The 72,089-nt window shown below is 33.9% G+C and overlaps 4 protein-coding genes across 7 annotated transcripts; 2 read left to right on the forward strand and 2 right to left on the reverse strand.

Annotated features, from left to right (window-relative positions):
* The first annotated feature begins 8,616 nt into the window (after nt 1-8,616).
* On the forward strand, nt 8,617-13,292 carry LOC122583788 (transcription factor bHLH91-like). 2 transcript variants are annotated; one of them, XM_043756161.1, is made up of 4 exons: nt 8,617-9,447; nt 10,212-10,649; nt 12,027-12,166; nt 13,085-13,292. In XM_043756161.1, the coding sequence occupies exons 1-3, from the start codon at nt 8,650-8,652 to the stop codon at nt 12,126-12,128; spliced, it is 1,338 nt and encodes a 445-aa protein (XP_043612096.1). In that variant the 5' UTR covers nt 8,617-8,649; the 3' UTR covers nt 12,129-12,166; nt 13,085-13,292. The 2 variants fall into 2 exon arrangements, with proteins under 2 accessions (XP_043612096.1, XP_043612095.1); XM_043756160.1 differs by having other exon boundaries at nt 12,027-12,145.
* A 1,662-nt stretch (nt 13,293-14,954) lies between these two features.
* On the reverse strand, nt 14,955-21,055 carry LOC122582310 (disease resistance protein RUN1-like). The gene is made up of 3 exons (XM_043754679.1): nt 20,283-21,055; nt 15,479-16,490; nt 14,955-15,353 (listed from the first exon to the last, which is right to left on the reverse strand). The coding sequence occupies exons 1-3, from the start codon at nt 20,771-20,773 to the stop codon at nt 15,159-15,161; spliced, it is 1,698 nt and encodes a 565-aa protein (XP_043610614.1). The 5' UTR covers nt 20,774-21,055; the 3' UTR covers nt 14,955-15,158.
* A 1,587-nt stretch (nt 21,056-22,642) lies between these two features.
* On the reverse strand, nt 22,643-28,920 carry LOC122581250 (probable disease resistance protein At5g66900). 3 transcript variants are annotated; one of them, XM_043753435.1, is made up of 10 exons: nt 28,403-28,920; nt 27,438-28,221; nt 27,138-27,334; nt 26,677-26,927; nt 25,435-26,115; nt 25,151-25,349; nt 24,946-25,039; nt 24,242-24,588; nt 23,890-24,110; nt 22,643-23,785 (listed from the first exon to the last, which is right to left on the reverse strand). In XM_043753435.1, exons 1-10 carry the CDS (start codon nt 28,885-28,887, stop codon nt 22,809-22,811), a joined length of 4,236 nt encoding a protein of 1,411 aa, XP_043609370.1. In that variant the 5' UTR covers nt 28,888-28,920; the 3' UTR covers nt 22,643-22,808. The 3 variants fall into 3 exon arrangements, with proteins under 3 accessions (XP_043609370.1, XP_043609369.1, XP_043609368.1); XM_043753434.1 differs by having other exon boundaries at nt 24,946-25,349; nt 26,677-26,924; XM_043753433.1 differs by having other exon boundaries at nt 24,946-25,349.
* A 17,345-nt stretch (nt 28,921-46,265) lies between these two features.
* On the forward strand, nt 46,266-54,729 carry LOC122583406 (probable disease resistance protein At5g66900). Its single transcript, XM_043755811.1, has 12 exons — nt 46,266-46,837; nt 47,019-47,205; nt 47,319-47,457; nt 47,496-47,800; nt 47,901-48,097; nt 48,305-48,555; nt 49,115-49,795; nt 49,881-50,284; nt 50,682-51,037; nt 51,157-51,377; nt 51,499-54,285; nt 54,403-54,729. The coding sequence occupies exons 1-11, from the start codon at nt 46,353-46,355 to the stop codon at nt 52,353-52,355; spliced, it is 4,083 nt and encodes a 1,360-aa protein (XP_043611746.1). The 5' UTR covers nt 46,266-46,352; the 3' UTR covers nt 52,356-54,285; nt 54,403-54,729.
* The last annotated feature ends 17,360 nt before the right edge of the window (nt 54,730-72,089 follow it).

Genomic DNA, 72,089 nt, shown 5'->3' on the forward strand with positions numbered 1-72,089 from the left:
TCTCCTGTAAAGTGACGACTGGTGGCCACTAGGCTATTACCCAGTGGTTCAAAAATTATATTTTATATCTATATATATATATATACAACATAAGAAAAAACTCTCATATTCTCAACCAAAAAAAAAAAAACCTACGAAAAAGTTTTGATCTCCTCCTATACCAAGTAACATGTTTTTAATTTTTAAAGATCATCACGTACTTTTATGAAATTCAATATATTATGAACTTAAATTATTATTATTATTATTATTATTATTATTATTATTATTATTATTATTATTATTATTATTATTATTATTATTATATCTATTTTAATCTAGTTTGTTGTCCATTATAGGTTCATTATGGCTTCTCCTCCAATAACAAAAAATAAGACCACATTAGTTCATTTGGATCTTAAGCTAACACATGTTAACCATCATCAACGACCCCGTGTGTTGTGCATGTAGGGCTGTTTTAGAGTGGAACAACCCAAAGAAAATCAAAACGCTCGAGATGGTCTTTGTTGATGAATTGGTTTGTATTTTTCAATTCATATATTGTACAAGTTTTGTTTCTCTTTTTGTTGAGCTTAACTCTAAATCGTTTAGTCTAAAATTGTTGTTTGTGTTTGTAGTTGTAACATCCGCGAATTTTGACACTTTGACTTTTATGTATAATGCTTAGTAAATTCGAATAAAGAATGATTTAGCTCCTTTGAGATTAAATAATGGGCAAAACGCTTAATGGGTCACTTGACCACTCGTTGGACGATATGATTTTAGACGACAAAAGGGCAACGATTTATTTGAGCTAGTAATGTGTGAAGCGGGTCAACCCATGATCCAACCCCACCCCCCTTATCTTCACCTCCAACCTCCACCACCTTTTCATTTCCCCCTATCTCCTTCTCTCTCTAATTCTCTTCCAAGAACACACACACAATCTCACTCTCTCTCTAAATTTTCTTCATCAATTAGTGTATCTCAAGCTAGATTAATGCAAGATTAAGCTTCATCATTATCTCATCTTCATCATATCAAAAATTCGGGTTTCAAAGTGGAAGAAAACACCCATTCGGGTCAAATTCAGGTTTGGACATGAGGTGAAGGTTTTGGTAAGTGAAACTCATCCTTTAATCATCATTTCATACTTATAAACATGTTTCTAGTTGATTAAAAGTAAATTCGGGTCACGAATCGGCTCAAATCGAATTAGGGTTCAAATAGGGTTTGAAATGGGTGAAAATGGATTTGAGCAAGGATTTGATGTTATGAATCAAAACTAAGATGTGGGTTATGTTTATATATGTGTATTTATGCTTAAAAACGAGTTAGAAAGGTCCTTGGGTCGATCTTGGGTCAAAAATGGGGTTTTGGGATGTTTTGTTTCGTTTTTGGCCATGTTTCTGCTGCAGATTAGGCTCACTGCGGCGCAGTGAAAACTTGTTGGACCGAAAACTCTTCGTCAAATTCAAACGCTTATAACTTTTGATCCGTAAGTCCAATCGAGTCATATGACCTATCGTTGGAATCGTATAAGAGTCTACTTTCTTGTAGTAACATTCATTTTTCATGAATCTTCCTCCATTTTTAAAAATGTCGAGCCGAATGTGTCTTGTACTTACGCGGGAAAGCGGTTAGACGTCTAAGAGTTGTGACTCGACCTTAACCTTACCAAACCAACTTGTTTAGGATTATAGAAGTTGACTTTGATGATAATATGATATTTATTGCTAGGTTGCGGACTCGTAGAGGTTGTTGAGCGTTTATAACTCTTTGTTAACTCATTATCGTAGCTTGGAAGCCAAGGTGAGTTCCGTAGCTCCCTACTCAATTGAGATTCGGGCTGGAAAGTGCACTTATACGTGTTTGATTGTTTGATTGACTTATTGATGTTTTGTTGGTTTATTTGATTCATGATGCATACGTTTATGATTGTATATTGTGTGATTGGATGATGCTTCGAGTTGTGGTTTGATTGATGGTTAGCGTGTTACTGTTGATGGATTGCGCTTTTGATTGTGATATGATGAATATTTAGGATAGATGTACCTACATGGAAGTTGGTTATACCTTCAAGGAGTTTGAGATGTGGAGGGTTAGCCGCTGGTACACCCTGTATACAAACATCGAGAACTCGTTGAAAGTAGAATCCTCTTAAGTGTATGTACGTATAGTTTTGGTTTGTTTGATGATTGACAGATTGTTTGACGAATTGTTTGATGGATTATGCATATGTTTGGAATATTGTGGTTATTTAGGATAGATGTACATACATGGAAGTCGACTTTGCTTTCAAAAGGTTTGAGATGTGGTGGGAAGGCTGCGGGTGACCCTGTATACAAGCATCAAGGACTCTTTGAAAGCAATCCCTCTTAAGTGTATGTATGTATAGTTCGGTTAAATGGTTGGATTGATGGTTGACTATTGATGGAATTGTGATAGAGGCAACACGCTTAGGCAATGATATGGATATTGTTGGTTTAATGGTTGTTGGATTGATGGATTCCTGGGCTTGCATTATGATGGTTGCATTGAGATGATTTAGTTGTCTGTTGAGACAAATGTGTTTATCCAGGTATAGACGTATACACTGGTGTTGGTCATCCGGGTTTATAGACGTATATTCGCTGACGTTTTTGAGATGCCACATTGGTCATGGTGATGACATGTGAGTATCGTTGCATAGATGGCATGATGGCCATACATATCATACGTATTCTGGTTTGGCATGCTTATCATTCGCATCACGACATTGGCATGCATATCATACACATTATGACATTGACATGCATATGATTCCTATTTGGCATTGGCATTGTTTATGTTTACCATTACACGCTTGTTTATATTGTGAAATCTTGATGTGTTGTTAGTGTGGCACGTGAAGGCTACTGGTATGCTTGATCTTCCTTATATGTATTGTGATTATTGGCGATGGCTTCATGTGATCCATCACTACGAACTCACCAACCTAGTGTTGACCTTGTTTAGTGCACTTTTCAGGTATTCTTGTGAAGTTGGAGTATTGATTGGCTACTTGGCGTTTCCGCTAGAACTTGACTTGGGACTCCCATGGATCCGTGATCCGTTGTCCATTTAGGGTTCTTGTTTAGTTACTTATGATCTTAGTTGTACTGTCTTGTTTTTAGTCTCATTCATGGTTTCTTGTTTACTTAGTATCTTGCACCTTAAATGTTGGTTTGGATTCTCCGAATCCTTTATTTTTCATGTAGTATTACGATAATTCTACCGTGTGCTATATAATTTCAGTGATATTTCGGGTTCTAGCCCGGGGTGTTACAGTAGTAACCTTAGATATAACAAACTGCAAAATTTTTATTTAACTAAAGTTGAAAAAAAAAAAAGATAAACTGGATCAATATTTATATAGAGTTAATTTTCATATGTTTCATTCTTTAGTTTTTGTATTGATTAAATTATGATATTGGTCATAGGAATTTAATATACCTAAATTCCAATTTTTTAGCTTTATGATTAATATATTTTGAATTACCCATCCATTGGACGAGACAGATTACTGGTTCAAACATATACTTATGCCGAAGTTATGTATTAATGAAAATAATTATGTATTTTCACTATAAGGGTTTGTTAATATTTTAGTTATTAAATATGCGATGTCATGTGTCATTGATTTTTTTTGTAATTCGGTTGTTATATTTTATTTTAACTACAAAGTTATAATCTTATAAGTTATTACCTCATTATTTATTTTTTATTTGACAATATAGTAAGATCTTTACTTATTTATCATTTTCTTTTTCATATTTAATGTTTTTTATGCCATGTAAATTTATAAATTTATTTTCCTGAAATAAATGAATCATCAATATTAGAAATTAAATTAGTTGTTATTTTTAATTCAATCTACTCAAAACTTTTAACACATGAGATATTTAAAAAAAAATTTCTTTTTGATTTTGTTAAAATAGTGAATAGAGTAAATGACTCAATTATCAATCATACTTTTTAAGACGACATAATGATTAAATTTGACAAGTTAAGCTTATTCTTTTTATAGAAAAATGATAGGTATAACAAGCTTATGTACTACATACACAAAAATGCCCTTTGATTTTACATTTTGACCCTTAAACTTATATATATATATATATATATATATATTAAAAATGCCCCCTGACTTTTATATGGTTGTACCCATTAGGGGTGAGCAAAAACCGAACCGGAAAACCAAAAACCGAAAAAACTGACAAAATCGAACCGAAAAAACCGAAAATCGAACAAAATCCATTGGTTTGGTTTTTGTTTTCCAAAAACCGAACGGATCGGTTCGGTTTTCGGTTTCATATGCCAAAAAATCGATCAAAAACCGAACCGAACCGATACCATTATATTTTAATTTATTTTATATTTATATCATATTACATTTATCTTTATTGCTTATAATTTGTAAATATGTTAATATATTTAAACTTTTTGTCTTTTTAATCTACAAATCTATATAAATTATATGTTTTAGATGAAAACATACAATTAAATCAATTCGTTTTAGAAAAGTTATATCAATTTTAACATCTAAAAAGTATAATTAGTTACTAAAAAGCATATCTTTATTTTAGTTTCTATATCATAGTTTTTTGTTGTTAATAATTGAAAATTAAATATATAACATCATAAACAAAAAGGTAAAATTTTTTTTTAAAAAAAAATCGAACAAAAACCGAAACCGATCCAAACCGAACAGAAAAACCGAATCCAACGGTTTTGATTTTCTAAAAACCGAATTTATCGGTTCAGAGATCGGTTTTAGTCAAAAACCGATCCAAACCGACCCATACTCACCCCTAGTACCCATCATAAGTATAACCTGCTGTACGTATGATATGCCCTATGTTTATTGATATGTTAGGTATATTAATTATTAAGAACGACGATTCAGCTACACTTATTCAAACATATTATTATGCTGAAGTTATACTATGCTGAAGTTATACTGTAAAATTATACTTTATTTTAACTATAAAATTGTAAGCTCAATAGTTCTTCATTATTTTATCCTAAAAAATATTTGACAGGAATTTTAAACTGTACAACGTACGGGTTTAATCTAGTATGTAGATATCTAGATATAGATTATTATCAAAGAAACTATTAGGGTTTTGGAATTTTGACAAGCATCAATAAAAAGTACAATAATTGATAGTTACATTAGTATTCATAATTTATGATAATATAAAAATTTTTCAAAAAAAATAAACATAATATAATAAACAATCTCATTTGAAAAAGGACAATTATCATTAAATTAATAAAAAAAAACATAGTATAATGTATATAAACATCTTTATAATCATCTACAAATTAAAAAAATAAATATTAATGATTAGGATTATGATTGATGATTAGTATTGAATTGATATAACAAATTAAATCGATAAAATAATGTTTATGATTATTCATAATTTATGATAATATAAACAATTATTAGATTACGACTGATGCGAACAATCAAATTATAGTTTATGAATATATTATATATGTCAAATATATTAAAGCATGAATTATCAAACATAAATTTTTATAAACCATAAATTTTTTTTATGATATTTATTTAATAGTTATGACATAATAATTAATTTTTAACAAAATAAACATAACATAATAAACAATCTCATTTGAAAAAAAAAGATAATTATGCTTAAATTAATAAAATAAATATAATATAATGTATATAAACATTTTTATACTCATATAAAAAATAAAAAAAATAAATATTACTGATTAGGATTATCATTGATGATTACGATTATAATTGATGATTAAGATCATACATTGCAACATAAATATGGCAAATTAAATGAAAAAAATGACAATTCATTAAAAATCCAATGTGGCAAAAAACTAAAAATGTCACATAGCAAAAAACATATATATATTTTTTTGATATAAAAAGATATGATGATGTTTACTTTATCATAAATTTCAAAATATTTTTTTATAATAGTTAATACATATACAAACCCGGGACATTCATCCGAGATATTCCAGTGATCTAAAGGCCTAAATCCATAGTTGCTCACTATGCCAGTTGGATGATAGCCTAGACCCATCAAGATGCACTAATACTTAGGAAGAAAATAAACAAAGACCAAGCAAAGAACCTTTATGAGTAAAACCTATGTCTCACAACTACAACTGTGATTCATTGACTAAATTCCTAAATGTTAATGTTAAAAAATATGTTGGTAACCTGTTGTCCGTTTGATAAAGTTTTTGACCTTGATAAAAATATCTAAGTTCGGGTCTCACTCTTCAAGTTTGTGGAGGTTAATTATTGGGAGGTTTCTTGAAAGTCAAGTTGCAACCTACTCATTTATGTAATTTAGGCGTAAAAGTAAAATAAATTATTCTATTAAAAAAAATAATAATTAATATAAAAAATATGATTTTCAACTGACAAATTTGGTTCCTTTGAAGGTAAGTCCTCGTATTTACAATTTGATTTATTTATTAGCAAAATCCAGAACTTCTCGAATGACTGACCAACTCAAAATACTGATAGAATTCACATTATGCAAGTAACGACGGTCCAAGGAGGTGATTAGAAATGGTATAAAGACGTAAAGTCGTAATTGACATTTTAGAGAGTATATGAAGAGTCGAAAGGTAAATTGTTGGATTTTTAATTTCATATTTGGTGAAATTGTGAAAAATGAATAGGTGAAGTCGATTAAGGAAACTAACGTTATGAAAGTTAACAATAAAAATCCATTTGGTCACCAAGATTACACAAACTATATACGAGCATGGTACCCGCGCAATGCGGCGGCGAGCCGACGATGACGGTGATGTGATGGCGGCGATGGATGTTGACAATGGTGGCGGCATCAATTGGTGTACGTAAAGATATTTTATATAAAAGGGGTTAGTAGAGATATTTTATAATATAATGGACTAATAGTGTAATTTAACATTAAGGGTTGATGGTGATTTAATTCATTAAGGGTAAATTGGTAATTTCGCATGTCCCAAAAATGTAAACTTTTCAACATGGGGATTATAATTTTTATATAGTTGTATAGAAGTATAGATATGCCGAAAGGAAAATGATTGATATGCCTAAATAATAAGCCTAAAGATGTGCCTAAAAATCTATGATTGACATGTTTCATGATTAAAGGTGTGGATTAAGAAAGAGAATAAGTGATATCCATGTGTCACTTATAGAATGTATTATACATGTTTTTAGGCCTATATTTAGGCATATATAACATTACCCATGACGAAAAAAAAAACAACTTATTTTGACATTATTAATGGGCCTGGGTCTATATAGTGAGAGGGTGACTGGTGAGACCATTGTGGAAGTCTAAAGGAATCAAATTTGTTCTTATTTAAAAACTAAATTTTTTTTTTATAAAAATTAAAAAACTAGTCAAAATATACTATGATCTGAATCTAACACAATGTGTTTTTAATGTATTTTTAGAAAACACATTGTGTTAAGTTCTTATCACAGTGTGTTTGAACAATTTTCTGATTTTCACGCGCCATAAAAAACATACTAAGATTTAAAACTTAGATTTAAAACTCTTAAAAAGTCGTTCGAAAAAAACATTAAGATTTAAAACTTAACACAATGTGTTTTTAGATTACACAATAAAAATACATTGTGTTTATATAAAACACAATAAAAACACAACATGTTTTGACCAGTTTTTTAGCTTTTACAAAAATTTTAGTTTTAAATAAACATTTCACATACAAATATATAATGTATGTGTTGCTAGGAATGACTAAATAATTTATTGTTTGGGTTTTAGGAAAGATCAGTTGGATTCACTAACCCACAAAGTTACGATTTGCTCATCATTTTCAATTTCTACATCTTCTTACTCAACTTTTCATATAAATAGATTACCGATGCCAAAAATTTAACACTTAGACTAAAATTTGAGAACAAGACCTCATATTTTGTTGCTAGATCAATTCATCGTCGTTTTCAGTTTTCACGCGCGATTATACTCGTCATTGTTGTGTGTGGTGGTAGCAATAAAGCTTGAGTGACTTTTTTGAATAAGACAAATAACATAAGTGTCTTTACTTGTTATAAAACTTGAGTGACTTTAAAATTACCACATCACTAGTTACTCGGCACCATGTAATTTTACCACAAGTATACTTAACAATCCAACGAATTCCAAGGTTAAATATCTGATCTTAATCGAGTTTATTGCTCGAACATATTTGTAAAACGATGTTCAAGTTGGACTAAACTCAATTCACCCAACTCAACCTTGTTTAGACTTTTATCAATCGACTCAAATAACACACCAAATAATTTTATCTTATTTAAACCACTATTGCACAACAAATTTATGAACAAAACTACCATCTATTTCTTTATCTAATCAATTGGAATAATATATTAGTTGAAAGAGAGATAGTGGGTCCACTAAACACAACTTAGTAACAAACTTCCCAACTTTGTCTGCTTGCCCTTTTTTTATTCACTTCCATTCTCCCTACTCCCAACCTACTTCTCCCCCTTAAAATTCCTTCTTCTTTCCTGTCCTCCCTCACTATTTCTAACAACTTTCTTTTGTTTCCTTGTATTCTTGATTTCTTTCAAACCCCACAAAATATTTTCAAAAACTATACACACACACACTAAACACAAAAATGCTAGTAAATCCAGAAATGTATGAAGGAAGTGCTTGTTATGATCCAAATACTCAACTTGAGTCCCTCATAGATTATCATAATCATCTCCATCAAGATGAAAACAATTTGTCACAATCAATAAATCTCCATCACTTCAACCAACCCCCAAATTTCACTTCCATTGAACCACAAACAGATAATAATAATAATAATAGTTATAATCATCTCATGATCAACATGGAAATGGACCATCAAAATCAAATAATCCAAGATCATCATCATCATCTTAATTGGACTACAACAACTACTCATAATGCACATGAACAACTTCAAAATGAAAACAACAACAATTGTTTACCAAATATGTCTTTAATAACACCTACAAATCCAACCCCACCTGATCTTCTCAATCTTTTTCAATTACCAAGATGTTCAAACTCATCTATATCGTTTTCTAACCCGTCGGCCACCCATATCGAACAAGGTCCATATGATCCTTTACTTCCTTTAAATCTCCCGCCACAACCGCCTTTTTTTAGGGAGTTGCTTCATTCGTTACCGAATGGATACAACTTGACGGATGGTGGGTCGATTTTTGGGGAAATGGATATGGAAAGGGAGACACATCATGGATTAATGTATCATGAATTAGAAGGTGATCATAATCATGGGATCTTGAAGTTTAGTAGTGAAGGAATTGTTGGAAAAGGAAGAGATGTTAAAGATACTAAACATTTTGCTACTGAAAAACATAGAAGACAACAATTGAATGATAAATTTGATGCTTTGAAGAATTTGGTTCCTAATCCTACTAAGGTATCATATCATATATATCATCATAACTAATTATCATGTTAAAAATCAGCCTAATTAATAATCATCCAGATAATTTAATTACATATGACAAGTTTAATTCAAAATTTTTTCGCATAATTTTATCCTTTGATATAAAAAATGTCATGTTCAAATTTTAATGAGGACTAGAAAACTCATTTTTTGAAAAGATATATCATTTCCGTTCTGTTTTTAATCAACTGATCTATTTAATGAAACTGGTAATATGATCTAAACCATCAAGAGTACAAAATGAGAAACAAATATTGTAATTATTAATTGATATAAAGTGAAGTGTTGTTAATGAAAACAGATAATTATTTTTAAAGTATGATGATGAATAATTTTATATACTAAATGATTTCTATTTTGTGTTAACCACATAAAAGTATATGCAAAGGCCAAAGAGTTGTAAAAGTGTCTACAGGTTGTGATCAAATCTCCAAAGCGTCGCAAAAAAAAAATAAAAAGTTGCCTTTTTATTTTATTTATAGGTTGTGATCAATGTGTCTGTTTTGTGCCACACTCCTAAAGTTTTTCTTATGATTATTTTAGGCATTTCAATATCATATCCTAACAAATTTTATGATACACTATTTGTATGACACATCTAACAATGTCATTTTAATTTATTACAAGTTTGTTAAAAAAAAACATGGTTGTACTCGAAAAGTACTATAAAAACAGTTACATTCAAAGATATCTTGCTATCTTATAACATATTTGGTTTGATTCTTTAACAAAAGGCGGATCGAGCATCAGTTGTAGGAGATGCAATTGACTACATAAACGAGCTCAAACGAACCGTTGAGGAACTCACGATTCTTGTGGAAAGGAAGAGATGCAATCGAGGAAGGGTGAAAAAGCACAAAACCGAAGAGGATTCTACACTAGACGTCGAGAGCATTAGCACTAAGCCGAATGGTGGTGGTGACCATGATCAACAAGGGTATAATGGCAATTCGGCGTCTACATTGAGGAGTTCTTGGCTTCAAAGGAAATCGAAGAACACTGAGGTCGATGTTCGAATCATCGATGATGAAGTTACTATTAAATTAGTCCAACAAAAGAGAATCAACTGCTTGTTGTTTGTTTCCAAAGTTCTTGATGAACTTCAGTTGGATCTTCATCATGTTACTGGTGGCCTAATTGGTGATTTCTATAGTTACCTTTTCAACACCAAGGTACATGTGCTTAATACATAAGTATGCAGTTACGGGTTGTACTTTACATGTCTCAAAAATGCACAAAATTCTTGAAAAATAATAGAAAGAATTTAATAGCAAAATTTTTTCAAAATATAAAGTATAAAGATTAGAATGTGACTTTTTGAAGTCTAATGCCTTGTTTCTTTTTTACTTAATGAACTTAATAATTAAAAACTTAATTATTCTGTCAAATTTCATGTTTTTTTTTTTACTTAATAAACAAAATTAATAACCGTCAATTACCTTTATTTTGTTTAATACATACATACATTCTTTATGCATTCAGCCACTTAATACACTCAGCACTTTATGACTTAAAAAAAAAAACAAGCCCTAAGATTATGAGATATCATGTCGAAGGATTAAACTATCGAATTCTTTAAAACGAACTAGGAGGGCATGGCTTGTTGAGTCACCTGATTTTTAGGCACTAGACGAAGGTTTGATCTCCGGTGATATTTAGATGAGGGCGTGTGGTTTTTCCTTGGATGTCTACTTAGCCTTGAATGTAACAAGAACAATCAATACAATCTCATGTGATTTAGGCCCTCACCTTTGAGTTTTTGGAAAAATTGGTCAATTTTACCAACCTTCAGCAAAAATAGGTTGTTTTCTGTTTGTGTTGCAAATATAGGTTATTTTCAACAAGAGATAAAATTGAGGACCACTGAACGTTACAAATTTTTATTTTAACTCATTCTTTTTCTTTTTCTTTTTCTTCTTTTTACTCTACACCCCATTTATAGCTTTTACAAAATTAATAGTATTTAAAACTTTTAAAATCTATCTACTTAATTTAACAAAAAAAAAAAGAAAAAGAAAAAGAAAAAGAATGGGTTAAAGTTGGATGATCTTGACCTTTGATTGAAATCAAAGGTTAAGATTTAAAGATAATTAATTATAAAAAAAATGAAGTATAAGTGAGTCACTTATAGTCTGTAGAGTTTAATAGTCCTAACTCCATCTCTTGTAAAAATAACCCATAATTTTGCAATATAAATTGGAAGTAACCTCTTTTGCTAAAGTTTGATAAAAGAGTAATGATATATGTGTCTAAAATATAGACCTAAAAACATGTCTTAAACATTTAATGGATGACATATAGATTACAATTTTCTTTCCAAATCTTCATCTTTAATCATGACATGCATCAATATTAGATTTTTAGACACATCATTAGGCTCATTAGTTAGCCATATCAAATACTTTCCTTCATAAAAATGACCAAAAAAAAAAAAAAACTCGTTTACCTTTGGATGATGGGCCAGGTTCAATTCGAAATTCTTTCAAATGCAATAATTTAAGAAATTTAATCATTATTAAACTTACTGTTGCTGATCCTGAATCTTGTAGCTTGGTGAAGGATCATCAGTATATGCAAGTGCTATAGCAAATAAGCTAATTGAGGTGGTGGACAGATACTATGCAAGTACCCCAACAGTTACTGGCTACTAGGCAGGAGAATCCATAAGGTACAACTAACTATGCATAAGGTACAACCCTATTTTTCATAATGTATAGTCTACTAAGAGGGTGTTTGGAAATGCGTTTTGAAGTGATTATCTGATTATTACGTTCGTAAAACGAAAATAATCTAAAAAAATGTTTGTGTGAAAAAGTGATTATATGCTATGAAAACGCAATTTTAAAGAAGCATGTACTTACATGCTTTTTCAAAACGCAGTTTTGAAAATGCATAAATTATTTTGGAAACGCAAAATCTGTTTTTAATCACAATAACAAACACCCCTAAAAAACTGTCAAATGCTTGTGCTTGGTCTTAATTTTTTGTACGTATATTACCATGTATATGTATATCCCAGTAACTACTGGGTACATAGGTAAGAAATAAAGGTACAAACGATTACGCATACAGGTACAACCCCCAATGCATGTAGTACAACCCTTACAAAAGCTTGCCAAATGCTTTTTCCTGGTCTTTTCTGTTTAAATGTAACCCGTTAATGAGTTTTTAATTAACTAGATTGCTCCAAATTAATACTCCCCCGTCCCAATTTAAATGTCACGTTGACTAACTTTGACCGTTAATGAGTATATGTTTAGATCGTATAGGTTGTGTACATACTTTTGACTTTTGAGTGCAAGATAGTAGTAATTTGGAACACTTCAGCTTTGTTAAAACACTTTATTTGCCTTAAAATCATTTGATATAGTTTATAAGTCTTCAGAAAACATAAATTTCTCTATGTTAACATTTACTACCCTTTACACAAAAAAGAATGAGTGTTTATTTATTTATCAAGAACTTATAACGTACCAAATGCCATACAAGAATAGTTTAAGTAATCACCAAAAATAACCAATACATGTTAAAATTTACCAACCCTATATATAATTTATTTTTCTTAGGTTATATATATTAGTGCTAATTTGAGTTAATTTTATTGCAGTGATAAAGATGATCTCCAGGTTCAGAAAAAAGATAGTATCATGGGAGGCAAGATACTAGAAATTTGGTTTAGTTTAATCACTTACAACACAAGGAAGTTATTCACCAATTAGCTACTAGAATAAACGCATGCAGATGTAGTTTCGACCATAACAAGTTGTTTATTTGGATAATATTTTGGAATTGCTTTTCATTTGGTGACATGTTTAGAACTGAAATACAAATTGATGAAATGGGATTACCAATTACTATTTGGAAAAATGATAATTACTCCTTAGATAACACGCATTAAATTTATACTTTTTATATACAAAATTGACCTTTGAACTTTAAATTAAAAGGTACTAACAACTATTCCTTTATACGCTTTTATAAAAAATAAACTAAATTAACACTCTCTCATAAATGTTAAAAGTTACACATGATGAATTACATTTATATCCTTCTTATTTTCTACCCCTTGAACACACACAACCCACGTCTTAAAAACGAAAACACACACTATTCACATAGTATATATCGTTTTCTCAAAAAAAACCACAACATATAGGTACTATTGACAATAACCATCATAACATGGTGTCAATTGTATCCGCTGCAACGCGCGGGTATCATGCTAGTATATGTTAATGACAACCGGATTATCATTAAAACAAGTACCTTATTATTATCTTTTTCGTTAATTAACTTATATAATAAGAAAAGAACAATACTTTTATATTACTTTTTACTATAATCTTTAACACAAGGTTTGCTTAACATAAAGTTGCGACTTTCATTTACTAAGAATATGTGTTTGTGGAGGAGTGTTTTTAGGATGATGTTTTCATCATTTCAAGATTTTGAAGAAGTAGAAGTTGAAGAAGAGGCTAAAATAGAAGTTGAACAGAAATTTGAATGAAAGTTCAAGGCTTTTGTCTAAATGTATTGTCTTGTGAAAATGGGCGATCTCTTTCTCCATATCTTAAATGTGAAAATGAGAATTGTTTTCAAGAAAACTTAAAAGTTATTGATCATGAATAAGTTGGGCCATAATATTACGTTTATAAATGCCATTGAGTTTCAACAGTTCCATTGTTCTACTTTCAAAGGTTCACCGAAATGAGTTGCATCATGTTCTTTTTTTTTTTATACGGTACTTGTGATAGGTTAAATATATTTATATCGGATGTATATCGAATAAGAAGTGATATTCGTACCATAGAACTTGATAAACCTACCACTGCTATGCATAACATACTTGTACAGTATGTTATAAGATATGTACAGTGTGATAAATCTATTAAATTGTGTGATACAATTATCACTTCTCATATCCAATATGTCTATCGCTATTTTCCTATCAACAATTCCGTGTTTCACACGGGAATTTGGATCTAGAATAAAGAAAAAAAAACTGACACCATTAGTAACAAAAAGGCATACAAAGATACATTAGTTTCAATTGTTTTATTCAATATTAGAAACATATATTGGGAAACGATCACAAATGAAGAAATATATGAACTATCGCACTTTGAATCGATAAAAGCTCAAATCAAGTTGAGCTTAAATGAGCTTGAGTCGAATTCAAGCAGCAGCAACAACGTCAAAACCCAATCCTTGCAACTCTGCAAGTGGTATATGGGGAGCCGAATTCAAGCATAATTTGGAAATCACTTTATAAACAAGTTCGAACTCAAACTTCAAGCACAAGATTTGATTAAGCTAATAAGCTCTTGAGCCAGGCAAACTTAAACTAACATCTCATTTAACAAAAATGCATTAATATATATGTTATTGAAAATAGCTATTTCTATGAAGTCATACTAGAATTTTTCAAAAAAAAAAAAAATGTATACAAGATCAAAATAATTAAATAGAGTACTATATATATAATTATTATTTTTTTCATTTTCTCTTTGTTTTCTCCTTTTAAAAAATAAATAAAAAATAGACGAGCTCGAAAACTCAAATATTACACACAAGCTTTACTTAAAAATCAACATTGTCCAGTGAGCTATGGACAATTTATCTCAACTACAAATTTACAACCAATCGTGAACCAAAACAATCTTCAATAGCGAAAAGAGTATTTACCAGCATTGTCGTGGGAAGAATCTTGTTAACCAACTTGGTGTTCCGATCAAGGTATATAAACCAGGACACACACGTTTATACCATAGTGGCCGTTCTTTGATTGGTAGTACTGATTCATCTTGACAACTTTCAGAACGTTTCCGTTTCCCACCCTTCTCATTCTTGCAAATTATAGATCCTCTAACAGTCTTCTGTATAAAAGAAAGAATAAAACTACTATGAGTAAAGAGGCATAATAGGGCACCACAGCATGAAAACTGCAGTGACAAGATGTTACAGGTTTTGTTCCTGTTGAGCTGTATCAATTAACAGTTACCTGGTTAATAATTCTTCTTGCCATTGCAGCAAGTGATGGATCCATCATTAGCTTATTCTGATTGTCAACCTTTATAAAGGATTTCTTCTTGAGATTCTGCATACCCACCTCTGAGTAGAAATCACATTTCTTGAGAACTGTCTCTGCATCATTTGCATCTTGTCCAAGCATCAACATAGCAATCTCGAGAAACAATTGTTGTGTGTCCTCGTCTAACATCTTGTAGCTCACCTCTAATGTTTCATCAGTCTGCCCTTCTCGAGTATCTTCCAGTTTTTCTAAAACTTCTTTCCAGTGCTCTAATTTCTTTCCAGATAGAGAAGAACCAATGACCCGAAGTTGGAAAGGAAGCCCTTCACAGTATTCTATAACTCTAGTAGAGAGTTTCGAGTAGCCTTTTCTAGGACGGTCTAGGGAAAAGGCATGCAAAGAGAATAGTTGAAGAGATTCGTGATAATCTAATTTGTTAATGCTAAATGTTTTATGATTCTGGTTTTCCTGAGTCAGTAGTCTTACACGAGATGTGGTTATAATGATCTTACAAAATTTAAAAAACCAATCCGTGGGATTTATCAAGAAATTAAACTGCTCAATCTGATCCACATCATCAAGAATAACTAGACAACTTTTCACATCCTCGATTTCACGATTACCCTCTTCTATATCATCTATGTTTTGCATTATCCCATTTGAAATGTCTGCGATAAGTTGATTTCGTAAGCATGATAAACCATTTTCTTGTTTAGAAGCTTCTTTTATATTTCTAAGATAGCTGCTAGCTTTATAATTAGCAACATTCCTATAGTAAGCAATTTCGACAACTGTAGTTTTTCCAACTCCTTTCATTCCTGTAACTACTACTACCCCTACACCTGCAGTGTCTTTTAACCATACATCAATGCCCCTGACTCGAGATCCAATGCCCACTAAACATGCATCATCATCTGACACTTTTTGTTGCAAGATGGTTCCTACATATTTCACAATTTCTTTGATATGTTCTGCTTCGTACCTATAGATTGAAAAACAACTGTGCATCCATTAAAGAAGTTCATAACAGCACTTGCAGAAAATAAAAATGAAAAAGCAGCAGCAGCAGCATCATCCGCAACAAAGAAACACCTAGAGATCTCATTTCTGAGAAATTAGTACTTACAGTAGAAATCGCAAAATGTAAACTAATAGGCCGTTAAGAAAAGCCATTAATATACTCGTATACCTTGATGAAAAGACTCCAATATCTAACAAACTCTACAACTACTAAGAAGGCATTGTTACATCAACCCTTTTTCCAAAGTATCAATGCATATGTGGCAATAATAATCCTCGGTGGAAAAATATCAACTACAACCGCAAGCAGTATTTTTCAAAAGCACAAAATACAGGGGATCCAATGTACCCTTTCTAACCACAACCTAATTTCTTTTTTTAAACAAAAATCTGTTGAGGTACTGAATATTCAGAAAATCAACTTTTTTACGGAATATTCATTACTAGATATTTGGAAAATCATCCCACGGCTTTTAGTGAACTGATTTTGAGGCGGCTTATGCTAAATTTTACCGTTAGCCTTTTAAAACCCTAAATAGTGAACCCTAATCCCTATATATTCAATACAGCTCAGCGATATATCTTCAAATGAACATTGTGTCCATAGCTAACCTTTTTGGCCTCGCACACATACACACACATGTGCGTGCATAGGGGGTGTGGTTCAGATAAGACCAAAATTTCCAGTGAGACAATATCTGAACAGTTGTAACAATGCTTGTTCATATCAAATGGTTCAAAATGGTGCGGTGACATTTCTGTAAATAATCCAAACTTTAATGAAGCGACATAATCTTCACTGTAAATATTTCTCTTCAATGACGCGTTCATATTTAAGTTTGTGTGAACCACTTCAGATAAAAACTTCATTAACCTCGTTTTGAAGATTATAATAAATACCAATGAAACGTCTTTAAAAAACTAAAAACTTGATTATGGGGTTTAAATGGAGTACTACACTAAAACTTCAGAAAGATACAGTCGTATTTTCATAAATATAGGCTGTAAGCCCGTATGAATAAAAAGATACAGCCATATGCTGTGGATTTGGCCCTTAATCAGATAACAGATCAGATTTGATCGCTTTGAAAAACATGAGAATCTAAAAGTTTGTTTTTGTATCAGAAAAATTAGTTTTTGCATCAAAAAACTCTTTCCATGTATCGTATTTTTTGGTGCATCACATATTTCAAAAATGTCATGCACCTAAAGAACTTTGAGAAAAACACGAATATTAAATAAGAAGCACAAAAAAATATTCTCTTCAAATAAATAATAGGATTTTGGTGACCTAGCCCATTGGGCTATCATTAACACGCAATTAAGTACTGTAAATACAAATAATCACCCGTTAAAACTAATTATCAACCGCCATGTACAACATTTTTGTGCTTACTAAATTCTAAATGATACGGCAAAGTCCAACTTGAATACATCTTTAACTTTTTCGATTTTCTAATCTCGTTATAGTTATTGCGTATAGTGTTTTCTTAAACAAAAAAAAAAAAAAGATTTAAAATTTGAATACATTACATCAGTGAAAAGGGAAATAAAAATGGGGAACACTTCACATGGCAACTTAACCCAGATTAAACATATATCAAAGCAAACAAACCAAGATCGTCAATCTCATGTCAAAATTATAGTCATGAATTAAAGCATCATTTTATTGCTTGTCTTCATTTCAGGAAGAAGAAAAGGAATCCACACAGTGCACATAAAAGATACAATTTGACTTTCAGAGTGCCACAATGTAATATCAGATTGTCTAAGGTTTACAAATCTCAAGCTATTGACTATTCACATTAAGTTTGCTTAAAAATCTAGGTGTCTATTCCGATTTAATACCCACCTTTCCAACAATTTACACCACCTAATGTTCCGAAACTCCAAACATATCTTCTGTTCAAAGAAGGCTCTATTCTGGCTATAAATTGCTCCCCGACTTCTTTACCTCTACTCATACAACATAATAAGTAAGTTTAGAGCTTACTCAGATTCACCGTTTATTTAACAATTTAAACATATTTACAAAATTTTGAAGCTTAACAATCATTTTTACACTATGCAAGATTGGAATTTGGTTAGACTTGTAGTTAACCTCTCCAACTCAAACTGCACTTCCCTTTCGCCCTCTTTATTTGCTATAATCTCTCACCTTTAATGTTCCACTTTCCTACCTATAAATATTCCATTGGTCTTACGCTATTCATCACACCAATTTTTTATAATCATTTGTTTGTTACATAATTAACTTAAAAAATAAAACTTTATCTACAATTATATATACAATTAAAACAAACTTATTGCAAATTGTACTAAACATAACACATTAACAGGTAACTGTTCAATGTCCATTTGAAACCATAATTAAGTTGAAAATTAAGGGACAAAACCTCAGCCACATATTTTCCCCTATACTTCTTTTCCTTCTTCTCACCACCATCCTGCCACCACCACCACCACCACCACCATCCGTCGCTGCCACAACCGCTACCCGTCGCTTCCACCACCACCACCACCACCATCCGCTGCTGCCACCACCACTACCATCCGCCGCCGCTGCCAACATCAGCACCTCTATTGTTCTATCTCTGAAGGCAGAGCCGATCCAACCAGCACAATCTCTGTCCTCCGCCATCACTGATCACCCCCTCACCCTCTATCCCTCCTTTATGATTACCCTTGAGGGCGGATCATGTACAGTATCATCGCCGGAAAAGATGACCACGGCGGCAGTGGTAGAGGTGGCAGAGATTGATGGTGGTGATGGTGGCAGCGGATGGTGGGAAGAAGAAGAGGGAAAAATGTGTATTTATCACTTGGGTTTCAACCTTTGTCTAGTTTTCAATTGATATTACAAAAAATCATTCTTAATTATAGCTAAAATTTATCACTAATCAATATATAACGAGCTTATTAGAATATTTAAGTTGATGTATATTAACAAAATAAATTTAAATACAAAATTATTGTACAATTTCAACTTTTAGTGTTTACAGAATTTGAATAAGGATTTGGTTGAAGATGAACACAAACAAATTTTACCCTTTTTTTGCACCAACATGGTGCAAAGATGCCGTTAAGATACAATATTACGCCACCATAATCCATGTATGTTTGTCATTTCTTATTTATATGTATGTTTGTCTTGGTTGTTTCCCACTACTTGTTCGAGTTGCGTAGTAGTTTGCTACTTTTATGTTGTTTAATATGCCCAATATGGTTGCTTTCGTATTGGTATTTGTATTGTCAAACATGTGTCTAAGATATCGGTAGGACGCATGATTGATAAACGTTCGACCCGCATAGTAGCCGGACCCAGCGGACAGGTATTTCTGTTTTTCAGATTCTCGGCAGACAGGTATGATTTTCTAAACATTTCTCATTTTCCGTCTTGCACTCCTTTGTGGCCGGAGGTCCCTATGGAAGCAGTCTCTCTACCTTTGTGTAGAGGTAAGACTGTCTACAGATTACCTCCCCCATACCCCGCGCAGGGACTGGGTCTTGTTGTTGTTGTTGTTGTTGATAATCCATGTTATAAAACACCTGATTCTATAGTTACAACACAGAAATCCAATCCTAAAACTTACGAGTACACTAAAACATAAAAATGAGACAAAACTGGAACATATGAATGTGAAAATCCAACGGCACATTAACACTAAGCTTAATTACCATGTACACAGCATGGAATGGGTATTAACTATAAAACAATACTGAGATATAGAAAAGTATGCAGAAACTTACGTACCCGTGTTTTGGAGTTTTAGGCAATCCAGAAAATTTGGAAACTTCCTTTAAGGCCGCCCTCCATTGATCAATCGTCTCCTTGGAATGCTTCCCATTTCTCTCGTGTTCATTAAATGCTGCTTGAAAGCTATTCTTCTGATTTCCAACAATCCGGGGTTCCAAATGATAAAAGATTGGAATAACAGGGTAACGATCATCAAACTTTTGTCGTTGGAGAATCTTCAAAAGTGCATTAAGACAACCTTCGGAAGAACCATAGTTTATAGTGAAAACCACAATAGCCATAGTTGAATGAGCGATGGCTCTATCGACCTCGGGTTCAATTTGATGGCCTACTGGAATAGTTGTCAGGTCCATAAAAGTTTGGAAACCGGCTTCACGCAGGGCAGTATTAAGGTGATCAGCATAGTTCCATCCGGTATCTTCTTCCTTGCAACTAATGAATATATCTTGCGTAATGCAAGAAGATGAAGAGCCTATATCACTTCCCATTAACTCAAATCCAAATTACAGGATTCCCGAAAATGTACCACAACAGCTTTACCCAACACCCGCCAGAAATCGGGAGGTGAGATGGAAACAGTCTTACCTTTGCCGTGTCGTGGCCATGGGTTGATAGTGAATAATGTATGTGTATAGAGGTGTGTTGGGTGGTGCTTTGGAAATCCCAAATGAAATGAAACGGTAATTAAAGTCCACAGTGTGGGACCACCCACCAATCCGTAACTTTAAAATATAAATAAGTAAATAAATAAAAAACAACAAAAAAAAAAAGGAAAGATAATGAAATCCAAAGCTAACCAGGGATTTGGACTGCTGGAGAAGGGGTGGCCGGCGATGAAGAGGTGGTGGACGGCGACGGGATGGCTGGCGGCTAGAGAGTGGGTTGGGGTTTGATCAAGGAAGGATGAATCGACAGAGAAGGATTTTTAAAAAATAAAAGTTTTAGTGAGTCCGAATTATGGCCAATATTGGTCAGTGGCTCCTTCCTTTTGGGTGAGTAACTGAGTACCTTTGATTATTGGGGTTTTAACGTATCTTATGGGTATCATGATTATTGTTCAGGTAATTACTCTCGTATAAAGGTTATTTATTATAAAATAAAACTTATAATAAAATAAATAGGACAAGATTTTGACCTTTAAATCATGATAAAATTGTTGCACGGAGATTCACGAAGCACAAGTATATTTATTGATGCAAGTTGAATTTTAACAAAGAAAAATCTATCGTTTTATTTATTTTAACTTTAATGGGTAAATTATAAAAATGGTACATAAATTTAAAAGTAAAAGACATAAATCGTCCCTATGGTTTACTAAAATAGTCAAGTTTCGTCCTTGTACTTCCAAAACGCCATCATGGATCGTCCTTTATATGATAAAAAGCTTCACGTTTCGTCCTTTGACTATTTGACCGTCATTTCATCTTCGTTAATACCCCACGTGGCTCCAACATGAGAGGTATTCCAGTCTTTTTTATAAGTAAGGACCAAACACAATATTTCTTTTAGATTATATCTACATCTCTATATATCATATGTACAAAATATATTGATTTTTTCAACCCAAAACATCACCATCTTCATCACCAATTCATCAACAAATCTCATACTATATTTATAATCAAAACCAAAAACAATTTGTAAAAGGAACAAGTTTTCCAAGCTCTAAAAATCATCATCAGTATCTTCACCAATTCACCATCGACAAACCTCAGACTAAATTATAACCAAAACCGAAAACAATTAATTTGTAAAGGAAAACGGGCTACGAACTCATGTTATCGTGTGTTAACCACGTGAACCAATGACATGGCAAACATTGAGTTGCTATTTAAAATTCAAACACAAATGGATGAGGCTTATGACATAAATCGAAGATGCAGAAATTAGTGAACAAGAACTTGGTTTTGAAACTAACCACATCTTTCACCTCCCCAAATCTTTCAAGCATCTCTCTCGATTCACCAATAACAAACTGCCAGCACCACCATACCTCAAATCGCGCCTGAATTTTTAATGGGTTGGTATATTATAAAAGGGTGTAATGGCGTATGTATAAAGAAAGATGAGGGAGAGAGTATAGACAAGAGAGTAGGGAAAAGACTGGAATACCCATCTCGTGGGAGCCACGTGAGGTGTTAACAAAGGTAAGATGAGGTAAGTTTTTTATTATATAAAGGACGATCCATGACGTTTTTAAAGCATATGAACGAACTATTTTAGTAAACCACAGGGACGATTTATGTCGTTTACTCTAAATAGTATACCTCATGTTAAGTGAAAAGAACTAACGCTAGATGTCAAAAGGATAATTAACTAAGATGAATACAAATAACATAAATTAAATAAGGGGCATATATGAAAATGTCGTTTTATTCATTACATTGCATTGAATTCAAAGTTGAAAAAGTTGGGCGAAGCAATCAGCAACAGCATAAAACATATATGAAAAATAACCAAAGTTCATGAAATTGTGATCGCGAATACATACACCTAAGTGATAGTGTTTGATCAGATGAGACACTAACAAATTTTGAAGCTATCTGCATTGAGGGGATCCATCTTCTTACTGTTCTGCACCAATATTTGTACGGCCTTCCTCCTGCCCTTCAGCAATTCTAAACTATTTTTTTTCATCGGATCTATCTTTTCCATATTCTGCACGAATGCTTGAACAGGACCCCTGCCTTGTAGCAGTTTTATTCTGCCATTTTCCACAAGATATATCTCCACATTATAAAAATCCTTCCACAGATAAGATATTTCTTCATTGCATACAACCACAAGTCTGTGAGATATCTCTTGTATAGATGTTGGCAGTTTAATAATTCTTGTACAACCTTCCATATAAATAGTACGTAGACCACCTAGCTTTCCCATCTGTTTTGGCAACTCACTCAACCTTAAACAATAAGAAATATCTATGATGCTTAATTTTTCAAGTCTTGTTAATGATTCAGGCAACTCTTTCAGTTTCTTACAAGAACGAAGACTCAGCGTTTCCAAACTAGTCAACTTGATTAAGTCTTCGTGAACCCAACACAACTCCTTGCAATTTGTTATGCTCAACTTCTGAAGATGGACACTGCTACACATTAAACCTGGATATTCCACTAGGTCTTGGCAATAATCTATCTCGATTTTATCCAGTCTCGGCAAGAATTTCAAGTTGTTGCTGCTGACATTTTCAAAAGCACTGCCTATTTTGCATTCTATGAATGATAATTGCTGCAAGTTCACCAAAGATAAAAAGGATGTGCCTATGGAGGGTATTGTAACATGTTCAAACCTAATTCTTTTTAGATTGGATAAATGGCTGAGATGGTTTAAATTCACAATGACAGTCGGTTGTGAACCATTGTTTTTAAAATGTAAAACTTCCAATTTTGGCATTTCCTTCAAGAAGGGGGGTAAGGAGTAGGTCGGTGACATGAAATTCAAAATCATAACTTTAGCAAATGGGGCCTTCATGTTCCACCATTTTGAAGAGAACCACTCTCCTGCATAAAATGTTTTCCTATTTAATCACCAGCACCTTATATATTCTCTTCATCAGCTTCAAAACAAAAGATATAGCTGAAAAATTATAGAAGAGAGGCAAAACCTGTGAAGATTGACAATACGAGGGCTTGCATAGGCTTTTTAGCTTGTCTAATAGATACAGGCAGGTCTTCTCCATGTGCATGTATAATCAACCTTTTTCTCTCTGCAACTGGTACTTCTGCTTTGCTACTCAAACGAATAGCAAGCTCTCTCAGCAGATCGTGTTGTGTAACAAATTGCTGGTCACAATAGTTGACCACTGCACCCGATTCACTCCTAGGACTAAACAAACAATTTGGGGATTAGGTTTGTAACAGATCATATTTAAGGTAAGCTAGTGTAAATTCTTAAGTTTGTCAAAACAAATCATTAGTTTAAAGCTGATATGGATGTTCTAGAGGAAGTGGAAGTACCCAATAGAGGTAAGATTTCTGAAAGAAAGACCAACGAGTTTTTTAAGGGTATCACATCCCTCTTCATCATGGTTGTATAGATGCACCCACATATCTTGGAGTGCTCTAGCAGAAATCCGTTGATCTTCTGGGAATAACCCAAAGTCCAAGTAGCATTCCTTCAGTTCATCATCCATGTTCTGATAGCTTAATTCTAGATAGATATGTACTTTATTATTCAGATCTAGAACCCTCATATCAAGAGACATTGTTTTTAGCACATATCTCCACCATAACTCATCCCTCCCTTTTAAGAAACCGCCAACCACTAAAAGGGTGAGTGGATGTTTCTTACAACATTCCACCATCTACAAAGTAGGTTTTGAAACATGTTAGTCCTCAAGCTAAACATAAAGCACCTAAAAGAAAAATAGATTCTATATTCTATTAAGCCCATGACATTTTCATAACACGTATACAGCTTTGACACATTTGATGAAAACCCCCCAAAGAAGTACTCATACTTCATAACTATAGCATATACTGAGTTAATCGTTTAAACTTCTCATTTCCCGTTAGATGAGATTCCCTCGAGTAAGCTACTTCTCGCTCTACTATATATGTGATTTTAGAGAATATGATGGTTGTCACCCTTTAAAGCACTAAAGCTACTAAGCTATTATTCCTTGGTTAGTAAACTTTTAAGGAATACAACATTTGGTTACCTGATTCACAAGATTCCCATCAATAGTAGCTTTTGGAGTCTTCTTGCTTTCAGTAAGTACCGAACGGTAGAAGAGAGTCTTGGCATCTGCATCGCTTAAAGGGTCAAGGTGAAATACGTCATATTTCAAAAAGGCTGTCCTTGATGTTACAAGAATTTTACATCCTTTGTTACTAAATGTAAAGTTATCGAGAAACGAATCAGACCACACATCATCTAATACTAGAAGCATCGGAGTTGAGACTTTCACACGCATAAAGTTCCTCAACTTATACTTTGCATCTTCATTGCTTTGAAATGATACTGGTTGACCGAAGGAATTTGGATTAAAAAGATCATTGACAATTACCATCAGGTTGGGTGCTTTTGAAACTGTCACGAAGAAGATATTCGCCCCAAATTTCGCTGTGCAGGAGTAACATACATGAGTATTAAACAAGCAAAACCAATTAATACTATCTCATATGTAGAGTATGATGGAGAATATTACCTCGAATTTCAGAATCATGGCATAACATGGTTACTAAAGTAGTCTTACCACATCCACCACCAGCGACAACAACAACAATAGATCTATAGATGGAAGCATCATTACCATTTCTAGGAGATACAGCATCAATGTCTTCAATGTCAGAAAGAATCTTCACCTTCAGATTTTTTAATGGTTCATCAAATACCACGATGCTTTTAGGAAGGACAGGAACTCGCCAACCCAACTTTCCCCTTTCACTTAATTCATATCTTTCTATTTCTTTCCTCACATCAGAAGACAAAGCATCTAGTCTTTGCTTAACATCACTCACTTCTGCAAGTATCTGCTTGATGTCCTGCATCCAATCTGCTTGAACTTCGACTTGAAAGAAACGTCTCAGCTTGTCATTGACATCTTTTAGCTTCAATGAAACTGTGAACTTCTTGATGAAATTCCCCCTGATTTTTAAGCATTTGCAGACAAGTTTTTGAGCATCCTGTATGTCATTTAAGAACATTTTCGACTGTTGCTCTGTACGATTCAGTTTCTGATTCCCCTTTATGGCATCCTCAACTATTGGAATTATTCTCTCTAAAGTATGTTGGAGTTGCGCCAATTCAGCTTTAAAATTGGCAGTTGTTCGTACCACATAGAGTACGATGTCAGATAGTATGAATATTGACTCGGAAAGTAGGAGGTCTGAAATGTCAAAGAATTACAGAAACGTTAGAAAAATAGAATAAACCCATGGTGTAAACATACCGGATAATATTTATATTATTATTATTATTATTATTTTAACTATAAGTTGTTCATAATTTTACTTTTACTTAATATAACTATTACTATCTGAGAGCCATCTATATGAAAATGGTTGAATGTGATCTCCTTTAGAGACATTATTAGCTATCGGGGTCGTTATAAGTTATCCATGTGTATCTGTTTTTGCTATCTAATCATATGTTAAGTACAAATGTACAATATAATGACTAGGTAAATCTTACCTTTTGTTGTAGCTAAATTAACACGGGGTATAAATCTAGTTAAGATTTTACTCCTCAATGCGAATTCACATGATAAAATAATCAGAGAATGCCACATCAGACTAAACTTTCAATGTCAATTCTAAAAGATTACCACATTATCCCTAATCAAGAAACCAACTAAAAAACCAATACACTCTTGGATCGAAGGAGAGCTTCTATCAACATAGGGTTTATTTTGTTCGGCAAATTGACGGATTAGTGTCATGAATTTTACCTTGAATTTCAGAAGCATTGCTTGGCATGGCCACCGAAGTAGAATTCCCACATCCAGCAGCAGCAACAGCATCAAACATAGCCGAGCTAGCATCTGAACTGCCACTGCTATACATTGAAGTGGCGTCATCATGATCATCAGTAGCAGCAGCAGCAGTGGAAGCATCATCAAGAAGGCTGGGAACTCGCGAACCCGCGTTTCTGCTTTCACATCCCAGTTGTTTTCTTATGGTAGAAATCAACAGAGAACTACTACAGAAAGAGATGAGAGGCCGAAATGGTGTTAGCAATGGTGGAATGAGTTTATCCCCCTTTCAGGTGAGCATACCGATTCCAACATTTTTTTTAAAAAAAAAGTCAGGAGACAATCATGTCTCCCTACTGCATTACACAGATTAGGATGCCATAAATCAGGTTTCGGGTTTTATATATATATATGTAAAATATCCAGGAACTTGTTACCTGCCCTGCTCCGAGGGGACTTTTGCCGAGGAAGTAGCTGGCTTTAACCAGGAGAAGAGGCCACGCAACAAACGCTTGAACACTCTTGGCGTTTTTTCGGCTGTTGGCGTTGATACATCATCATAATCATCCAGACGCTTGCGTTTTCCAAGTGCTTCTTTCTTGAAGAGTAGAGATTTTTCAGTTGTGAGGGTTTCCTGAAAAGAAGAGGCAGGGAGTTAGGGGTGTGTGTGTGTGTGTTTTTGTATGTATATAGAAGAAGATCAGGAAAAAAAAAAAAGAAGAAGAAGATGATCTTACAGACTGAGTCGTGGTATGAGATGAGGTGCGGTCGGGAGCCTGAAATGCTTTGCGGGTCCGTCCATCCGCGATTGCTTCCAGCTCTTTTAAAGCGGTTTCCCACAAAGGCAAGGGTTTGCCAAACAGGGTAGAGCCCAAGACCTCGAGGGCTAAGGGGCGGCCTTCACAATGTTGTACAAGCCTTTGTGAGAGTTCCAAGTGGTCGTGGAAAGGAAGATCTTGTGAAAAGGCGTGCAGAGAGAAGAGGCGAAGAGATTCGTGAAAATCCAAGGGTTTGATCCTGAAGCATGTATGGCTGAGATGATCTAGCAGTCCCTCGGAGCGTGTGGTTACGATGATCTTACTTCCTCTGGGAAATAGGTCGGGCCGTGGCACCAAGGCATCGAGCTGATCAGGCAGCAGTAGATCGTCAAGAACAACGAGGACCCTTTTAGGGCGTAGGGGATCCTGATCCATGCCGCCCTTGTGGATGTCTGCAAGGAGCTGGGTTCGGGCAGAATCTAGTTGAGAAGATAGTCTTATATTTGGGAGAAAGCTGGTAGCATCGAAATGTGAGAGATTGATGTTGTAAGCAACTTGGGCAAGAGCGGTCTTGCCGATGCCTCCCATGCCAGAAATGACTCCGAGCCTAGCATCAGTAGAAGCATCTTTTAACCAGATGTCAACATCTCGGAGTCGAGATTGGATGCCTACAGAGTAGGAAGGGACGTTCAAGGGGGTGGTGGTTGGGTTGGATAAGGCGACAACATCTTTGACGATTGTCTGGATGAATACAGCTTCAGACCTATGATTAGACGAACACAAAACAGCAGGTCCTAAATATGAGGCATGTGTATACATATATTAGCATAATAATAAGAATGGCGTGGAAGAAATGAACCCATCCCTAAAACACTTTTTTTTCAATAGGAAAAAAAATAAAAATGAAAATTGGGGGAAAAATAAAACAAGAAACAAAGGGTTACCCAGGTTGCAATTGGTACTTAGAAGAAGACGCAGAAGAAAGCTGGTTCAACCAAAAGTCGTCCTTAGTCTTCTGGTGCGTTTGACGGTACCTACCGATCACCTGCTGTGGACTCACATCATAATCATAGATTGGAAAAACCACCGCCCCGTTTGAATTGGAATTAGAATGTTTCGATTTCATAATCTCGGTAAGCTCATCGAGACACCACGAAGAGCCAGCTGCATAGATTTTGGTGAACACAATAATAGCAACTAGAGATTCTTTGATTGCTTTTTCAAATACTGATGTTGATGACGATTCTTTTTCATCCGCTGATTCTTCGTTGATGGCTGTTCCAACTGCCAGATCCTGGTCGTAGAAGGTTTTGAATCCGGTATTGGACAAAGCGGCGTAGAGGTGATCTGTAAATGTTTTTCTGCGACTAGTGTCTTCCCCTCGAAAACTCAGGAAAACATCATAACTCTTCTTCAATTGGCTTCCCATGGATTGAAAAGGAGGAAAAAAAAAAAAAATCCCCAAAATATAGAATAGTAAAGATAGCCAACACTGGCACACACACTTGGATAGTTGGATCTCACCTTCAATGAAATTGCTGGTGGACTCGTATTTATTTTTGCTTATATCATTACTCGGATTGTAGGGCCATATACTAGAACTATTATATTAACTTTTATTTTCATCTCTATTTCTATTTTAAATTTTTAGTAATGCATTGTAGGGTCAAAACTTTTTGCTACAATACCATTTTTGTCCTTTTTATTTTCGAATTTCTTGCTCTATTTATTTTTCCATGTATATTTTTTATTATAAAATTTTGGATTCTTATTTCGCATTTAGGTTCCGTCTAACCCATACCATTTTCACCTTTTCCTTTCACACCTTCATATCAACATCATATCACTTCTTTCTCATTTTTCATATTTTAAAAAACACTTCTACTAAAACTATATGTTTAACATTTCACGGCTTATCATGTTTTCTCCATTTTAAAATTGTGGTAGCTTTCTCCATAAAATTCAATAAGAAAAAAACATTGTCAACGCTAGAAGTGAGAAAACGTAAACAAAACTCACACACACGAGAAAGTGTTTCACACTTTTTGTTTTAGTCTGTCCTTTTTGTTTTTTTTTTTTTTTTTTAGATTTTGTTTCTTTGTAATATTTTGGTTTATTTGTGCAAATTTTTAAAAAGTTTTTTTCTTTGTGACATTTGTATTTATTTTTGTCATTTATTTTAATTTTGCACAAGCTATTCATTTAACCCTCTTTTTTTTTTTTTGATCGCTTTTATCCCTTTTTTCTATAAATATTTTCGGACTTTAGCTTTTAATTTAGTTGATCTTTTTGTTTCTTTTGTTTTACGTATTTTCTAATGATTTTAACATTATGCTTTACAAATTTGAAAGATTGTCGTATCTTCTAGGGCAGAGGGGGACAAATAAGGGTTGTAACTAGACAACGATGGATCTTTTACACCATCCCATCCTAGGTTGAAAGAATACTTGACCCTAATCACCTAATGCAAAAGAATAATATTCATTAGAAATAGTGAAAGGAATAACAAAACTCCATGGATCTACAGTCGATCGAGTTAACTCAGCCATTTCCTCGGTCGCCTTCTGAAAGTCTGCTTCATTCTTACTGCTTCGATCATCCCCACCTTTTTGCAAATTGAAGCGAATTGGGTCTTGATTGCACCTTGAAAATGAGCTAAAAATGGACTTTCGCGTGAATCTGAAACATTGGGACAACAAGCGGGCGAGCGTCCAACCAATACCATATTTTTTATTATAAAATTTTGGATTCTTATTTCGCATTTAGGTTCCATCCAACCCATACCATTTTCACCTTTTCCTTTCACACATTCATACCATTTTGACTCGAATGCTCTTATTGACCACTGTTTTTTTGCCACATATTTTGAAATGAACCAAAATTGTTATTTGAATAATTAGAATTGAAATTAGAATTATCGGGGTTTATTTGGAATAAGCCTCGTTAATAGCCTCCTTGGTATTGGTTCTGAACAAATTGACTTCCTCGACAGCCAATTCGGAATCCTTAGTATAGCCCTCGCCACCGTAGTTGTTGCACCTGTGTACAATCACTTTGAGGTCCTTGTATACAATCCCTAACCTATTTTCAAAAACAGTAAAACGGTTATAATTTCAACAACCATTTCACAGCTTATCATGTTTTCTCTAGTTTTCTCTTGAAAAAACTCAGGTTGCTTTTTCCATAAAATGCAATGAGAGAAAAGCATAGTCAACGTTAGAAGTGAGAAAACGTAAAAAAAAAAAAAAAAAATTAACACACACACACACGAGAAAGTGTTTCACACTTTTCGTTTTAGTTTATCCTTTTGGTTTCATTTTTGGTTTTTTTTAAAGAAATTTTGTTTCTTTGTAATATTTTGGTTTATTTGTGCAAATTTTTAAAAAGGTTTTTTCTTTGTGACATTTTGATGTGCAGATTGTTTTAGTCTTTAAATTTATATAATGTTGTACAAGTAACTATCTTAAAACTTATAGATGCAGATTTGTGTGACAATAACAACATAGATTTGATTATCGTTTATGTTTTAGGAACTATGTTTGTAATCATTTAAATAAGAACTTTTGTTGGTATTTAATGATTACGTTTGAACTTCAATATTATATCTATTTATGTTTTGTATAGTGTTTAGTGTGTTATATATTGTTTTGCAGGTACACGGACGTAGAACCAAGGTTATAAGTGTCTTAGTATACTTAAACAGTGGTTGAACGTTATGTGCGGGCGAAATAAAGTATCCAAGAAGACGCACCTCGTGCTAACGTCATCAGCATGTTATAATGTCTTCGTGCTGATGTCAGCACGAGGACAAGCTTGTCTTGGTAGATCGGGCCTTAATCACTTCGTGTGAAGCCCAGGTATACACGAACATAAACCCTAGTAGTATAAATACAACACTAATTCACGAAAATTAGTAATGAACTTTTGACGAATTTACGAATTAAGTTGATTTGTTGTTCGTGTGTTCTCCTACACGAATTACTACTTCGTGTGTGACCTTAGGTTGGTTAATTGTTCATTAATCGACGGAAGGCAATAGCAATCTAGTTATCTCAAGAGGATTCCGCACTCTTGACATAACGAATCGCGTCTTACTACGATCCATGCAACCATAGGACCTTACAAAACTAAAGCACACTAACGGGTAGAGAACCCGGTCTATGTAGTATAGTCTAGTGATAAGCTATAGGATCGTTCGCAGGCACGCGTTGCGTCACCTAATCTAGTAATATGTGTAATTTTAGCGGTTGTGGGGTTGTCACGATTTTCTATTATACTAATGCAATAAAAATAAATAAAATAGCCGCAACCGCTTATTCAGCGAGAAGCTAGGTCTGAAAGTATTGAAGAAAAGCTAACATTAATTAAATTAAAATACTTGTTTGGCATGTCCGATCTCATGGTACGACCAAATACTATCCTACTGGTTTGCTAGTCTGTTGGAAACTTCATCACGGCTCAGATTCTCGTTGGATTCACTTCACCTAGTTATTGCTGTCGCTAGACTCACACTACCCTATAAACAAATTCTCTCTAGATTCATTGTTTAAGCATTGATGACCTAAAGTTTGTGTTACTAATTCATCTTTTAATTACCCAGCTTTTAATCCATGGCCAGATATAATTCTCTCCGGTGACCACAATGCTCATTTCCAAGTCAAAGGATCGCGTCTGACATTGTTAAGCATCATGTTCAATTCATCCTAATTACTATGGTTCTAGATCTCTCGGTTACAAGTGAATAACTTTTACTTCTAGTTATAGATCGACTAGTCATTTTCTGTCCTAGCATATTAGTTTTAGTGTATGATCATAGACAACCATCAGAATTAAATTAATATGCTCATATATAAAACCAATAGCAATATGAACTACTAATAAACATGGATCGACGATAAATAGTAAACACACTCCAACAGAATCTAAACAAACACAGTAAAACAATAAGCGTCTACATGATCACATTGATACAAATAAGTATTCAGCCTACTAGCCTAGCATTATTAAAGGAATAACAAAGTCTGTGAAGATAATAGACATTGTTCAAATAAAAGAGAAGTAAAATTATAAAGCTAGATCTAGACCGAGTATGAAGATCGGAAGGTGTTAGAAGCTCCAAAACCTTATGGAAATCTGCAAAGTCGACCTAGGGTTGTTTCTTGGCGGCTAGGGATGCTGAATTGGCTCTCTCTTAGGGTTTAAGGTTAGTTCGACTTAAATAGGTTTTTAAGTCGGTTTTTGTTATGGGCCGACAAACGGCGCTGGTGGGCTTTCCAATGGCGTTGGTTCTGGGCTTCATAGGGCCAACGACACTAGTGGCTTGGCCAGCGGCACTGCCTTGTGGCCAGCGGCGTTGGTGGCTGCTGTACATTCTTTTGTATCTTCGTTTGACTCCCAAATCACTTTCTTGTGTCTTGTAACTTCATAGGCTTCCTTCTTAAGTTACTTGATGTCATTTACCTTCTCTCGCATCTTCCATCAACCTGCATAAACATACAATTCATTAAGTACCAATAGTTCTGGAATAATAATTCATTGAAACGAAGTCTTTCAATAGGTTTTTAATCACAAAACGGACGCTCATCACATTTGAATTTATTTTGTCTTTTATTTTAGTTTTGCACAAACTATTTTTTTAAACCCTCTTTTTTGTTTTGATCACTTTTACCCCCTTTTTTATAAATATTTTCGTACTTTGACTTTTCATTTAGTTGATCTTTTTGTTTCTTTTGTTTTATGTATTTTTTATTTTTTTTCCCTAACATTATGCTTTACAAATTTGATAGTATGAAGGTAAACACATTTATGATTCTCTGTTTGTGGTATTGTCTTTAAACAAGAAAAACAAGCAAATACGGTTATCACAGCCCCACAACACGGGGATTCGGAACTACATAGTTTTCATTAATCTACATTATTTAAAAAAGCATTAGATATAAAAAATATGACAAGTATGTAAAAAGCTTATGTGGCAATTAAATAAGATGCATATAAGCCAAAATTTATCCTCTTTTAATATATTGAGAGATTTATAAACCAAGTTTGATTATTTATTTCTTTTTTAAAAAAAATAATACTCAAACTCAAGAATATATCAATCATAGAAGTAATTGATATTAATTTTACAGATATGAAGAAAAAAAACTCCAAAAGTGATAGTTCGTATTTGATGTCAACAACTTGTTATAGTTGAATTTTCTTTTGAAAATTTAATATATTTATATAAAAAAAATTAATATATAGACAGATTTATATTAACCGAGTTCAATAACTTTCTTTTAAAGTATAATATTTAAATTTAAGGATATATTAATCATAGAGGTAATTGTTATTAATAATACAGTTGTGAAGGAGAAAGACTCCGATAGTGATGTATGTGATGTCAACAACTTGTTTTAGTTTGAATTTTATTTTGAAAATTTAATTTTTTATAAGAAAACTAATAACATGTATAGAAAAATTTCTATACTTCTCACTGACTGGTATTAATTATTAAAAGATAATACTTTTGAAATGCACACTAATAATAGTCTAAACATTTTTTATATACGAAAATACATTTGATAAATCTTAATAAATTTTACTCTACGTACTACACCCATTGCAAAAGCTCCATATTGTATTGCTCCAACCGAGATGCAAGGAATGATGTAACACCCGTGAGTCGACCGCGAAAGATTTTAGTCAAATTAAAATTTTAAACTTGAAAATACGACCTCGTATTCGTGTAACGACCCCGTAATTGTGTATCGACCACGTATTTTAAATTCGGCATCGTATTATGTCTTGGCCTCGTATTTCTGGTGTAGCCTCGTATTTATGTCTGGCATTGCATTTACGAATCTGGCATCGTATTTTTGTGTTAGCAAGTAAACATCTCTATTTTACCCTACATATGAATACTTCTTATTCTGCTCAAAACCCCCATTCCATCAACTTAGCCTCCAACAAAAAACACACACAAACCCTTACTACCTCCCTTTTGCTACCCCAAATTTCTACCTCACTTTACAAACCCTCTTTTACTACCTCACCATTACTACCCCATTTTACATCAAGTTTTATAAAAATTAAACCTTATTTTGTTTAAATTTAGCTTTAACAACAGTGTTTTTGTGTACTAAACATCTCTACAAACTCATATTTTACATATTTAAGGTATAAAATCAAAACCCACTTAATGCTCTTCTTTTTGGTATTTTTGGTTTTTCTTATAATACACGCACCACACACGCCAAGTATCAAACTTTTTACGTCCAAAACGTTTAGAATCATATATTACAACTTTTGTCAAATTTTCGTGTGATTTCGTTAACAAAATATTGAGATATAGGAATTTTTGTACACTTTTTATAAACCTTGTTCAAATGGGTTTTTGTGTTTAAGTCCGTTTTTCGAGTTTCCGACTTTAGTATTGTTTTCCCATCATATTAGGCAGTCTAAAAGTACAATCTGATGTTAAAAACACCTTTCAGATCTAAATAAACGATTAGGGTTTTCTAGAATGAATTTTTGGGAAGAACAACTCAGTTTACGACCCCGTCGATTTGCGATCTCGTATTTCTAGTTTGCGACCTCGTATTTCAAATGTGACCTCGTATTTCAAATGTGACCTTGTATTTCAAATGTGACCTCGTATTTCCATTTGCGATCTCGTATTTCAAATGTGACCTCGTATTTCATTTGTGACCTCGTATTTCTAAATAAGACCCTACATTTACTAGCCTCTCAAATTTAGCTTCTTAAATCTAGCCTCTTAATTTTAGTTTTGTCTTTTAGTGAAATGAGACCTCAAATTCATTTTAAGACCTCAAGATCAATTTAAGACCTCGAATTCCAATCGAGACCTCGGATTTCGATTACTACCTCGATTTAGTCAACGTTAGTCGGTTTAGTCAACTTTGGTCAACTTTAGTCGGTTTAGTCAACTTTGGTCAAACTCGTAAAATCTAGTCAAAGTCAAACTAGTACGCTTTTGGAAAACTTGGTCAACACTTGGCGACACGTTATGAACACGTTTACCTATATTGAATGAATACTTAATTGTGATAACTTGTAACAGATTGACTGCGTACCGGTTACTTGCTTTCTGATATCTTTTGTAGCTTGATCTTGTTGCTGGTAGTCAGGTAAGTTTCGTAGCCCCTCTTTTTATATGTTTTGGGGTGGAAGGATACTCGTGCCTTTGTGTCTATCATTTATGGCTATTTAATTGTACTGTATGATGTGCACTGTGATACTTGATACTTGACACTTGACACTTGATACTTATGTTGGAGTTTGAGATGCTTGATATTTTATACTTATGGTGGAGTTGGAGGCACCAGATACTAGATACTTGACACTTGATACTTGATACTATGTTGGAGTTTGATATGCTTGATACTATTACAATTTTTGTCAAATTTTCGTGTGATTTCGTTAACAAAATATTGAGATATAGGAATTTTTGTACACTTTTTATAAACCTTGTTCAAATGGGTTTTTGTGTTTAAGTCCGTTTTTCGAGTTTCCGACTTTAGTATTGTTTTTCGATCATATTAGGCAGTCTAAAAGTACAATCTGATGTTAAAAACACCTTTCAGATCGAAATAAACGATTAAGGTTTTCTAGAATGAATTTTTGGGAAGAACAGCTCAGTTTACAACCCCGTCGATTTGCGATCTCGTTTTTCCAGTTTGCGACCTCGTATTTCAAATGTGACCTCGTATTTCAAATGTGACCTCCTATTTCCATTAGCGACCTGGTATTTCAAATGTGACCTCGTATTTCATTTGTGACCTTGTATTTCTAAATAAGACCCTAGATTTACTAGCCTCTCAAATTTAGCCTCTCAAATTTAGCCTCTTAAATCTAGCCTCTTAATTTCAGTTTTGTCTTTTAGTGAAATGAGACCCCAAATTCATTTTAAGACCTCAAGATCAATTTAAGACCTCAAATTCCAATCGAGACCTCGGATTTCGATTACTGCTTCGATTTAATCATTTTTAGTCGGTTTAGTCAACTTTGGTCGGTTTAGTCAATTCCTCCATAGGGGAAATGCCACTGATAAGGTCACTGTTGATGATTTATGGTTGCTCAGACAGTTTGAGGAGCTCCCCACTTCTGGTTGGTTTTGTTGTGCTCCATATATTTTGGCTAGACACTTGTATAGGTGCAAGGAGCATAGGTATTTATGTGGTCATTTTGTAACCAAGATGGTAGAAAGGCTCGGTTGTGATACTCTCGAGGGTCGGTCAGAGGTTACGCTTAGAGTGGAGACCACCCTTTTGGACATCAAGGAAATGAAAAAGGAAAAAATAATAAGGACCACCAACTCGAGTGATTTACACTCAGACGGGGAGCAGGAGCCGCCTGCACAGAGATCGAGGATGGACTCGCCACCAAGGGAGCACTCGCCACCCCCTAACCTTTATCCTTCTTATGATTTTGCAGATTGGGGGAATAAGCTTGATCAGATATTGATGGAGCAGAGGCAGGTGCGAGATACTCAAGATATGCTAGTGGATGGGACACGGACGATGTGGAGCCAGGTGACCCGCTTGGGTTACCAGAACGAGTATTGGAAGCCTTATATTGATCATATGATTTGACCAGAGACTCCACCACCACCACCGCCTACTCGGGACTTTAGTCCTCCTCCCATCTTTATGCCTGCCAGCACTACTTTTGGTTTCTTCTGTCCACACCCTGGTCAACCCACTCCGCAGCAGCAACCCAGTTGGGTGGGTCCGAGTTCGAGTACGGTCGGGACAAGTGGGACAGCAGGGGACCATCCGGATATTCCCCAGTTTGGCACATATAGGCATACGAGTGGGGAGCGCTACTCGAGGCATGCTTTTGACTTTTACAGGGGTATCTTTGGTGAGCCAGCCAATCCTGATGCTGGTGATGGTGTCCCTTCTTCTCATGACATGGAGGAGAATTGATTCACTTTCTCTTCTTTCTATTTTCTGAAACTTGTTAGACATTTGCACTTTAATTTGTTTCAATTTGGCTGTAATTCCGCCGTGTAGGCGATGAGACATTATGGATTTCGTTGTATTTCTTTTTATCATGAACTATCTAGGATTTCGGTATTTTGTTTATTTTGTTGTCAGGTGATTGTATGGTTGCACGTTGCAATTTTTGGAATCGCTTTTGGAGTTTTTGGAACAAACAAGCGGGTTTATGCTGGCAGTCAGTTCAGCACCCACTTAAATTTTGGCTTCACTCGGAGGTTTTTCATTTTTCCTTTCTACATTTTGCATTTTTCCTCTTTTCCAATTTTGTTCACCTTAGTTATTCGTCCATTAAGGACAATGTACAACTTAACTGTGGGGAGGGGGAATGGTAAATCAGAAAAAATGAAAATTTCTTTTGAAGTTTCCTTCCGTTATTAGCATTTTGGTTATGTTTTTAAATTTTTGAGGCTACAGGTTTTGTGCAAAGACGAAAATGAAGTTAATATAAGATTTTTCTAATCCAGGGTAGAAGTTGAGATTGTTTACCTTTAGCTTTCCTTTTCTAGTGCTTGTGGCATTTCATCATTCCAAGGGGCAATAGGCTTGTTCTGAACTTCAATATAATCTAGGTTGCTTGCTAATTGTACCTTAATGATAAATCAAATGTGAATAATAGCTTCACTAGATGATGTATTGGTAGGCACCGCTTGAAGTTTTCCATTTGAATTTTACAACTTGTGTGTGCAAAGTGCTTGAAATGTATTAAATATGCTTGTGGTAATTTGACTTAACATATGGTCTGCGCCCGGCTGTTGTCAAAAGCAGAATCCGACCCTTAATTCTTATGTTATAGGTTGTAGTTCTAGTCATTATGTTGGGTCTTTATATCGGGGTGCCTGGGGTGCTTCGGCATCAAAACGGGTGGCATATGCGGGAACACGCGCAAAACAATTTTTCGATGGTCTAATGCTAATGTGGGCTTTGAGATTCGAATAAGTAGGTCCTTGGGGTAACTCATTTATCTAGCTCACCTAAAGCCTTCAACTTGGGTCGAGTTGTCCGAAAGTTCGCCACACGGGTCTCATAGAAACTCACGGGTATTAAATTAAAAAAAACATTTTGTTCTCGTATGTGTTAGTGTTTAGAGCATGGTCTCTGGATATGCAACCCAACCTTGAGTTCTGATGTATGTCTCTTAACGATACTCACGTATCCGTAGCGAACCGCTGGCCGGACGCTTAAAGTGCACTTTCGTATGATCACCTAATATGTGGATAGAGTTGCAATTCTAGACCGTAGGAGTATGTTTTATCAAGAGACTCACAAGTATATAGTAATGAAAACCTTATGGAAAACCAAGGGCGTGGGTGTTTAAGTGGAAAAATATACCGATAATCATTGTGGAATATTGCTTATGTTGCCAATAATAATTTTGAAGCTTGCTAGTGGATTATAAGCTTAGTAAGAACGAGCTTAAGGTCAATTGGAACGATAAAAATGTTAAAGAGGTAAACACAAGCATAGGAAGGTAACTAATTGTAACCGAAAGATGGTTTTGCTTTAGGTTAGTAGAATTTTCTGATTTCGTCTAAAACTTTGCTCATTAGTTTTTAAATGCATTTGCTTTTGGAATTCAACACCGCTTGGTAGGAAACTTCTCTCTTAACTATATTTTGTTTTGACAATTTGAGTCTTTGATTGTTTAAGTGCATACTTGCTTGAGGACAAGCAAGGTTTAAGTGTGGGGAGGTTTGATAAGCCTCAAATTGTACATGTTTCCCTACACCGAATTGGACGTTTTGTACTAGTTTTATAGCCGTTTATACTTGTTTTGTGGTGCGTTATGGTATTTGCTAGTGGTTTCAGGCCTACAACAGGTATATTGCTCCAAAATGGTAGAAAATAGCTCAAAAGTGGTCCATATGCAATAACGGAAGAAGAACGAAGCTGAAACGGCAACTCCAGGCAAGACCTCGCGGCACGAGGAGGTGCTCTAGCGGCGCGAGTTGAGGAAATTCAAGTCAGAACTTTAGCCTGAAGTACATAGCGGCGCGAGCTGGTGATCTAGCGGCGCAAGCCAGGGTTTTCAACCCAGTAGCGGCGCGAGGGAAGCTACTAGCGGCGCGAGTTTGTTGTTTTTCGGACAGAAATGCTCAAGAACACCTCTAGCGGCGCGATCCAAGTCCCTAGCGGCGTGAGATTCATCTGACATCACCACTTTCTCTCTCCTGGGGTATAAATACCATCCACCATTCCACCCAAACCTAATTCTTGGACACTTTAGCTCACACACTTAAAGGGTTTTGAAGAGTTTTTCACTACCCCAACATCATTTGAAGACTCGAAGATTAATTTTAGCTATTGTTTCTCATTGTAGCTCGATTGTAACTTCGATTTGGATTTGTTCTCTACATTGGGTACATTATGTCTTCCTTTCTATTTCAATCTTTAGCTTTTAACATTATGAGTAGCTAAATCTTTATACATCTATGAAGATGAAGTGAAACAATTAGTTATGGCTGCATAGTATTTTGAATTCAAGTTGGTTTAACTTAACATTTTGTCAAGATCTTAATGAAGTGATTTCTTCTACTTAAATTTGTGTTTTTGGTGATATTTGTGTTCTTCAATAATGGTACTAGTTGAATGCAAGTATTATTTTAGTTGTTTGTCTATGAACAACTTTTGCTAGGTCATGGTATGATAGTAAGGAATACAAGTTTAATAGAAATTACTTTGTTAAGTGAATTTAACGGTTGGTGGTACCAAGTTTCTTTCACAAAGATAAAATTGTTATTTAGATAATCAAACAAACTAGTTAGTTCAAGGAATTGTAATAGGTTGGTGGTACACTTGTTGCAAGAAATTGGGTTGATTAGGTGATGAGTAAATTTTACAAACGTTGTGCACCCGTTTGTGGTTTTGACTTGTCACGATTAATGTCACCAACATTATTGAATTTTGAGCTTAAACCATATGCAACCTAAACTTCTTGTGTAGCGGATTCGACATAGATGGCTTTTTAATTATTGTTACAACTCAAACTATTTTCGCATACTCTCGATTGACACGGTTGAGTATTTCATTTATTTTACTTGTTGATTAATTAGCTTTCTGAAACGCAAAGTGACAACTCGGTCACAAACCAAACTTTCTCTTGATTTACACTTTTACAACCTTAAGTACAACATTCAGTCCTTGTGATCGATCCTGGTCTTACCAATTAACTATATTACATACGAACGGGTACACTGCCTGTAAGTGTGTAGTAGTCAGTAAGCGGTAGATCTTGTTATAAATTATTAAACCCGATTTCACACATCAAGGATACTCGTGCCTTTGTGTCTATCATCATTTATGGCTATTGACTGTACTGTATGATGTGCACTGTGATACTTGATACTTGACACTTGACACTTGATACTTATGTTGGAGTTTGAGATGCTTGATATTTTATACTTATGGTGGAGTTGGAGGCACCAGATACTAGATACTTGACACTTGATACTTGATACTATGTTGAAGTTTGAGAGGCTTGATACTTGATACTTATGGTGGAGTTGGAGGCATCAGATACTTGATACTTGATACTTGCACCTTAGGCCTGGTATACCGTAAGTGCTGGTGGCATAAAGATACTTGATTCTTGCTATCATAAGTAAGTTGATAGCCATATTGTTGTGTGGATCTTGATGATATTTCGACTTGGCACCATACTTGATAATTGTTTGCAAAACCTACGAACTCACCAACCATTGTGTTGACGCTTTTGAGTATCCTTTCAGGTGAACATGTGAACCACATTAGAGGTGGTTAAGGAGCATAGCATGGTGACCTGTAGCAGACCAGACTAGCGTTTTGGAGCTGCATATCTTATGTTTTGTTATGTTTGCTATATGTTTAGACTATGGCATTATGCCTAAGTGTTAATCCCCTGTGTGGGAGTTTTATCTATGTTTTGTTTAAGTCTTGATTTTATGTTGGATATTTATGTTTGAATTCTATGAAATGTGTGTTAAATAAGTATTCATGTAGCTACTCTACGTAATATCCATGACACGTGTACTATGCATCGCATCCCGAGCTTTCCGCCTTAGTCGGGGTGTGACAAATGATGAATCAACTTCAAGAATTTCCTAATATAACTTTATTCGTCCAAGTTTTTCTCCTTGCGGTGCTCCCGTCTTTTTTATTAAAAAGAAAGATGGAAGTTTGTGGATGTGTATCGATTACTGAAAACTCAACAAAATCACCATCAAGAATATGTATCCCTTATCTCGTATAGAGGATCTATTCTATCAACTTCAAGGGGCATCTTACTTTTCAAAGATTGATCTTCGTTCTGGTTATCAATAACTTATGATTTCTAATGATCATATCTCGAAAACTGCTATCTGGACCCGTTATGGAGATTATAAGTTCTTGGCCATGACTTTTAGCTTGACAAACGCTCATGCGGCTTTCATGGATCTCATGGATCGTATATGTCTTCCTTTCCTTGATTAATCTATGATAGTTTTCATTGATGATATCTATACTATCATATAAATGAAATAACACTTTCTCTCATAAGAGTTGAAAATGTAACCATGTGAATGTATAAAATTGCCCTTATTTATTTTAATTCTAATGCATTCCTATCTAAACCACTCTCACACTCTTACCTAAACTTATATAGTTAATACATGTATTTTTTGTTAACGTTGGCTGCTATTGAAGCTACATTATCATCATGGTATCTCGTTTAATTCATTGTTCACTTATATTGTTTTCAATAATGACGACATAAAACACCCTGTCAATGGTATCCCGCTGCAACGAGCAGGTACCATGCTAGTTTTAATCTATTCAAGGAGTCAGTCTGATCATGAAACACATCTTCGTGAAGTTCTTGAAATTCTTCGTTGAGAAAAGTTGTATGCTAAACTTTCTAAATGTTAATTTATATAAATTGGTTTTCATATTGGTGCGTTTGACTTGTTTTTTGTGTTTTGCAAGTTATCTAGGATGTTACTAAGGTCGGGATCGTTAATCAATAGCTCCACATCACATCTGGATAAATTTAAAAAATATAAGAAAAACCGAGAAAACATCACTCCACCCTCATCACTGAAACTCACCTTAGATCCAACAAATCCAACTTCATCTGACCAAACACAAATCACACCACCTGAATCACCAAAATCATCACCCAAAAAACCTTTACAGCCAAACTCACCAATCAACAAAGCCAAAATGGGGGATAGATTTGACCGATCCATGGTGGAAAGAACGAGGGTCGTTCCACCAACACCCGAATCGGCCATCTAGACTCCTAAGAATCGTTCTCGGTAAAAGGGCATCACCTCAAATTTAAGACAATCCATATTACGCCCGAGCCAAATCCGATCCACACAAGCACATAAGCAAGTTGACCGATCTATGTAAGATGTTCAAATATGGAGATGTCACCAAGGACAATGTGAAGCTTAGCTTATTTCCTTCGTCTCTCACGGGAGAGGCGCGCGCTTGGTTCAAGGAGCTCGATAAGAACACCAATACTACATGAGGTCAACTTCACGAAAGGGTTGTCTCGCGATTCTTTACTCCGAGGTTGGCATGAAAATTACTTCATGACATTCATGAATTTAAGCAAGACGAGGGAGAGTCACTAGTTGATACATGGAAATGGCTTAGGGAGATGCTTAGAAATTTCCATGGGTACGGGTCTACAATGGAGAATTCGTGGAAATCGTTTTCTACGGTTTGAACAAGAGCTCACAAAAGGATCTCGAATTAGCGTAGGTGGTAAGTTTTCGTACAAATCAAGCATTGTTGAGTCCCAATGCTATTTGTAAATTTGATTATGACAAATTTGACATATAAACACTTGTAATCTGATATGGGTCAGACTAAGCTGACACAACTTGCGATCCATTTCTGACCCAGATCATGCTTCATACTTTGTAATTGTAATCTTATGGAAACAAGTGTTATTCAAGCTGCATCAATATGGTTAATGCATTCAATCCAAGTCGAAGAGGAGGATTGAAGATGGAAGATCAAGTTGATAGTGGAAGACAGCTTGAGATTAGTAGTCAGCTTGGAAACACTTAGGCAGATTGGTGCTTCGACAAAAGGCCCAATCTGTGTCTGACAATCAAGTGAGGCTAACAACCTAGGATTTGTTGATATGGACAAATGACGTAACTAGGAAGGTTCATAGAATCCAGGTTGGTGGTTGTTTTACATATGTGTGTCTATACTGTGATTGGATGAAAGAGAATCTGTCGGGGGACCACAAGTACCATGAAAGGCACAATCAAATATTCTCTCTGTCAGAATTACAATACGTGGCTTAATTGGACACCAATAGATGAAAAGCTTTTGCCTATAAAAGCTTCAATCCTTGTTTGCATATGGGTGACTTTCCTGATAATCATTCTTCATCAAAGTTTCTCTGCTCTTACACACAGCTTAGTGTGTTTATGATCAGCTTTGGCTAATCCTTTTGAGTAGAAACTTCTCGATTGTATTTTGTCATTTCAAATGGTTGTTTAGATATCTGTAGGCTATCTTGTTTCCGCAACAACCCTATAATTCTTTGTATAGATTATTTCTTAATAAAGAGTTACATTGAAAAATACAATCTGTGTGCAAGAATGTGTTCTTACTTTTATTGCTATACTGTTTTATTAATTCTTGTCATTTACTTTGTTTAAGTTATAAACTGAGTCTTTAAAACGTTATCTAAAAAGTTGGTAAAGATTAGGAAAAGTTGTATTCACCCCTAGGAGGTGTTTGGTATGATGGAATGGAAATGGGAGAAAGGGAATGGGAAAGACTTCCTTTGTTTGTTTGCGACGAAGAAAGGGAATGAGAAAGGAGAAAAGGGAATCAATTCCATTCTCTCAATTCTCTACAAATTGTAGAGAATGGGTGAGAATGGAAAAGAAATTTTTTTTTTAAGATGTTATATGTAATAAATGTATTATTATTTAAAATTTTATTTTTTATATATATTCATTCTCTGTGGATACCAAACAACGGAATCCATTCTCTTTTCAAATACTCATTCTCTTTCTCACTATTTCCATTCTCTATTACATTTCCATTCTCTATGATTCCCTCCTACCAAACACCCCTCTACAACTGTTCTGTGTCCATTATACTCTTGAATATTGAGACACTGTGGGACATAATAAACATGCATACAAAATGATGAAGGATATGGTGCAAGGTAACTTAACACGTGGCATGGAAGATAAGTACCGAGAGAAGAAATACAAGAAAGCCGTGGCTAGCATTCAAAGTATTCTGACACTGAGGTAACTCATGAACTTAAAACATTATATAACCGTTTTACTGTTTTTGAAAATAGGTTAGGGATTGTGTTTGTGAGTTTTGTTTACGTTTTCTCACTTCTAGTGTTGACAATGCTTTTTTCTTATTGAATTTTATGGAGAAAGCTACCACAGTTTTAAACTGGAGAAAACATGATAAGCCGTGAAATGTTAAACATATAGTTTTAATAGAAGTGTTTTTTAAAATATGAAAAATGAGAAAGAAGTGATATGATGTTGATATGAAGGTGTGAAAGGAAAAGGTGAAAATGGTTTGGTTTGGATGGAACCTAAATGCGAAATAAGAATCCAAAATTTTATAATAAAAAATATGGTATTGGTTGGACGCTCGCCCGCTTGTTGTCCCAATGTTTCAGATTCACGCGAAAGTCCATTTTTAGCTCATTTTCAAGGTGCAATCAAGACCCAATTCGCTTCAATTTGCAAAAAGGTGGGGATGATCGAAGCAGTAAGAATGAAGCAGACTTTCAGAAGGCGACCGAGGAAATGGCTGAGTTAACTCGATCGACTGTAGATCCATGGAGTTTTGTTATTCCTTTCACTATTTCTAATGAATATTATTCTTTTGCATTAGGTGATTAGGGTCAAGTATTCTTTCAACCTAGGATGGGATGGTGTAAAAGATCCATCGTTGTCTAGTTACAACCCTTATTTGTCCCCCTCTGCCCTAGAAGATACGACAATCTTTCAAATTTGTAAAGCATAATGTTAAAATCATTAGAAAATACGTAAAACAAAAGAAACAAAAAGATCAACTAAATTAAAAGCTAAAGTCCGAAAATATTTATAGAAAAAAGGGATAAAAGCGATCAAAAAAAAAAAAAGAGGGTTAAATGAATAGCTTGTGCAAAATTAAAATAAATGACAAAAATAAATACAAATGTCACAAAGAAAAAAACTTTTTAAAAATTTGCACAAATAAACCAAAATATTACAAAGAAACAAAATCTAAAAAAAAAAAAAAAAACAAAAAGGACAGACTAAAACAAAAAGTGTGAAACACTTTCTCGTGTGTGTGAGTTTTGTTTACGTTTTCTCACTTCTAGCGTTGACAATGTTTTTTTCTTATTGAATTTTATGGAGAAAGCTACCACAATTTTAAAATGGAGAAAACATGATAAGCCGTGAAATGTTAAACATATAGTTTTAGTAGAAGTGTTTTTTAAAATATGAAAAATGAGAAAGAAGTGATATGATGTTGATATGAAGGTGTGAAAGGAAAAGGTGAAAATGGTATGGGTTAGACGGAACCTAAATGCGAAATAAGAATCCAAAATTTTATAATAAAAAATATACATGGAAAAATAAATAGAGCAAGAAATTCGAAAATAAAAAGGACAAAAATGGTATTGTAGCAAAAAGTTTTGACCCTACAATGCATTACTAAAAATTTAAAATAGAAATAGAGATGAAAATAAAAGTTAATATAATAGTTCTAGTATATGGCCCTACAATCCGAGTAATGATATAAGCAAAAATAAAATACGAGTCCACCAGCAATTTCATTGAAGGTGAGATCCAACTATCCAAGTGTGTGTGCCAGTGTTGGCTATCTTTACTATTCTATATTTTGGGGATTTTTTTTTTTTTTTCCTCCTTTTCAATCCATGGGAAGCCAATTGAAGAAGAGTTATGATGTTTTCCTGAGTTTTCGAGGGGAAGACACTAGTCGCAGAAAAACATTTACAGATCACCTCTACGCCGCTTTGTCCAATACCGGATTCAAAACCTTCTACGACCAGGATCTGGCAGTTGGAACAGCCATCAACGAAGAATCAGCGGATGAAAAAGAATCGTCATCAACATCAGTATTTGAAAAAGCAATCAAAGAATCTCTAGTTGCTATTATTGTGTTCACCAAAATCTATGCAGCTGGCTCTTCGTGGTGTCTCGATGAGCTTACCGAGATTATGAAATCGAAACATTCTAATTCCAATTCAAACGGGGCGGTGGTTTTTCCAATCTATGATTATGATGTGAGTCCACAGCAGGTGATCGGTAGGTACCGTCAAACGCACCAGAAGACTAAGGACGACTTTTGGTTGAACCAGCTTTCTTCTGCGTCTTCTTCTAAGTACCAATTGCAACCTGGGTAACCCTTTGTTTCTTGTTTTATTTTTCCCCCAATTTTCATTTTTATTTTTTTTCCTATTGAAAAAAAAGTGTTTTAGGGATGGGTTCATTTCTTCCACGCCATTCTTATTATTATGCTAATATATGTATACACATGCCTCATATTTAGGACCTGCTGTTTTGTGTTCGTCTAATCATAGGTCTGAAGCTGTATTCATCCAGACAATCGTCAAAGATGTTGTCGCCTTATCCAACCCAACCACCACCCCCTTGAACGTCCCTTCCTACTCTGTAGGCATCCAATCTCGACTCCGAGATGTTGACATCTGGTTAAAAGATGCTTCTACTGATGCTAGGCTCGGAGTCATTTCTGGCATGGGAGCATCGGCAAGACCGCTCTTGCCCAAGTTGCTTACAACATCAATCTCTCACATTTCGATGCTACCAGCTTTCTCCCAAATATAAGACTATCTTCTCAACTAGATTCTGCCCGAACCCAGCTCCTTGCAGACATCCACAAGGGCGGCATGGATCAGGATCCCCTACGCCCTAAAAGGGTCCTCGTTGTTCTTGACGATCTACTGCTGCCTGATCAGCTCGATGCCTTGGTGCCACGGCCCGACCTATTTCCCAGAGGAAGTAAGATCATCGTAACCACACGCTCCGAGGACTGCTAGATCATCTCAGCCATACATGCTTCAGGATCAAACCCTTGGATTTTCACGAATCTCTTCGCCTCTTCTCTCTGCACGCCTTTTCACAAGATCTTCCTTTCCACGACCACTTGGAACTCTCACAAAGGCTTGTACAACATTGTGAAGGCCGCCCCTTAGCCCTCGAGGTCTTGGGCTCTACCCTGTTTGGCAAACCCTTGCCTTTGTGGGAAACCGCTTTAAAAGAGCTGGAAGCAATCGCGGATGGACGGACCCGCAAAGCAATTCAGGCTCCCGACCGCACCTCATCTCATACCACGACTCAGTCTGTAAGATCATCTTCTTCTTCTTTTTTTTTTTCCTGATCTTCTTCTATATACATACAAAAACACACACACACACCCCTAACTCCCTGCCTCTTCTTTTCAGGAAACCCTCACAACTGAAAAATCTCTACTCTTCAAGAAAGAAGCACTTGGAAAACGCAAGCGTCTGGATGATTATGATGATGTATCAACGCCAACAGCCGAAAAAACGCCAAGAGTGTTCAAGCGTTTGTTGCGTGGCCTCTTCTCCTGGTTAAAGCCAGCTACTTCCTCGGCAAAAGTCCCCTCGGAGCAGGGCAGGTAACAAGTTCCTGGATATTTTACATATATATATAAAACCCGAAACCTGATTTATGGCATCCTAATCTGTGTAATGCAGTAGGGAGACATGATTGTCTCCTGACTTTTTTTTTAAAAAAATGTTGGAATCGGTATGCTCACCTGAAAGGGGGATAAACTCATTCCACCATTGCTAACTCCATTTCGGCCTCTCATCTCTTTCTGTAGTAGTTCTCTGTTGATTTCTACCATAAGAAAACAACTGGGATGTGAAAGCAGAAACGCGGGTTTGCGAGTTCCCAGCCTTCTTGATGATGCTTCCACTGCTGCTGCTGCTACTGATGATCATGATGACGCCACTTCAATGTATAGCAGTGGCAGTTCAGATGCTAGCTCGGCTATGTTTGATGCTGTTGCTGCTGCTGGATGTGGGAATTCTACTTCGGTGGCCATGCCAAGCAATGCTTCTGAAATTCAAGGTAAAATTCATGACACTAATCCATCAATTTGCCAAACAAAATAAACCGAGTATTCCAATAAATTCCATTTAACCCTATGTTGATAGAAGCTCTCCCTCGATCCTAGTGTGTTATGCATTATCATTATTATGTATTAATTATCAAATATACCATTCAACAATGTAAACGAATTTAAGGCCTGGATTCCATTGATACATCTTTTACACAATTAAAATATCAAAAAACGTTGCATAAAAAAGTTGTATCACCAAAATATATAAAGATGCATGAAACTGTACTATTGTTAAGTTGTCAGTTCATATCTGTTTTTGTATCTCTAAAGTAATTAAAATAAAAATGATCTATTAGAGTGACACATGATATTATTCTATTTACCAATTTAATTACCTCTTTACTAGTGTAGATAAAGTGACGATATCTGTTTTGTGTAAAACAAAATTTATAATTCAAAGTTATGAACAACTTATAGTTAAAATAATAATATAAATATTATCCGATATGTTTAGACCATGGGTTTATTCTATTTTTCTAACGTTTCTGTAATTCTTTGATATTTCAGTTCTCCTACTTTCCGAGCCGATATCCATACTATCTGGCATTGTACACTATGTGGCACGAACAACTGCCAATTTTAAAGCTGAACTGTCGCAACTCCAACTTACTTTAGAGAGAATAATTCCAATAGTTGAGGATGCAGTAAAGGGGAATCAGAAACTGAATCGTACGGAGCAACAGTTGGAAATGTTCTTAGATGACATCCAGGATGCTCAAAAACTTGTCCACAAATGCTTAAAAATCAGAGTGAATTTCATCAAGAAGTTCACAGTTTCATTGAAGCTAAAAGATGTCAATGACAAGCTGAAACGATTTTTTCAACTCGAAGTTCAAGCAGATCAGATGCAGGACATCAAGCAGATAATTGCGGAAGCGAGTGATGTTAAGCAAAGAATGGATGCTTTGTCTTCTGATGCGAGGAAAGAAATAGAAAGATATGAACTAAGTGAAAGGGGAAAGTTGGGTTGGCGAGTTCCTGTCCTTCCTAGAAGCATCGTGGTATTCGATGAACCATTAAAAAATCTGAAGGCGAAGATTCTTTCTGACATTGAAGACATTGATGCTGTATCTCCTAGAAATGGTAATGATGCTTCCATCTATAGATCTGTTGTTGTTGTTGTCGCCGGTGGTGGATGTGGTAAGACTACTTTAGTAACAATGTTATGCCATGATTCTGAAATTCAAGGTAACATTCTCGATCATACTCTACATATGAGATAGTATTAATTGGTTTTGCTTGTTTAATACTCATGTATATTATTCCTGCACAGCGAAATTTGGTGCGAATATCTTCTTCGTGACAGTTTCAGAAGCACCAAACCTAATGGTAATTGTCAATGATCTTTTCAATCCAAATTCCTTCGGTCAACCAATATCATTTCAAAGCAATGAAGATGCAAAGAATAAGTTGAGGAACTTTATGCGTGTGAAAGTGTCAACTCCGATGCTTTTAATATTAGATGATGTGTGGTCCGATTCGTTTCTCGATAACTTTACATTTGCTAACAAAGGATGCAAAATTCTTGTAACATCAAGGACACCCTTTTTGAAATATGACGTGTTTCACCTTGACCCTTTGAGCGATACGGATGCCAAGACTCTCTTATACCATTCAACAATTACTGAAAACAAGGAGACACCAAAAGCTACCATTAATGGAAATCTTGTGAATCAGGTAAAAAATGTTGTATTCCTTAAAGTTTTACTACCAACTTACGAAGGAATAAAAGTTTAGTTGCTTTAGTGCTTTAAAGGGTGACTAAGGGTGACTGACCATTATATTCTGTTAAATCAAATGAAACTACTTATCCAACATATATAGTAGAGTGAGAAGTAGTTTAGTTGAGGGGGTCTATAACAAATTAACCCCATGAATAAAAATGGAGTTTTGAACAACAAACAATAAGTTGCGGAGTACTTCTTATGGGTTTGGTGTTTTCAGCAAATTATCAAAGCTGTTTACACGTTAAGACAATGTCATGGACTTCGTAGCATACAAAAGCCGATTTTCGTGTTTTTGGGTGCATAATACTTGGTTGGAGGACTAACATGTTTCTAACCCTACTTTGTAGATGGTGAAAAGTTGTAAGAAACATCCACTCTCCCTGTCAGTGGTTGGCGGTATCTTAAAAGGGAGAGATGAGTCGTGGTGGAGATATGTGTCAAAAGAAATGTCTCTTGGTATGAGGGTTCTAGAACTGAACGATCAAGTACGTATTTGTCTAGAAAGAAGCTATCAAAACTTGGGTGATGAACTGAAGGAATGCTATTTGGACTTTGGGTTATTCCCAGGAGATCAACGGATCCCTGCTAGAGCACTACAAGATATGTGGGTGCATCTATACAACCATGATGACGAGGGATGTGATACCCTTAAAAAACTCGTTGGTCTTTCCTTCAGAAACCTTGTCAATCTTACCACTATTGGGTACTTCCACATCCTCTAGAACATCCAAATTAACTTTAAACAAATGATTTTTTTTGTAGAAAATTGAAACATCTACACTCATTGTATATAATCTGTTAATCATCAAATTTTATGTTTAGTCACAGGAATGAATCGGGTGCAGTGGTTAACTATTGTGACCAGCAATTTGTTACTCAACACGATCTGCTGAGGGAGCTTGCTATTCACTTGAATAGCAAAGCAGAAGTACCAGTTGCACACAGGAAAAGGTTGATTATATATGCACATGGAGAAGACTTGTCTGTATCTATCAGAGAAGCTAATAAGCCTATGCAAGCCCACATATTGTCGATCTCCACAGGTTTTGCCTCTTTCCCATAAATTTGTATGAAAGTTATATCTTTTGTTTTTAAGCTGAAGAGGAGAATATATATATTATATATATAAGCTGCTGGTGGTTAAATAAGAAAACATTTGTGCAGGAGAGTGGTTCTCTTCTAAATGGTGGAACATGAAGGCCCCGTTTGCTAAAGTTATGCTTTTGAACTTTGTGTCACCGACCTACTCCTTGCCCCCCTTCCTGAAGGAAATGCCAAAATTAGAAGTTTTACATCTTAAAAACAATGGTCCACGGCCGGAAGTAGTTGTGAATTTACACCGTCTCAGCTGTTTATCCAATCTCAAAAGGATTAGGTTTGAACATGTTACTATACCCTCCATAGGCACGTCCTTTTTATCTTTGGTGAACTTGCAGCAATTGTCATTCATAGAGTGCAAAATAGGTACTGCTTTTGACAATGTCAGCAGTAACAACTTCAAGTTCTTGCCAAGATTGGATAAATTTGAGATAGATTATTGCCAAGATTTAGTAGAATATCCAGAGTTAATGTGTAGTGGTGCCCATCTTCAGAAGTTGAGCATAACAAACTGCAAGGAGTTGTGTTGGGTTCATGAAGATTTAATTAAGTTGACTAGTTTGGAAACTCTGAATCTCCGTTCTTGTACAAAATTGAGAGAGTTGCCTGAATCAATCACGAGACTTGTGAAACTAAGCATCATAGATATTTCATATTGTATAAGGTTGAGTGAGCTGCCAAAACAGATTGGAAAGCTAGGTGGCCTACGTACTATATATATGGAAGGTTGTACAAGAATTACTAAATTGCCATCATCTATACAAGAGATATCTAACACACTTGTGGTTGTATGCAATGAAGAAATATCTTATCAGTGGAAGGAGTTATATAATGTGGAGCTACATGTGGTGGAAAAAGATAGATTAAAACCACTAAAAGGCAGGGGTCCTGTTCAAGCATTGGAGAAACTCAAAAGAAAATGAACAACTCAATAGAAAGCTGAAAATGTAGGTAAGGAGTGGTCCGAATGTTGGTGATTCTTTGAGAATGTTTACAAGAAAGAACCGGATGGAGTGAACTAGATCTTAAAACACAAGCCGATGATGCAAGCATTGCAAAAAGCTTACCAAAGCTGACCTGATAAAGTATGGTACGTCTAGTCTTAAAACACATGAAATGTTGTGAACTAGATCCTTAAGTTAGAGCTAGTATAGAAACTCAAGCCGACCTAGTGCTTAACAGAGATACGAGTAGAAAGTGTGCTAGTAGTGTTAATGTTTTGGAGACATGATGGACAAACCATTAAGGAATTTTTATTAGACTTTTTTGTTTGTGCGAAAGTGCCATTTAAGCTTGTAGAACATTGGGCTTTTGCCGGGTTGGTTAACCAATTGAATGGGAAGGTAAAATCACCATTACGTCAAACTGCATTGCCGAATACTGCATTGAAGAAAGAAGTAGATTGTTTGATTTAAGTGACCTGAAGACTACCATTCACTTGACTACTTCTGAGTTATGATACATGGACATCATCATCATTTCAAAAGTAGAACTATATGGTAGTAACCGATCATTTTATTGATGAAAATTGGGTCGTGCATAAAAGAATTATTTACTTTAGCCCCATTAAAAATCGCAAGGGAGATGACATTGGTCTTGAGTTGTTGCGTTGTATAATTGTAAGGGGATTCAAAATGTCATGATTATAAAGCTGATGGTCTAGCAATGATGAAGCTATAGAGTACTTGTTAAAAAAATTGCCTACCTTGTATGATAAAGGGAAACATTTTCAAGTTGTACAAGTTGAATATGTGCAAAAGGAATTTCGGTACGACATTGACACATAGATGACAGGGTTCAAAAAATACATGAAGAAAGGAAAACTCATATTGCACAAGTTTTAGTGTGTTGATTGTCCAACAAGGTGGGATTCCAACTATGAGGTGTTGAAAATTGCCGTGGACCTACATAAAGTCTTTATGAAGTATGAAAGTGAAGATCCATGTTATGAGTGTCATTTAGTAAGAATACCCGATCGTGATGACTTCAATGCTTGTATTTAGAAAAGTTTAAAGATAAAACAACCGTTTCGGCAACTTAAAAGCCTTTATGTCTGTGGAGACCAATGATGATTTTCTTCATATGGTTAGGCAAATGGGAGAAAAGGTAGATGAGTATTGGGGGAGGTTCGATAAGCTTAATGACTATTTTTACTTGGCCTTTATCGATCCTAGTAGGAATTTTTTTTGTTGGACGTTGTTTTAAAGCGGTGATTATGAATGAAATTCCCCAGCATAATCCAATGTCTAAAACTTTCGTTAAGAATTTGGTCGGCGTTTTGGTCAGGGATGTTGAGAATAGGTTGGGAAAGTTGTTTAAACATACAAAGCATAGTTTGACACCGTTGGTTCGGATCTCAAGAAGCACCTGTTGAAGATGATGCTATTAAATCGTAAGGAAAGAATGACTGCCTCGTGAACTATATACACGTGGAAAGGACATACAATGGTTGTAATCGAATTAACAAGTTATTTTGATGAGGCCAAGGCATATATCAATTCCGTCCTTGACATACTCAGGGGAATGCAAATAGGTTCCCAGTTGAGGTGATTTAATTTACGTTTTCATGTTTAAAATTGAAATCCCCTTGTTTTTTTTTTGAACGGCAAAATTGAAATCTTCTATATTAGCATTACTAGTGTCTTGTTAGGTATCTTCACAATTCAAATGTCATTGGTGGAGCAACTATATACATGGATAAGTTGACATCTTAATACAGGCCGTGTGTTATAGAAGAAGGCTGTCAACATATTGGAAGTGTTGAGTTGCACACAAGATTGGGTTAGAAGGTCGAGTAACTATATATACCTGGATAAGTTGATGACATCTTGGATGATGACGGCATTGCCATTGGTAAAAATTACCTTTGGTTGCTTTTTTTATATGTTATATATACAAAATATTAATTGGGTTCTAACTTTTTCTGTTTTTTTTATTTTTTATTTTTTTTTCTTTTTCATATTTTTATAGAGATTGAAGAAGTTATCAGCAACCGAACAGATGAAAAGATAAAGGAAATTACAAATGCATGTCGAAGAATGATGTATTTTGTGGTGTTAATGATATTTTGAGAACGTTTAATGTTATTTTTGGAACGAATACAATGTTGTAATCTTTTGGAAGTGGTTTTCACTTGTGCTCGAGACCACGAGAAGGTGTTATTAACATTGCAAATAAGGAATGGTCCACATGGTTTATGAAATATGACTTAATAGTCCACATGGTTTATGAGTTGATGTATATTCCATGTGAACTTATTTAGTTATTTAACAGAAGCGAGATTGCTTATGTGATCTACAAGTGGGTGATTAGTACATATTCTTTTTGGCGTATACCATAAAACATACTTTCTTTTAACATATAATGCAAATACCTTAATATGTGCTTAGTGGTGTACGGCTAAACGACGATGGTGTACAAATGGATCACCCTTTAAGTATTGTCACATAAGCAATGGCACCTTAATTAGATAATTTCATATCACCTATTGTCACATAAGCAATGGCACCTTAATTAGATAATTTCATATCACCTAGTAGAATCATAGCCATATTGTCATAGTTACAAGATTTGAAACTGACAGCCGAACCCAACGAATGAAGTAGGCCCCTTTTTATAATGCTATACTTCTAACCTACTTCTTTCATTATTCATCAGTTTCTCTCTCTTCTAGGCAAGAACACCCTCTTCAACCCTCACTTCTTTCCCACTACTTCTACTATTCATCTATTAATTTTTATATCATTTTTATTTTTCACAACATTAAACAAACAACTTATATGTTACAAAAAAAAATAAATAAAAAAACTAATTTTTATTTTAATAAAAAAATTACATTCATTATAAATAAAACATTAAAATAGAAAATATGGAGTAAAACATTTCAATGGTAAAACTGAAATATTTAAAACTAATAAAATGTTTATATAAATATATACATACTTGAGGGGCTAAACTTACATATTATATTTCTGGCTCACCTTTCTTCTTCTTTTTCGATGCTTCCTGTGAATATATAATTATATATACATACATATTAAGTTTATATACATACATATTGTGAACCAAATTCGGGACCCACTTCTTCTCCTTTGATGCGTCTAACTTCGGAGGAAACCAACCAAATGCAGATGGTGCTACTAGCGTCTTCGAGGGTGGCCAGTGGCGGATCCAATATTTCAAAGGATCCGTAGCACAATTTATATAACATAACATATAGAGTAAGTTACACGGATCGTACCTAAAGTATACCCCAAATTACTCTTTTGATACACATTTTTGAATTTTCACTCGGACCATATCTAAACATGCACTTTTCCATATTAATCATACCCAAAGTTTCACTTTTCCACTAGGACCATACCTATTACTAACGGTCGTCTATTTGACCGCTAAGTCAAGCCACGTGTCATGCACGTGAGGTATCAAACACGTAATTTCATGTATATTTTAGGCATCCATGTAATTTATTCTAAAACTAGTTATTAAGAATTTTAAGTTTTATTTATATTCATTTATTAAGTTGGGCAGATATAATATTTCGTTTGGGAAAATTATATATTTTTTCTTATATTTTTATATTAAGTTTTAAATAAATTTTCACTAAAAAGATACAAATAAGTTGTAAAAATGAAAAAAAAAATATTTCTTTCACCTAAAACTTCTAACATCAAGTGAAAATAAAAGATGCCAATTGAGTTGGTGACCCAATGGTAAGGTTTTTGACCTTGGAGGAATCCACTTGGGTTAAAGTCTCACTTCTCACATTCGTGGGGGTGGATTACTAGGGATTTTTCGAGAGTCCTGAGTTTCATTCTAGACATGCGTGTAATCTAGGAGTATGAGTAGATTAGAATGTCATTTTAAAAAAAAATGAAAATAAAACACAAAATCAAGTGTTTTGTGATTAGAGAGGATACCGGATGCTTGATTCCAGTTAGATAAAGTGATATTATCCTGTTTAACATACTTAAACACCTTAATAGCTTCAGGAAACAACTTAATCAAACTCATGTATAATATATAATTGTGTTGTTATTATTGGGCCACAATTATATATGAAAGTATTTACAATTAAAAAGTTACAACTAAATTAATAGGTATTTATTTCCACCTCTTTTTTCCTAAACAATATATAAAATATAATTGTTTTTTTATTGTACCGGTATCCTATTTTTTTTAGACCCGTAGCACCAATACATAACATAAAAAATTTTAAATTTTTTTTCACTTCACGGACCCGTAGCCCCTAGCTACCCCTACAGTATATGTCGGTCCGCCCCTGAGGTTGGCTGCGAAAGCATTTCGGACGGAGGGGGGGGGGACGACTTATAAGGATAGGCCTAACAAGTTAGAAAATCAAATGATCTAGATAGGACCACTTGACAACTTTTAATGTTCTTAAAGAAAATAGAAAAAGGAATTGATATATTCACAATAAAAATTTGTCATTTACAACAAGTATAAGCATTTATCGCACATTATACAACTGTCTTGAAATTTTTTTTTTTTTTGTAAATAACGAATTTGAGTTGTGAATATATCACTTCCAAATAGAAAAATACGATCACCTAGAAAGGACAAATAGAAACCAAACCATCAATTAACATATAATTATTCTAAACTTGCAAGAGTGCAAGACCAAAACGTTTTCAATGGTCTGCGCTCAAACCAACAGCCTGTGACCTGGCGACCTACTCCCTAATCTTTAAAAAGACGGCTCTTTTGCTTCCTTGACTATTCTCCTTATCGTTGGTCGGATGTTGATGAAAGTTGCCTCATTCCTTTCCCTTCACAAAGTGCAAGTACACTCAACCTTTTTTGTCTTCGTCCACCCCAGATGAAAGTAATGAGACTTGAGAATGTCCGAGATAGAAAAAGCAAAGAATGAAGAGAAGTTTCATCACTGACATACCACTCCCCCCATAGCCGGCAAATTAAAGATCGAACTCCCTTTAATTAATTATTGAGATGAATAAATTAAATTAACAAGGGGTGAGTTATTTTGAGTCCAGGTCTTAATTTGAGTCTAAGGGTTCATGTAACTTACACATGAGTCATACACATGCGTAAGTTGTGGTGACGGTAGTCGCCGTCACGTCACCGGAAGATTATGGAGATGGTCGGAGATGATGGTGGTGGTGGTGATTATGGTGGTCGAATAACTTACACATGTGTAAGTTGTGTAAGTCGTGGGGGCGATGGTCGTCGTCGCCGGAGGATTATGGTGGTGGTCGAAGATGATGGTGGTGGTGGGAGGAGGTGGGATTTGATGAGATAGAAAAAAATCAATGAAACCTTTAGACTCAAATTAAACCTGGACCACAATCTATTCATGATATATAGATAAACATAACTATATTAGCGTAAAATTTAAATTGAATATTATGTTTAAAGGTTTTATTTATACATAATAATATTTGATAAGTTAACTAATAATAATAATTAGAAATATATTTCGATTAGTTCTTTTAATTTAGATATAAATATTTTTTAAAAAAATTATATTATAATTATATTAGATAGATTTATCATGTATATTTAAAAATAAGAATTAATTGATTAATGAATAGATCAAAATTACATGTATTGATTAAAGATCACACCACATGGTGCTTCAAGAACCCTTCAATATTGTTTTATCTATCTATACATCTATATCTATATCTATATCTATATCTTTAATAAAAAGTAGTTAAGCCCTTTTCAAAATCAAAGTTATATTTAAATATTGCTACGTAAGATTTCATTATGTGGCACCTTCATATATGACAATCAAATAACAACAGTTTTAAAATAAGAACGGTGAGAACACTTAAAAAACATCATTTTTATGCATTAAAAGTCCATAAAACTTATATAGTGCATAACTAATTATCATTATTTAAGTGTTTAACAACACTTTAATCCGTCAAAATCGAAAAAATCACGTTTTTTGGTGGATGCATTATTTTGAAGAATATGCATCCAAGATGGATGCACAAAACAAAAAACATGATTTTCTTGATTTTGACAGGCCAATGTGTTGTTATACACTTAAATAATGATAATTAGTTAAGCACTATATTAGTTTTATGGACTTTTAATGCATCAAAATGATGTTTTTTAAGTGTTCTCACCGTTCTTATTTTAAGACTGTTCTCACTGGAGTGTTACCCTATATATATATATATATATATTTATATTAAAAAAGTTAAATATTAAAATAAAGACTATATGTACAAAACTATAAAAATCTAACTTTGGATACATGTAGGATTCCAATTTGGTTAAATTATTTACTTTACATATGAACGACTAGAAAGTTATATTTTTATTAATATAAATAATATATTAGACTAATAAAGAGTTCATTAACTTATAAATGTCTCTAATATATCCGTGCGATGCGGGAGTTGTTTTAAACTACTGTTTTAGGTATTTTAAGAACCTTAAGGGTAATATTGTAATACACTAATTATTTATATATTAATTTTAAAAAATTGAAAAAGTCAAATCCCAATTTTTTATGGAAAACCAAAAAGTGTAAATTAAAGTCAAAATTGAAAACAAAAGTCAACATTAAAAACTCGAAGGTTGTAATTGGTTGATAAATTATTAGAACAACTATGTTTTAGTATAATAAAAGATCATTATCATTAATTATTGGAGTTTTCTTATCATGCTTAAATTCCAATTTCACGGCCACTCGTGTTTCTCTTTGTACCTATATATATATATCTGTACGAAGTTTTCATTATAAATTCATCTTATTATGAAAGATGTCAAATTTTGAATTACATTAAAACATTTACATATGCTTATGTACGTGTGCATACATGCTAAAAAAACAAAACTTTTGTTTTTGACACTTATCACTAGTAATGCACATGTGATCGCTAAATAATCTCATTTACATAATACTTACATACATGCGCTCATATATCACTAACCATGCACATGTGATCACTAAATAATTTCATTACATACATCTCTTTATATAACTAAGAGAGGATATATTTTTGATTATGTGACAATTATAAAAGCATGCCATATATATAGGATTTTTTCCAAGAAGTCATACTGAAATTAAATTCTTAATTTTAAGAATACTTTAAAAAAATCACATTTTAGCCTAATTATCATTAAAATATACTTTAAAAATTATACTTTAGCCTAATCATCATCATTAATCATTAAGTAATAATAATAAAAAAAATTAAGACAGCAAAGTATATTTAATGGAAGCAAAGTATATCTTAATGGAATGAAGAGATAGATTTCTTATGTTGTTCATAAAGTATATCTTAAAGCCATGGATGGATTTTTTTCTAGATTTTTTTTGTTTATAATAATTAAATTATATCATATTATAGTTATATATATATAATTAGATTATTACTCATGTATTCATATATAATTAATGACATGTTAAATTTTTATAATACCATAATTTGACAAATATTTAACCATGTAAGAATTAAACAACTAAAAAACATGAAGTTAAGTTAGTGGTTGTTTAGATTCCGGTTAACAGTGACCAGACAGTTGAATAATGAATACATCATCTATTAGAATTCTCGCTAAGTAAGGTTTTCATTTCTTTGGATGTCTTTCATTCATCCGGATATGTCTGTATCGTCATTGCACTTGTGCTTTAACGTTTTGCTCGAAATATTTAGTTATATACTAAAATTACTAAGCAATTTAATTATCAATCTATATATCGCATGTTGTGTTAATTTAACTTATAATTATGCATAATATCATTGCAATTTTCATACAATTATTTTTCTGATATATGATTGTGATAGCTTACTATATGCTCTATATTTGTTTGTTAGTTATATTAAAAAGACCGTTTTGACATCCGGTTCGCTTTTCAAAACATTTATTTAATAAAAACGTTATATAATAAAGATCCTATACAAAAATTCTTATAACTAAACTTTATTCATTATATGATAAAAATCCTATACAAAGATATGATTTAATAAAAACGTATTATATTAAAAAAATATTTATTGTAAAAAAATTAAAAATTAGTTTTAAAGATAAAAAATGATGTAAAATATAAAAGTATTAGTTTCCATAATTTTAGTTCCATAATTATATAATTAAAAACATTAATTTTTAATGTTTACAAACTTAAATAAGGAAATAAAAATATCTTTATTTTATTAAAATTAAATAAAATATAATAAAGCTAAATAAGGTATATGTCATCATCAATTAATCTAATGGCTATAATTAAAAGTTAAACTTAATCTAAGGGTTCATACTTCTCTAATTATGAATTAAGGTTTATCTTTTATATATATACTAGATTATTTTTCCGCGTAATACGCGAGTTAAATAAATTAAGATTTCATAATAACATACTTACTAATTAGGATAAGTTGAAATATGATGATATTACTATTCAAAAAAATTTATGTATTGAAGTTGACTAATAGGATTTACACATTGAGTCATAGTGTAAATTGATTAGATTTGTTGATAACAAACAATGTAAAAGAATGTTAAAGTGTTTAGTTGTAGACTGAGCCAACTTATGCTTTCTTAAGTTAAGTCATCATGCATATCTAAGTTGACTTAATATTCAAATGTATTGATTTATTTAAGTGATTATTCAGAATATTTTTAAAAATTAAAATTTTCCTTAAATTAATTAATTAAAGAAAGAATGAAAAAAAAAACAAAAAAACAAACTAAAAAAATAAAATCAAAGATGAATATCATATCTCTCTTTAAGGTACCTTTTCTTTTGATATATCTATATGTATATGTGTGTATATATATATATATATGGGAAGAGAATATGTGGCTATCATGTACGATGTACCAAAGTTTGGGTATGGAACCTCTCACATGCCATTTTTTTAAACCATAAAATTCATGGGGCCTATGTGATTTATTTATTTTACAACAAATATTAGAAAATTGATATGTGAGATGATCTATACCTAAGTTTGGATACATATATAATAACGTGATTTTTTCAATTTTGACAGATCAATGTGTTGTTAAACACTTAAATAATGACAATTAGTTATGCATTAAATTAGTTTTATAGACTTTTAATGCATCAAAATTATGCTTTTAAGTGTTCTCACCATTATTATTTTAAGAGTGTTCTCACAGGATTGTTACCATATATATATGTGTATATATATATATATATGTAGATAGTATTTATAATGAAAATTTTATGATGAAATATCAAAGTTTAAAGTTTGCTAAGTGGTATTGTAATAACTTTTACTTTTTAATAACGCTATTATTTTATGTTTCTATGTTTGCATTTATGAATCGAACGATCGATTTGACCCATTTTGGCAATCGAGGGGGCACTTTATAATTATTGGAAAATATATACTTAATAAAATTCAATATATTCTTGATGTTAAAAAAAGTTTAATTCAATATAATAATATAATCTATTGTGAGAACTTAATATTTGATTACAGTAGTTGTTTGTTTATTTACAATAAAATATTAATGTTAACAAAAAAAAACTCAACATTTACAAATACATCCATCATTAAAATATGTTAAACTTATTTGTTACTTCAACTTTATATATATTCATTAAATACAATAATACAAATTAAATAAACACATTTTAATTATCTAAAATGGAAGGATTACTGCTGTATTTACTTAATTTTAAATTTATTTTATATGATTATATCATTAAATTAATTATTTTTTATAGTCTTAGAATGTAGAAATTTTTTTTCATAAATAATGACCATATTATTAAATTAAAGCTAAATTTTAAAATATTAAAAAAGGTAAATTAAACAAATATTTATGACAAGGTCAATAATAATTAAAAAAAAACATGGCGATGATCCATTTTAATAAAATAAAATCACAAGTTTACGTATTGGTATCCTATAATAAGTTACAATACAATCGATAAATAAAAGATATATCTCAAAACTACAAGCTTGAAGAATACGTAAATAATAATATCACAATTAGTAAAAGAAAGAATGAGAATCAAATAATTTGTATATACTATTATTTATGGTATATTTCAACAATTATTAAGGGTATATTCTGACAAACACAGTAAGATATGAGTATTTCTAAATATATATAAAAGATAAACTTTAATTCATAACTGGAGAAGTATGGATCTGAAGTTCAACTTTTAATTAGAGTCATTAGATCAAATGAGGACGTCATTCGATCAAATGATGATGCCATATACCTTATTTAACTTTTTTAGATTTAATTTAATTTTAATAAATTTAAATTAGTATTATTTCCTTATTTAAGTTTGTAGACATTAATAGTTAATGTTTTTAATGATATAATTATAAAAACTAATATTTTTATATTTTACATTTTATTTTTTATCTTTAAAATTAATTTTAATTTTTTTTACAATAAAGTTTTCTTTTTTTTATGTAATACGTTTTTATTAAACTATATTTTTGTATAGGATTTTTTATCATGTAACAAATAAAATTTGGTTATAAGGATTTCTGTATAGAATTTATCATATAACGTTTTTATAGATCAATGTTTTAAAAACTGGACTGGATGTCAAACCGGCCTTCTTAATAAAGAGCTAAAAAATAAATATGAAGTCTATAATAAGCTATCACAAATATATATCAGAAAAATAGTTGTATGAAAATTGCAATTATATTATGCATAATTTTAACTTATTAGATTAACACAACATGCGATATGTATATTGGTAACTAAGTTGCTTAGTAATTTTAGTGTATAACTAAATTATTCAAGCAAAACGTTAAAGCACAAGTACAATGACAATGCAGACATATCCGGATTAATGAAAGACATCCAAAGAAACGAAAACCTTACTTAGCGAGACCTCTAATAGATCATGTATCCATTTTTCAACTGTCTGTTCACTGTTAAGCGGAATCTAAACGACCTCTAATGTAACTTCATGTTTTTAGTGGTTTAATTCTTACTTGTTTAAATATATGCTAACTTATAATATTATAAAAATTTAAGATGTAATTAATTATATATGTTTTCCGCGTATTACGCGGATAATAATCTAGTTAATATTATCATTCAATAAATATGAAATAATTAAATTTGATTTAATGATCATGAATTAAAGATATAATTCTTTCACTATAATTAATCTATAAAAACCATCCAAAATAAATCAAAAAATCTTTAGATTGATTTTAATGATCATAAATTAAAGACAGAATTCTTTCACTATAATTAATTTATAAAAATCATTCAAAATAAATCAAAATCATTTTACTAAAATAACAAATATTGTCGTCATGTTGATACCTTGTATATATAAATATCAATCAATTGATAATTGATAAATTAGATAATAACTAAATATTAATATACATATGGAAATTGAAAAGAACACAATGTATGTAATTCTTTAAGTTTACCATAATTGAAGGACTAATGTTGTGTTACTTAAAAATAAATATGGTAATGTTACAATTATTTTGATTTAAAGGTTGTGATTAAAAGTTTGAACTCATCTAACGGTTCTTGTTTCTTTATAAAAGAATTTAGGACCTTGTTATATATATATTGGTAGATTTAGGGATAATTAAATGTATATCGGCTAAACAATGTTTTCCTAATGTAACTTTAATTTTAATTTTATTTTATGTATATCTCTTAAAACTTAATGGATATGGAATTCTTTTCACTAAGATACAAGTTTAATAATTAGTATATATATTCACAAATTATACATTATTCTTATCTTATTCTTATTCGTATTATTTATTCAAAGTAACTTCACAATAATATCTAAATAATTACTATCATCTTTCAATATTTTCTATACTCTATGGCATCAATCACCATGATTAAGGATATGACCCCTACCAAACGCAATACCGTGTTGAAAGTACGTTCTCTTGTGTCATGGATGCAACCTTAAAACTATAAGATAAGACTCCGACGACACTAGAGATTCTCCTTATTGACGAACAGGTTAGTTTTTTCCAAAATTCTTATAAAATAATGCTTATATTTTATTGTTCTCAATAGATATTGTTATATTAAGTTTATCAAGAGTCATTGATGAAGATGATTATTATATTGCACATACTAACTATTCAATCGACATGAAGGGTATATTTCCTCTACAATTTAATTTAATGTTATTAATTTACAACTTCCTATGGATGTTGGTATAATATTATTATTACTATTGTTATTAGTGTTAATAGATCTTTAATTCTCATTCAAATAGAAATTACTTTAACTTTAATGGTTTTGTTTATGTACTTTGCTTTGAATTTTATCTTAGTGGTTACTTTCACACTTTAACAATCTTAGTGGAACAAAAGTATACAAAATATCCGACATATAAAGTTTTATCCATCAACAAGATCATATTACTAGGTAGAAGGTGGAAGTTGTCGTTGACCATTCAATATCTTATATAGGGACGATTTTGATACTAGCTTAAGGACCCAGGTATTACCCGGATAGTATTATGATAATTGCTTAAAGTTAAACTAGTTGTGATAATTTTTAAATGTGTTAAAATAGTTATATTATAAGGTTACAGATAGATAGAAACTTACGACAGCCAAATAAGATAAATGAACATCAAGAAATTGAACATCAATCTGTATAACGATGGAAGAGAAATTAGTTTTATGGAAAAGTTAATGGAACGAAATCTAAAAAAAAAAAAAAAAAGTAAATTACACTTTTCGTTCTTAAAGTTGACACGTTTTGCACTTTTCATCCTTTAAGTGAAAAAATTGCACTTTTGACCTTAAACTTGGCAGAATTTTGCAATCGACGTCCCTTGGCTATACGACGTTAAGTTTCAGCCGTTAAGTCCCACACGTGCAAAACACGTGAGGGACTAAAGGTGCAAAAGGTGACTAGTTTAGGGGCGAAAACTGAAATTTACATTATATATTGTCATCATCTTCATCTTGTCCGGCTGAGTGGCCAGAAAATTCGTCGCAAAACTTAAAATGTCGATATCTCACTTGTTTATTCGAATTAGACCACAAAACCACCACCAAACTTCTCAAAATTAATTTCTGCACGATTCCTTACTAAAAGATTCCAGATTCAACACTTGCCGGAAAACTCAAAATCTCGCCGGAAAACAAACTGCCGACCAAACTCAACGAAATGAAGAAATCATCACATCAACATGCTCAGAATTCTATCGCGAATAAAACCTTGTGATTTCCAGATCGATTTGAGACAGAAGATCAGTAACATGAAACCATGACGTTTTGTTGCTTGATCTAAATCCAATGTGGAGTGTATCAGTAACTTATAAGAGTCTTTTTTCTTGTTTTGGGGTTAAACAACTTCTACAAGTCTAATCTTTATGGAAGCAGTGTTGATGACCCGAAATTTCTGAGCTAGCGGATAAACTACATTGTTAGTCATACTTTTCCTTTCACGTATTTGGATCTTAAGGTATTTATTCAAGAGTTGGAAACCAGTATTTGATTTAGTGGAGGCACGACTCTCGTTATGGAAGGCCTCGGTTTTATCTAATTGGAGGGCGAGTTACTCTATTACGCTCGGTTTTTGTGACCACGGTATTTTGAGTTTTCCGGCAAGTGTTGAATATGAAATCTTTTGGTTAGGATTCGTGTGGAAAATAATTTTGAGAAGTTTGGTGGGGGTTTCGTGGTCTAATTCGAAGAAACGAGCGAGATATCGACACTTTAAGTTTTTCGGCGAATTTTCCGGCCCTTAGCCGGAGAAGATGAAGATGATGACAATATATAATTTAAATTTTAGTTTTCGTCCCTGAACTAGTCACCTTTTGCACTTTTAGTCCATCACGTGTTTTGCACGTGTGGGACTGATGTGCAAAATCGAGCTTTAAATTTATAAACTAGAATCACCTACAAACTCACTACTACACTCACGGGCAGTGGACCCGATCGCTTGTAATATAGTTACGAGGTAAGACCGTGTTTATTCACAGGGATTGGATATGACTAGTTGCTTTATGAAATGGTTTGTAAAACGGGTGTTGCTCGAAAATCCTTTAACAAATTAATGTAAAGACAAATTGCATAAAATAAAAGAGAACTTCAAACAATATTAATAAAAGTCATCCACATTGACTTCACTTGACTTCAAATGTGATTGCATTAAATTAAGACCAAATTCTTGAGAGTTTAAAGATAATCGTGACAAGATTAAGGTGCTCATGTGGTACCACCAACCGTGAACAAATTACCGAATCTCCTAATTGCTAGTTGAATTACCTAAGCCAGTACCACCAAAGCAAAGACAACTTTTTCCAACAATTAGTTTTACTGACTATCGAATTATCAATTGCACCTATGTGACAACAACGTGGTACCACCAACCGCTATGAATCACGTTGACAAAATTAATCTTTTCTTAAAATGATATTCACTATCATACCATGAACTAGTGATAATTACTCATAGACAAGTAACCGTTTTAAAATCACATATACATTCAACTGGTACCACCAACGAAGAATCTTATGCAACCAATATCATATTTAATTATTAAAAAGAATTAAAATCATCAAGATCACAGAACAACGATAATTAAATAAACCCTTTTGAATTAAAAATATTGAAATCACATCATTCGTCTCATTTCATCAAGTGGATGATAAATAGTTTAGCCACTCATGATTAAGTAGCAATAATAATCAAATAAAGAGAAGAACATATTGTACCAATCGTTTGAGTAAAAGAGAAAATTGCAAGACAGTAAATTTTTATGATCTAGATGGGTGTTCGTGAATCTTCGATGAGTCCGCCTAAGTGAAAACCTGCTTGGAGATCAAAGAACCCTTGTAGAACATCTCCTAGAAAGACTTTGGATACCTTCAAATTCGACCTAGGTTTTCTATTTATACCCTCCAAAAATCTAATGCAAAAACCGACCTAGGTCTCCAATTCCCGTGCACTCACTGCGGCGTAGTGAGCCGTGACATCCCCTCACTACGGCGCAGTGAGTGGTCTTTGACTTTGACTTCAAGGGACTGCGGCGCAGTGATCTTACATGCCTTCACCACGCGCAGTCTGATTCCACGTCCTATTTTCCTCTTCCAAGGACTGCGGCGCAGTCATCCACATGGAACCCCCACTGCGGCGCAGTGGGGTAAACTTCAAATATTTCTGTGGATTTGGGCTGCGGCGCAGTGGGCATAGTATCCTCCACTGTGTCGCAGTCATAAGCTTGTGTACAAAATTTATCTTTCGAGCTTGAAACTTGCTATCTCTTCCACTTGAAACAACTCTCAATATTACAAATCATTGTCTTGACCACAAATCTTCCGAAAATGTGCCAGATGAACGCGTAACCTGTCTAGAGTATGAAAACACTAACAAATACCATAAACGCGCCAAATGCACACAAAATTGACTTAAAACACTTAAATAAATGGTCAATAACGATTTGGGTAATGGGTATAAATTAGTCACATCAAATCCCCCCCAAACTTGAGCATTGCTTGTCCTCAAGCAAATCCAGAATTTTAGTAAAAGCTTTCCTTGATAATCAAACTATCAAACAAACGACAAGTATCAAAAAGAAGCAACACCAAGCGTGTCTAATGACAAAAAGCGGGTGAAGCAGTTTTAATCTTAAATGAAAACTCGAAATGTTTGACAATACCTGAACAATCCGCAAGCCACGATAATCAACTAAGCATAAATGAAACAAACGATCCTATCAATATCATTCTACTTCAACAAACTTACTTTTGGGGTTGAATATATGAAGAATCACTCATAGCTCAGTCGTGATGTATACTCTTTTACCATAGGCTTGAACTAGGATCGTCACTCCACCAACACGGCGCAAGGATCAAGTACATCGTCAAAATAGGCACAAGGGTGGTTGTATAGTTAAACTAAGGCTATGCATATATGGATATGTACAATGAAGTATGGGAACTTTATAGGTTAAAAGTGAAAGGTAAGAATTGATAGTATAAGATATATGAAAAATGGATAAAATAGTCTAATCAAACCCATACCATTGATTGCCAACAAACCACTAACCCATAAGATGCTATTCTACGAACACACCTCCAAAGTACCAATCAAAACCGACAACATTGTGGTGTATCAACTTCAAATAACTTATTATCAACCAAGTCTTCCATAATAATGATACAACAAACTTTCTAGACATTTGAAAATGAGAAATACCCACTAGTAGCCGAAGTTCTTTCCTTTTTTTTTTCTTTTTTTTTTTAATTTTTCTGTTTTTCAATTCTTTTTATTCTTTTGAACCATTTTTACTCTACTAGTAGATACCCTCTTACAATGATAAACATGTCTATTACACTTCACTTTCTTTGTTTGAACAATCCAAGAAAATCTTCAATAACTTAACCCATTGACGTATTCTCATAGACAAGAATATTTCACAAATCAATCCACTGAAACTCTCCCAAATCATCCAAACAAACCAATGACAATCAATGACCCCCCAGATTAGACTATCGGTATAGTTAGGTACAATTAGGTAAAGTTTACATATAAAGGTGAAATGATACAAAGGAAAAGGCTAAAGTTAATAGGGATGTATATGTGTATAAAGTGATCTAAGGTATACAAAGAAAAGTGAAAAATGTATGTATATATGTGTATATAGGTTGTATAAAGGTATGTATTGTATATAGGTTGTATAAAGGTATGTATAGGGATTTATGAATATACAAAAGAAAAGTGAAAAGAAAGAAAGAAAAAGTATGGTCAAACCTAAATGCCAATTCGTTATCCGATGTACTCGTCACGATCACCAGGCCAAGTTCTAGAATCAACACATCACCGGTATACTCTTATCAAGAAAAGAACCCGAAAATGGCTTAGAAGTACCCCAAACACGCACATCCTAGTGCAGAGCATCTAAATGAAAACCCTTACTCCCGAATAAATCCAAGAGCCTAAGAGAGGGGCGTATTTACGAGGTAAACAAACCAAAACCGTTACCGGACACAACTATATATGAAATGATGAAATCTCACGATTGGGTGTTTTGGATATATATGAGTATGCAAGTAATGTTATCAATCCCAAAGCACTAGCCAAACAACCGTTCAGAACACACTTTGCCAATTAAAAATTTTTGTCAAGGAAAAAATTTTGTAGTAAAATTGCTTATTAAGTTAAAAATTAAGTGTCAAAAGAAATTTACCACAAGGACAAGTTCAACTCAAGTTTAAAATTCATATCAACTTCTATTATCTCGCCAAATTGAAAACACCAGTTTTAAACATACATATCACAGTGAAGAGCTCGAAATGGAGACTCCTACCCTTAGATAGAATCCAAAGGCCTATGAGAGGGACACATCAACAAAACGGATAGAAATCTCAATGGCAAAACAACAAAAGTGATAAACCCGGTAACTTAAACCTATTCGCTAACCCCCACACTTAAGATGGACAATGCCCTCAATGTCCATATTCGGTCAAAATAAGGTAAATAGGGGTAAGCAAAACCGATAAATAGAGCACACACCGGAACAAGGACACATTCCGTTTTAAAACAAGTTAGTCGACCCCGTACCACAAATTGCGCTTCCTAAAAAGGAAGAACACTTTGCGTGGCGGGAGAAACAACTTGTAACAAAACAGAAGTGCGAGAGTTGTGTGTGCATCAAACATACCAACAACAAAAATGCGGCGCTGAACTTACTACCAGTATATGCACACCATCACACAATCAACATTGATGCCATAGAAAATAGATGAGAAGAGAATCCAAGGGGTTCCTCCCACACTTGTGTTGCGCTATAGCTATCAATAATCTGCTCAAATTGCATCAGAAATACACCATAACAAATTCCAAGCACCACATTATTCCTACTGTTCATGCAAACAAACCAAAAGAAAAAGAAAAATAACAAAGTACAATGTTTCATTACCCCATAGGGTGGATACCAACAGAAATAAGAAAGAAAATAAGAAATAATGTATAGAAAACAGTCATCTAGATACCAAAATGACTATCAATCAATCATCATATGACCCCATCCCACAGTACCGGATGGAAGTCATCATCATCTCTGTCATCAATCATACTGTCCAGGGCGCGAGAAATTGGGTGGAGCAAAAAGATCCGTCACCTAGTTGCGGTCCTCCTCCTGTCCTGAGCCACTACCACCATAAGCACTGCCTGCCTGATCACCAACATGTCCTGAACCTCCAGCAGTAAATCCTCCTGAGCCGCTAGTAAAATTGGCAAATCCAGAAGTAGCACCTTCAGTAAAACTAGGCATAGAGGAAGAAATACCAGCATCACCACCCGTGTATCGACCAAACGGGACCGGCCCTCTAGGAGATCCTCCCAAGTCATGGGGCCGTGAAAACAAGTCCATCTGGGCGGGCGTAGAGAAGTAAGAACCGCCATCCTGTCGATAAGGTGGAACACGGATGGGTGGTCGGTTAAAGGCTGGAATCGAGTCAGGTCTCACAAAATCATTCCCCGTAAACTGGGCATGCCACATCGGCTGGTAATAATCAAGAGTGTAGTTAGTGTACCCCTGCTGGGACCCTAACCAAGTGATCTCCTGATCCATACAGCGCTGATAATCATCAAAAGCCTGGCGGCTAGCCTGCTGCCCCTCATAAATCTGCTGAATCTGGGTGCTCAATGGGGTCAAATCAATACCTACAGGACCTCGCCTCCTCGGTGGCTCCTGTGGAGCATCCCCCATCTCTACATCCTTAGGTGCCTCCACAACTGGAGGTGGTGCAACAACCACTCCTTCATCCTTTATCAATCTCGCAGGTTGACCCCTTGTCCCTTCCTCAAAATCTTAGCTTTGATCAATTCTTTTTCTACCAAACTCTCCTGCATAACTGGTGGAGAAAGATGAGTCTGACAATCCTCTGAATCAAAAATACCCATACGCATATAAATACGGGTAACAAACTGCCCCAGAACCAACATAGAATCACTATGGTTGCACATCCTGTCGAGTACAACCACGGGGGCTAAAGCAAACCTACTTGGCGCCCCCTCACTGAACAACTTCATCAACCAGAGATCCAACTGATATGCCTTATCTCAATGGGTAGACCTCTGGACCAGATACGTAACAATCATCTCCTCCTGAACCACCAGATACGATGCAATAATCTCAACCTCACATTCTTAATTTTAGAACCAGTACCTGAACCACCAGACGGCCAGGCTTCTCCTCCTGAAATTCGAGTCCAATATTGTGCAATGGACTCATTATCACCAAGATCATGCTTAACATACAATCCTCTGCTTAACACTTGCCTGAATTCATTGTTTCTCAACTGTTCCTGTGAGTACATACCAGTATAATAACCAAATTGAGCAATAGATATCTTCCGTTGTGTTCCCCCACAGTAAAATGAAACACATCTTTCCTTGAAAATATCTTTCACCTTGTGTAACTCCTTAGATAGTTTCAAAGTCGAATAAAATTCCAAGCACAGGTCACGGTACACTGGTTCCCTATTCAGAAAAATTTCTTGCCACATATTAACATGGACTACCCTATCACCTACGGGCACCTGAATACTAAACCACTTATTAACATCAGCTTCAACCCCAAACAAACGAGCCCCCGTATGATGAAGATATCTCGGCGGGCAGACAACCTGCTTGTGTAGTGAGTACAACTTATTTAAATAGTTGTTCTTATGGGGTTGTCTTACCCCTGCACATGTCAGC

Source organism: Erigeron canadensis, chromosome 9 (assembly GCF_010389155.1).
Source record: "Erigeron canadensis isolate Cc75 chromosome 9, C_canadensis_v1, whole genome shotgun sequence".
Taxonomy (NCBI): Eukaryota; Viridiplantae; Streptophyta; class Magnoliopsida; order Asterales; family Asteraceae; genus Erigeron; species Erigeron canadensis.

Excerpts from the sequence above, each read along its gene's own strand:
- LOC122581250 (XM_043753433.1), bottom strand. The coding sequence starts at position 28,887 with ATGGGAAGCCAATTGAAGAAGAGTTATGATGTTTTCCTGAGTTTTCGA. Across the intron at positions 25,350-25,434 it reads CCATGATTCTGAAATTCGAG|CGAAATTTGGGGCGAATATC; the intron begins GTAATATTCTCC and ends ACTCCTGCACAG. Across the intron at positions 23,786-23,889 it reads CGTATTGTCAATCTTCACAG|GAGAGTGGTTCTCTTCAAAA; the intron begins GTTTTGCCTCTC and ends CATTTTATGCAG.
- LOC122583406 (XM_043755811.1), top strand. The coding sequence starts at position 46,353 with ATGGGAAGCCAATTGAAGAAGAGTTATGATGTTTTCCTGAGTTTTCGA. Across the intron at positions 47,206-47,318 it reads TTTCTGGCATGGGAGCATCG|CTCCTTGCAGACATCCACAA; the intron begins GCAAGACCGCTC and ends GCCCGAACCCAG. Across the intron at positions 51,038-51,156 it reads GTCAATCTTACCACTATTGG|TCACAGGAATGAATCGGGTG; the intron begins GTACTTCCACAT and ends TTTTATGTTTAG.
- LOC122583788 (XM_043756161.1), top strand. The coding sequence starts at position 8,650 with ATGCTAGTAAATCCAGAAATGTATGAAGGAAGTGCTTGTTATGATCCA. Across the intron at positions 9,448-10,211 it reads TGGTTCCTAATCCTACTAAG|GCGGATCGAGCATCAGTTGT; the intron begins GTATCATATCAT and ends CTTTAACAAAAG. Across the intron at positions 10,650-12,026 it reads GTTACCTTTTCAACACCAAG|CTTGGTGAAGGATCATCAGT; the intron begins GTACATGTGCTT and ends TGAATCTTGTAG.
- LOC122582310 (XM_043754679.1), bottom strand. The coding sequence starts at position 20,773 with ATGGGAAGTGATATAGGCTCTTCATCTTCTTGCATTACGCAAGATATA. Across the intron at positions 16,491-20,282 it reads CCTAAAACTCCAAAACACGG|GTACGAAGCAGAACATATCA; the intron begins GTACGTAAGTTT and ends TTCAATCTATAG. Across the intron at positions 15,354-15,478 it reads CAAGAAGAATTATTAACCAG|AAGACTGTTAGAGGATCTAT; the intron begins GTAACTGTTAAT and ends TCTTTTATACAG.